Here is a 72089-nt window from a genome sequence, read left to right as displayed (position 1 = left end):
TCACACTTTCTTTCTTCTATAGCATGAGCCTCATCATACCCTGGAGGTCCCGGATAAATAATTGAATAAGCTCTCTTCTGCCACAACCCTCTCTCCCTCCTAGTGTAACTTCCTCTGGAATATGTGACAAAAAATGGAAGAGAACACTTCCATTGTGTGACAAAGTGTGAGTTCCAATTTTGGTATGGTTATGTGAGTGCCCAATAACCCAACCTTCTGCTGATAACTGTAAACTCTAAACAAAACACAAAAACAACAGCTATCATTTGTCTACTAGTGAGAGTAAACAAATATAAAAAGACTACAAGAAGGGTCAAAGCATAGTGAAGCAATAATACAGGAGTAAGTTTCCAGGTTTTATTTTCCCCGTTTTGGCAGCATTTGATCATGAAGCACAGCTACAGAGTGATGCTACAGTGTGAGCAGCTCAAGTTCCAACAACTAAACCTTTTTTCTGGCCACAGGGAACAAGGGAAGTAACATGGGTGGGCTGAGGGTGAGGGCAAATGGCAGAGAGTTAGGGAAAGAACCCTCAGTTCTGAGGATGAACTCAAATAAGTCTCAGCCTAAATGCATGGATAAGACTGATTTACTGAAGTTACGTTTTAAGAAACTGAGACTAGCTTTGAGCCACTATTTTCAGAAGGTGAGATGGAGCTTATAATTTAAATATCACTGGGTTGATTCATTGCTAAAGAAAAATAAGAATGGTTTTCACAGAATTGTAGCAGAATTTATAGTTAAATAATGCATCATTTGCATTGCCCCTTCGTAACAAAATTAAAGGTCATACAAAGAATTAGGAAAGGTAAACCACTGAAAAGGGAAAAGACAGTCAACATGTGCTAAACCAAGTTGATGTAGATATAGAAATGATTAGCAGAACTTTAAAGTAGCTAAAGTAGCTAAACTATGCTTCATGGGGTAAAATTTAAGAAAATAAAATAAGAACAAAAATTAAAATCTCCATTAAGACATAGAGAACAACACAGAAATTTTTGAAGTAAAATGACAAAATCTGAAATTTAAAAATGGGCTCTAATAAAATTGAGGTGATAGAGAAAAATGTCAGTGAACTTGAAAATAGATGAACAGAAATTACATATCTGAAAAACAACAACGAAAGGGATGGGGGTTGAAGAAAATAAATACAGCCTCAGGGAGCTTTGAGACAATACATGTAGGTTTAACATATGTGTAATTGCTGCCCCAGAAGGAAGAGGAAAAGAGGTAAGGACAAAAAAAATTAAAGAAAAACTGACAAAAATCCTTAAAATTTGTAAATAAAGGTGTACATTTAGAGATTCAAGAAGGTCAGTAACTCTTAAACAGGTTTAAATCCAAAGAAACCCACGTCTATGGATTGAAGACCAAAATGTAAGGAATAAAACTATAAAATTCCCAGAGAAAGTATAAGTGTATATCTTTTTATCCCTGGATTAAACAATGTTATTTTAGAGATGACAACTAAAAAACAACTGAAGAAAAAAATATAAATTGAACTTCATCAAAATAAAAATTATTGTGCTTTTAAGGACACTATAGAGAAAAAGACAACAATCACAATGGGAGAGTATGCTAACAAATCATACATCTAATAAGAGACTGATATCTAAACTATATAAATTACTTGTATAACTCAATAGTAAAGAGACAACAAATTTTTTTAAATAGACAAAAGATTTGAACAGACATTTTACCCAAGAAGATAAACAAATGGCCAGTAAGCATAAGGAAAGATGTTAAAAGTCATTAGCCATTAAGAAAATCCTCATTAAAACCACAATGTGATACCACTTTTCACCCACTGGGATGGCTGGAGTGAAAAAAACAGATAGTAGCAGGTTAGCAAATATATGGAGAAGTCAGAACCTTTATACACTGCTGGAGGGCGTGTAAAATGGGACAGCCTCTTTAGAAAACAGTCTGGCAGTTTTTCAAAATGTTAAATACAAAGTTAGCATTTGACTTAGAAATTCCAGTTCTCTATATGCACTCAACAGAAATAAAACATGTCCACACAAGAACTTGTACACAAATATTTGTTACAACACTATTCATAATAGCCAAAATGTGGAACCAACTCTGCTATCAACTGATAAAAGGATAAACTCAATGAGGCATATCCCTGCAATGCAGTGTTATGTGGCCATACAAATAAGGGGCATGGTAATATATGTTACACAATCTATGAACGTAGAGCACATTATATGAAGTGAAAGAATCCAATTAAAAACATTACACATGGTGTGATTCCATTCATATTATGTGCCCAGAATAGAGAAATGTATGGGGCCAGAAAGTAGAAGTGGTTTCCTAGGGATGGAGGGGATGAAGGTTTAGGGAATGATAGCTAAAGAGTACAGGGTTTCTTTTGTGAGTAACACAAATATTCTGAAATTGATTGTGATGACAGTTACACAGCTTTGTGAATATATTAAAACCTAATAAACTGTATACTTTAAATAGTGACATATACTATTTGTGTTATATCTCATTATAGCTATTACAACAAATAAGAGAATATGGCATGTTTCCACAAAAACTTATACATGAACATTCATAGCTTTATTTATAATTAATAAAATCTTCAAAAAAGCCCATCAGGAAGTTAAAAGGTTAACAAATTGCAGCAAATGTAATATTACTCAGCACTATAATGAAATTAATTAATGGAACATGAAATGACATGATGAATTTGAATGAAAAAGCCAGATTTAAAAGAGATTGTATTGTATGATTCTATTTACATTGATGTATAGCATCTGAAACCAGACAGTGATTGCTTAGAGACTAGTTGGAGGGAGAGGTGGTTTGAAAAGAGGTGTGAGAAAAACTTGAGGTTGGTGGAATTGTTCAGCATCTTGATAATGGTAATGTTTATGTTTATGTTTATGTTTATGTTTATGTTTAAAAACGTATACATATGTCAAATTCATTGAACTATAGATTTTAAATAATTTATAGTTTATGTCACATTTATTATACTACAATAAGTTTTTAAAATAAAACCAAAAGTAAGAGTGAAATGAGGTCAATTTTTCATTAAAGAACAAGTTATTTCCAATTTACCTCATTTAAATTTCCAGACTTTTAACAACTATTACATTTGGCAATATTATAGCCTTAGTGAATGACACAAATTTCTTATAATCTTTTAGATGAGATAAGAGAATGTGAACCATATAGTTAGTAGATTCATTAGATAGTTAGAAGGTAGGGAATATTGAGTTGCCAAATTTTATAAAAACATAATAGATTAGAAACTGAAATACGTAGTTAATAGAAGCTGATGCCCTCCTACTAGCAAATACTACCTCTGTGTATGTTAACCCTTACCCCAGGTAAAATGAAAGTCTATTTAGAATGGTCAGATTTCAAGACAATAATAATTGATATAAGAAGGAGACCAGTGGACAGATTAAGAGTAAAAACAGCCATTTACCTCTGTGTCTGTAATTTTATCAAATTATTTTGAAAGATGAGTTGACTCTGGCTGCCATTTCCATGTAGACCCAGTGTGTTAAACACTCTCTTCTACTTCCTACTTTCAAGTAGCTCAGCAAGTAAGTTCCTTTGGTTATCTTCCTAACTTTGAAGATATTTGAATTTTTTTCTATTCTTCTCTCCTTCCCCTTCTCTCCCTCTTTCTCTTTCTCTTTCTCTGTCTCTTCTCCCTCTCTCCTTGCCCTCTTTTTCTTATCCATATTAAAGAAGGTAAATTGACTCATTATGACATTTGAACTACTCCATATTCCTCGTATGCAGACACCAGCCCACAGTGTCCACATCGCTATTCATGAAATGAGACATTCACATGGACTACTGAGTCTGGTGGAGGAAAAGGGACAGCATGGCTTTTCTCTCAAGGGGAACAAAAGCCGTGGCCTCTACCATGACAGACCTTTATTTTTCTTCTCTGCACATTACATGGTGGTCCTCATTTACTATGCACAGGTTCGCTTTAGGTGGTTACCTTTTATAGAAAACAAAAGAACCAATGCTGCTAATCACATCACAGAAGAGGGATATTTGCAAATGAAAAGGCAAAAGTAGTTGAACCAGTTACACTCATCCTTGGAAGGTTTAGCATGGCTTCTAGGAAGTTATTTTGCTGTAAATGTCCTCAATTCAGGGTGAGGGAGTTTTTTAGCAAGAGCAAGATTCAAAGCGGCCTAGGCACATTGCAGGCCTGGTTCCCTACGGGAGAACCTATCCGTGGGCGTAGGTCCTGTGCATCTCCAAGTGGGAGCTGGGCCCATGCCACTCAGAACAGTCTCCTACACCTCTTCTTACTTTTCTCCTTTTTGCACATTAGGGAGCTTAAATTTTATCTTAAAAACTGTGAAAAGCCTAAGTATAATTTTTAAGACACAGAATTACTTGATCAATTTTACAGCTTTGAGATTATATTGGGACAGGGCAAGAGATGAGAGAGAGGTAATAGTAAAAACAAACAAAAAATAAAACAACAATAACAAAAGACATGCTATAGATATCCAGTCCTGAATTAGTGCACATAGAAAGGGATGGTTTGGAGAGACATTTAGGAGATAAAATTTGCAGTTATTAGTGATTAATTACTTTTGTGTGTCTGTGAGAATGAGGAGCAAGCAGAGAATGAGAATGACAGTATCAAAGGAGATATGTCTCTTCTTTAAGTGATAGGGTACAGAAGCACAGAATGAATAAAACTTGATATAAGATGATAATATTGTAGGCACATGAGCTGACTGTTCAGCTGGAGGTATAGATGGAACTGGTAAGTAGAGATACCTATGGGGCTATTGAATATAGGACTAAAGTTCTGAGAGGTTAAAGCTAAAGGTGGAAAATTTAGCTTGTGGATGATAGCTGGGGCTAGGCAGTGGGAAGAGGTCACATAGGGTGCCTTTAATGAACAAGGCGATGGGCTAAGGATGGGCTACTGGAAACACTGATATTGAAGGGGTTAGTATAAGAGAAACAATGCTGAGTAAATGAAGGAAAACCTGACAGGTAGGAAGAAAGCTCAAGAAGAGAGATGTTACAAGAAACCCAGAAAGAAAAAATATCGGAAAGATGCAGGATCAACATTTTCAAATTCCTATTTAGGATTACAATATTTCAGATGAGGCAATTAAATTGTTAAATCCATGGAAAGTAAAACCACAAGATAGGAGCAGAAATAAGTGCAGAGTTGTTTTTCTGATATCTGGAGACTAATTAAATATAAGTGTAGATCTGGGTATGTGTGCGTGTGTGTGTGTGGACTCAAAAGCCAGAAGGAGAACTAATCTGTAGACAGTCCAGGAAAAAAGATTTCACTTCAACTTAAGGAAGAAAAATTCTGCATTTTGTCAGAATTATCCACAGATAAAATGAACTGCCCCAGTAGAAGTTGTTAGTACTAGCTTGATGGGTCACACAAGAGAGGATCAGGGGTCCATGTATAGAGATATCATACGTCTATCACCATCATCTAGAAATATTTAATAAGTAGTGAGTTAAATAATATGTAATTACCAATATTTAACTAATTTAACCAATAAAATGGTAATTTTATATGGTTCAGTCTAGTATTTACAGAATGAAAAAACTAATGAATAACTAATGAATGAATATTGAACTAGAAAGTCCTCTTAATTTTACTGAGTAAAAACATAGTTACTTTAAAAAATCAGTCCTGAAATACTAAGGGAAACAACACACACTGACTACAGAGTTTACCAGAAGGAAAAATCTTTTCTCCTACTTGCAAGTGGAAATTTTTGAAGTGGTCCAAAGGCAATATTTTAGTTAAGTATCATGTACATATTTGTTTACTTGAATAAATTTACTCAGAGATGTTGCATTTAAAACCCATTGTAAGTTTTATAAATTAAAAAGCCAGGTTATTAATATTATTAGTATTAAAAGAAAAAGTATTACCTCACAACTATACCTCTGAGTTAGGAAATCAATAGTAAAATACATTTTTTAATTTAAAAGGAAAAAATCTTATTTGCCAATTCAGCTTATCATGTTTTAACTTCCATTAGCTTTTATAATTCATTTATGAGAATTTTAAAATATTCAGAAAGAAAGCAATTCCTAGTTGTTGATTTCTTTTAATGATTCCAAGTTACTATGAGTAGAATTTTTGCCAGTTGTTAACTGGGAGTCATAAATGTCACTATAAGTACAAGTTTTTGTTCTTATTTTGATTTCTATGAACTAAACCTTTCCCTTTTCGGCCACTTAGTGTCACTCTATTACAATCCTAATTATAGTCTAAATTACAAACACAAAGTGCTCCTGTCCTCAGCCACAGTGGAATTTGGACAGCATAGAGCATAAAGTGTTCCCTAGGGCATGAAATAGTCAGTCTTTCATTTTCTTTCACATTCTTCATTCAAGAGAATTTCGGACAAAATTATGCAATAGGAAGAAATATTTTGCTTCTTTGACCCTTCAGTATAGTTATAGTCTAAATTATTTTCATCATTCTGTTAGGAATCTAATTCATTATTAGTATGTCTAACATCTAAAACCTAATAAAAACTAAGTAAACATGTGATTATTAATAACATGCTGAATAACATGCAGTCATTTTCTGGATCTAGATATTAACAACTTCAAGCACTTCACTTGATGTTTTCTCCAGCCCAAGTCTTCTATAGGTGAAATACCGATCACCTAGATGTCATTTTGTTCAAAAATCCTCTAAGAACTTTTATTTCCTGAAGGAAAAGACTTGTCCAATGTCTTTATTCTGATACATATCTAAGGCCTTCATGATCTGGCCCTATATCCTTGCTTCTAGCTACACTGCAGTTCTGGTTGTCGTTCCCCAACTGTATCTTACATAACCGTGACTCTGTCTTTGTTCACTCTGTTACATCCACCTGAGATGCCCTTGCACATTAATTTACCTCTCTTTACCCTTGAGGGTTCATCTCCAATATTGTTTCCTCCATGAAACCTGTTATGAAATAAACATAACATACACTTGTTGTTTATTATTTTTGCATGTTTTTATTGTATTTTTCTCATTACTGTTTATCCCCCCATACCCTCCTCCACCTCCACCCTCACTCCTTTCTCCCCAATCACCACACTATTGTCCATGTCCGTGACTTCTTTCTCTCTCTTTTTCTCTTTTTGCTCAAGCTCTCTACCACCTCTCTCCGTAACATTTTAAACACAGAACACTCAAAGTCAGAAAGGTTTTTATCATTTTCTGGTTAACAGTTCCTACTTGTAAAGAAATGTTTTCTGTAATCCATGTTCCTCATGCCATACTTCCTATCATGTCTTGTTGTCTGTAACTGGGTCAACTGGTTCACATGGGAAGGAGATCACTGAACAGGTTAAGGGTAAAAATGTGCTATCATAGGTTACATATCATGCCCAAGCTAATTATTTACAAAGGAAGTAAATGGGCATCACAAATGGTTGAGCCACTCATGGGGATGGAAGAACAAGTAGTTTCACAAAACCAATGTTAAAAGAAATGAAGGGTAGATTTTGGGAGAACAAATGTTGTTTTCTAATGCCAAACTAATTGCTTCCTCTAGATTCCCATTACACTTTTTCCTTCTACAGTTATCAAAAAAAGTCGACTCCAGTCAGTCTGTGTTAGCAATGACAAAGAGACTTGAGATTTCATTTCTGTGTCTCCTGATCTGACACACATTGGATACTAACAAAGACCCGTGGAAGCAAAGGTCATTTGAGTGGGCATCACTGGTATATATCGGTAACAGAATGACAACTCTAGCCCATGTCTAGAAGGCAGTAAGTGGAAGTTAAAGGGATAAAAACATTTGTGTGTGCACTCTGCTGGCGGTCACTGTCATCATTTCTAATCTCAGCTGTAACTTGACAGCTTTGTGAACTTTGGCAAGTAATGTGAGTTTCATAGCTTTGCTTTATCTATCTGTAAAATGGGATGGCTTTACATGAAACTAAAATGTGGTAAGTCCTAAGTGAATCCATGTTAGGTCACTGACAGAGACTTAATACTTAGTCGCTCCAGTTCGTACAATCTCCTTGGATCAGAAAGTCATGGCTGTTTTGGACAATAGAGAGTATGAAAATAAAACAAGCTTTCTGGAGCATGCATTCATTCCACAAACCAAACAGAGCCAGTTTCCACACTGACATGTGGACCTGGCAGGACACTTAAGCCTTTTACTAACTGTCACAGCAACAAAGTTAGCAAAATTGATAATCTCTGAATTCTTTCATTACCTCTTCTGGATTTAAAACAACAAAAGAGTTAAAAAGTATTTTTTTTATTATTTGTTTTAAAGAAACATTAAGTCTAATCTTTATGTGAAAAGGAAATAAACCAGGCACTCCAAAATGAAAGTACAACAGGAAGTAATGCGAGATATAAAAGGGAAACTAATAATATTTATTTCCTCATGCATTCAAAAAGGTTTGAGTAATGCTTTATAAAACCAAATATGGAGGTTAGAATCCTAAGCTTTTAATATTTGACAAGAAAAAATTCCACTGAAATTTTTGAAAAGATATAGATTTTAATGTGTTACATTATATTTAACAGAGCAATAAACTCAGCTGTTTAGCAACAGCAATGTTTATCCAATGGTTTTCAAAGCACAACTAGAATTTGCAATTTTTAGCAATTTAATAATGGCTCTGGTTAATACAACAGCTCCCACTTTTACATCTCACCTAGGCCTGCTTTGTCAATTATTACCATAGGCAGTGGCACTTACAGCAAATGTTTAACTCCAAGTTATGTCAAAGCACTCTTCAGGGTGATATAATTTGTGTTAAATCTGCAAAGGACTACATTTAATGGTCCATTTCAGACATGGCCTCTTAGTTGCTGGTACAATCTGGTAATGAATGTAGAACAAACCAATGTCAAGTTTTTCCATTCAGAATGCCATAGAGACACCATCTCCCCAACTCGATTGAGGTTTATCTAACAAGGGTCCCTTTGTAGCAACCCTGATCCTCTTCTTCAGCATTTTTTTTCTCTTTTGACACCATCTTGTATTCTTGTAACAATATCTCTTGGTCAGCCAAAATCCAACAAAAATAACCTAAAATTTATACTTATTTTTGTCTCATCTCACACTATCTGGAAAATGTCTTCACTGTAGAAGAATGTCTGGCCCCCAGCTCCCACGAGCAGCTTGCTCTCTCTAGTCAGCCTGCTGCTCTTTGTGATGCTTTTTTTAACCAGACTCGCAGCCAGATCATTCACTCATTATTTACTAGTCAATTAATTCATGTATGTAACAAATACTTACTGACTGCTTGGTATGTGAAAGACACTGTTCTAGGTACTAGAGTTACACAGTGAACACAATAGGCAAAATGTCCTTTCCTTATTGAGTTTTCATTGTAGAGGAGGGGGAAAAACAATAAAGATCACAAATGTAATATGACAAATAGGCCTTTCCCCCAAATCTTGGGAAAACATAAATCACAAAAACAAGATAAGGAATGTTGGCTAAGAAAGAGGTTGTTGTAACAGCAGATATGGTAGAGTCAGGGAAAGCCTCGCTGAGCATGAGGCCTTTGAACAGAGGTGAAGGAGTAAGTCACGTAGATAAATGAGGGAGGGGCCTTGCAGGTGGAGGTGAAGCAGGAGACTGCATAGGAAGAACTCTGAGACTGCAATATTGTCACTGGCCAGCATTTATCACCCCCGTTGTCAAGAAACGCCCTTTACCAAATAAGTAGAATAAATAGTAAACTGAGGCAGGGAGGAGGAAGGAGACAAGTCTCACATGCTAACTCAGCAGTCCTAAGCCTGTTCTGATAATATTGCCAGGTGTTTCAATATCACAAGAAATACTATATTAGCAATAAAGAAAGTCCTTGAAATTCTATGTAACATTTCCACTATCTGGGAAAGAAAGCCTTGAAACTGTGCTTTCATCCCAAGGCCTGAATGTGGGAAAGGGTCCCCGGTGCCCAAAGAAAAAGCCCATAAAAGTACTTTGGTTAATTGCCTACCTCTGGTCACTATCTATTTTAGGAGGGAGTCCCTGATGCTTACAGAAAGAGCCCATAAATAACTTTGGAAAGTGCCCCAAATTTTAATTAACTGCCTCCAGTCACATATTTGTTTTACAACAGGATGGCCAAATGGAGTCTGGAGCAAGATAAGAATTCGGGTGGACAGACCCCCATTCACCCCTAAATTTGGGTAGTCACATTCCCCCAGGAAAGCTGGTGACACATTTACCTATTAATCAATACGATTAATCAGTACTACCATTAATCAGTAACTTTTTTCCCTGCTATCCCACCAACTATATAAATCCTGAGAACAAAGGACTCACTCTCTCTCTTGGCTGGGGGCTCAGGGTGCTCTTGGCTCTTGAGCCACAAGGCCTCTGGCCACCCGGCCCCAGGCTGCCCAGGGCCTTGCCACCCTGGTCTCCAGCCTCTCTTGCTTTTTTCACCCTGCTCTGCCCTGAAACTTTCCCTTTTACCCCCTACTCTACCCAGTCCTGTTCTCTTCTATGGAAGCGAGCCACCAATAAACTGATTACATACTACTAGATTTGCTGATATGTAATTCTTTACATGTGTCAGCAAGAAGAACCAGGTCTCTTCCATCAACATAGGGAAGAGCAAACGCAAAGGCCTACAGAAGGAGAACACCTGGGAATTTCTAGGAAAAGCAAGGAGGCCAGTGTACCTGCAAGAGAGTCAAGAGGAGACCAGTAGAACATGAAGTTGGAAAGGAAAGAGAGAACAGACCTTGTGAAGTTTTGTAAGCCATTGCAAGGACTTCCTTTTTTCACTTTGAGGGAAATATGAAACCACCTGAGTTTTATGCAGAGGAGGGAAAGAAACTAACATATAGAGAAGAACATCACTGTGGTTGCCATGTTGATAAGAGATTGTGAGTTGTCAAGGGTAAAAACAGAAGGACTTGTTAGGAAGCTATTGAAATAATTCAGGTGACAGATGATGGTGACTGGTGAGTAATTTAGGTGAAAAAATTCTGGAGAAGGTAATAAAAAGTGGTGGAAGTTTGTGTATATCTTACAAGTAGAGACTATAGGATTTGCTGGTTGATTGCAAATGGTATCTGGAAGAAGGAGCTCAAAAATGTTTACAAGTCTTTTTGGCCTGAAAACCAAAAGCAAAGATGCACTGATATAGAAAACATCAGTGGAAATAAATGGATAGAGGGCAGATGCAAATCTCATAAGCTAGATTTGGGGCAAGGTTATTTGTAGAAGTCTTGTATGTATCCAAATGGTGATATGGAGCTGGCAGCTGGCTAAACAAGCTCAGGAAAGAGATCTTGAGTGGTCATATAGCTTTTGGAGTTGTCAGTTTACAGATGACAATCTATGAGGCTAAATAAGATTCCCCAAAGTGTGAATGCATTTAGAAAAGAAAAGTCAAGGCTCAGGCTTAGGTCACCCCTAATATGTTAGGTCTGGAGAGGTGAGGGATATTGGGAGAGTAGCAGTCAATAAAGTGGGAGAGACATTAGGAAATGAATTGTTCTGGAAGCCAGGTGACCAAAGTATTTAAAGGAGGAATAAGTGAATAGTCATGTCAAATGCTGCCACTTAGGTCAAGTAAGGTAAAGACTGAAAATTGATCATTGGTTTAGCAATATAATCAATTTTTGTCTCTACTAGGAATGAAGCAAATGATGAAACCAAACAGTCAAACAAGCTGCCTTGCTTAAAGTCCTCCTTATATAACACTGGCTCCATAGTTTTTATGAACTAAACTGATTTTGGAATTCTTTATTTTGTTTTATTATGTTACTGTAATCAATCCCTTTATCTGTGCCTTGTCTGACTGTGTGTTGGTATTTTCAGGTTGAACTTTTACAAAAATTATGTGAGGGAGATGAGTCAATGTTATTATCATTGTTTTGTAGAGCATACAATTTTTTGAGAAGATAAAATTCAGCCCAGACCTTCTGACCACCAGAACCTTACCCTGCTACTTTTATTTCCATAAAAAGAGTATCTGATGCTTCTTTCTTTCTTGGTCTTTGAACGTTTCTTTATGCATTCCTCACTTCTTTTCATACCTTTTATTTATTCTTATGTAATCCTTTGAATTTTGGTCTTTGGGTTTTTTTTTTAACAGCTGCACACCATGACCTTTAAGGACAAATATCAATATGACTTTAGAGCTTCAAGGAATTTAGACTTCCGCCAGGCTCTGATCCAGAAAATAGTTTTTATATCCCCTCATCTCCTTCCTTTCCTACAGGATTTACTTCCCCTAACATAGGAGAAAGGCTGAGTAAATGACCAGCACTATACCATTAAGCATGCTTCTACTGTTCTCTTATTACAAAGATGAGAATTGCAGGGTCCAGTATTCACTTGGTGCATCTTGTGACTGTAATCTCATGTATCACCACAGTGTATGTTCTCTCTTTTCTTCTTCTTGATTCTGACAGTTTTGCTTCCTTCCACCCTTATATTAAAACATCAGAAGTTCATATACTATCAGCAACGAGACCGTATTGTTATGAATAGCCATCATCCATGTTCAGGTTGACATCCCAGTGATAGTAACTCACCACCTTAAGTTCACACATAGGCATGCAATGGATTAATCACACAACTTAAATGATAGAACACAAGTTACAAAACTCATGTGGGCAGTGGATTGCACCTCTGTGAAATTTCTAGCTGCCATATTGTTGTACATCAGTTAGCTAAGACATTACCATGGGGAAGAATTGGGTGAAGAATATATGATACCTCTGTATTATTTCTTAAACCTGCAGGCAAATTTAAAAGTATCTCAAAATAAAAAAACTGTGCATGGAGAAGGACTTTCATACACAGACTTCTTTTTCTGAGACTCTCAAACTGTTAAAATGATAGGAAAGGAATACTAAGGATTCTACTGTCTTAGGCAAAGTCTACTATGCTGGCCTTTGGGAGTGGAATGACAAAGCCATTCAAGTAAATAGATAGCAATCAGAGAAAGGAAAGGTGGTAATAAATATATACATTTTTTATTTTCACACCAAATATAGTAGTGTTGTTTGCAGTATTGTTGTGACTATGGACTCCACCTTCAATCAGCTGCCATACTCTCAGTCAGCCATCTGCTATGGGATCATTTTTTTTGTAAGAATTATTTAATCTACGTATCTTGGTTATAGTTCCTGCTTACAAAACTAAGCCAAACATCCTGCTCTTGTTTCCTTCCTGTTCTTTTCTAGTCATCTGACTTTCCCATCCTTTCCTAGCAATTCTTAAAATCATTCACTCCACTGACAGAAGTCAGGCTTCTGACCAACCACCTAATAAATAATAATTTCACCAGTGAAAAGCCTATTTTTCATTCTATTTAATTACAGGCTTCAGAGACACTCAAAATGGAGGTTGTCTTAGGAACAAATAATACTATGGGCTTGGTTTACTTATCTCCTATTGGCATTGGCACCATGCCTCCTCTGCTTTGAAATGCATGGCTGTGTCTGTGGCCGCATACTAAACGGGCCGAGGCCACCACAGCCCACTCAGCAGTCCAGACGTGGCTCAACTAATCCATGTACCTTAATGACCATTTCAGAACAGCAGTTTAGACAACTGACACGGCTGCTTTGTTTTTAGTGCAATCTATGTTTGTGACCATAAATAAATTCATATATTATCATTTGAATTGGATTCAGTTAACTCTACAGGGTTTGAACTACAACCTGCTTGTTGTGAATTCTAGATGTCTGGATTCAAAAGTGACCCATAGAAATGTATGTGTAAAATGAGTAAATGACATATAAAGAATTTATTATGAATCAAAGATGTAAGAAACTAGCAATCTACTCTTGTTTCCTTAGACCCTCCCTTTTACAGGGAAAATTACTATTAATAGTTTCAAACAGAGACATTCTATGCATGTATGAGTCTACGAGGTCTGTCTAGAAAGTATCTAGTCATTTTCTATGAAAAATAGACATTTATTGAAGAAAATACAAGATTCAAGAAACATTGTACATAGGACAATGACACCTCAGTCCCCTTTAAGAAGTAGGCACCTTGGGACCTCACACAATTCTCTGATCTTTGTTAATTGCAGCCTATACAAGTTCAACGTCCTCAGGTGATCTGCTTGTTGCAGGCCTTCCAGAATGTGGATCACTTTTAACAGATTCTCAACCATGTTTGTAGCATTTGTGTCATGCTTTTATTTGCATTGTATTCATTGCATCACCCCCGAAGGCCTTCTGAAACATCTGAATAATTTCCACGGAGCAAAGTTCAAGCTTAATGCAAAATTTGATGCAGATCCATTGTTCTACTCACTTAGTCATTTTGAATGTGATGACCACACAGTACACATGCTCACTCAGCGGCGTCTACCACCCCCACTGACTAGTAGAGTGAAGTTGACATTATTCACATATGCACATTCCAGTCCACTCTCCTTGGCTGCCAGGTTACATTGATGTCACACAAATGCTTTTCATTACTTTAATAATGGCTGGACTTTTTCCAGACAGACCTCTATATATGTAAGTTTTATATGGGGGAAAATCACTATACCTATACTCGTTCATTCATTTCACAAAAGTGTAGAGCACTTTTAATTATGTGTGTAGAGCACATAATGCTCTACAATTTATTTTTTAATTAATAACTCATGAAAGTCTTTTCATACATAGCTTTAAAAAGGAGATCTTTCCTCACCTTTTTTAAATAGCTGCCTAGTATTCTGTTGAGTGTATATAATCAGTTTCTATTTAACTAGTCTCATTTTGATGGACATTAGCTTTTCCCAATGTTTTGTTCTTACCAACAATGCTTCAGTGAACATCATTGCTTGTAATTAGTTGTGCCACATGTAGTAATATCTGCAAGATACATTCCTGAAAGGAGAATTCATGGCCAAAGGATTTATTGAGTTTTTAGGTTTATAAATATTGCCTAATTACCTTCCAGAGAGGCTATGCTGATTTCCCAACCATGTATGACAAGGTTTGCCTCCCCATATCTATCTGCTCTCACTGTATCATGAATTTTTAAGCTTGTCAATGTGATTGTAATTGTAAGTTGTAGTTATCTGATTATGAACATGGTTAGGCATTGTACATTCTTTCTGCCTAACCAATTAGTTATTTGTCATTTCCTAAACAGTATCTTTTCCATACTGGTTTGAAATAGTAGAAAAAAATAGATCTCTGTGTTTGTTTTATTTCTGAGCTCTCTATTCTGGTACATTTATCTTATTGTTTATGTGCATTAGTACCAATTTTTATAAAATTTCCTACTCTTCTAATATCTTAATGTATAAAATAGTTCATGCCTCCTCATTGTTCTTTTTCAGAATTCCTTAGATATTTTGGCAAACATTTTTGTTGGCAGATGCGTTATTTTATTCAAATAAACATTGAAATATAATCTGTTTAAAAGTAGGGTGTGATCATTATTAAGAATGGAAAACTTTATGCCCAGGCTTGGCTTAGATCTGGGACTGAAAATGATGTGTAGGAAAAGAGGCAAAAAAGACCAACAAATGGAAAAAAACCAAGTACAAGATTGTACATAAAACCCAGAAATACCCTGGAATAGAACATGCACTTGAATATTGTTAAGTTATTTAAGCAGCCAGCTAGTGTTACAGATCAGCTTTAAAGGCTTGACAAACAGTACCAAGGTTCTGACCTTAACCTGAAATTCCTTGAACTCTCCATACCTGTGAGCATGCACCCAACATTCCTGCCCCAGCATGCACTTTACCAGTCACAAGGAGCCATCACTAATGAGTGCTCTGGTAGGAAGCATGATTTATAGAGAAGCTAACACGTTCTGAAAAAGAGGAAAATAAACACAGACAGCAAACCACTATCTTTGAGCCACTTGGCCTTTAAGTATGACGAGATCCAGACCTTTTAGTTTCACTTCAGTGATCTCCAAAACAGGAAGCTTGTGTTTGCCACTATTCCAGGTAACCATCTCTCTTTCTGGGGAAAGCTTTTAGGAAGTACTCTCTGGACCTGATTGGTTATGAATTTGTTCTTTGGGTAATTTCAATCATACATTTCAAAGATTTCCTTTCAGAAATTTTTACTAGAATCTTATGACTACTCATATTTATTGGTCAAAGATACTGAAAACAAAATGGTTAATGATTTCAGTCTTATTTCTTCTTTAAGCAGTTCTATTGCTTCTGAAGTTATATGATGATGCAGTGCAATCTTTGCCTAACTTTGCTATACTGTACATTTTTTTAAATAAAAAATGCCATTGACATAGCAAAATGCTATGTCTTAATTTAAGACATGTCTGTTACTCTTGCCTGGAACCACACTTGACACTTGACAGTTTTCCATTGCTGAACAATGTAGACAGAACCATCTTGAAGTTTATTCTGGGTCTTCTGCTCTAACATCTCACTGAGACTAACACCTACAACTCTGTAGCTGTATTACTTGAATGCAATGTATTTGAAAGACTTAGGTCTGAAAATACAAGAAGACTTCGCTCTCCATTTCCTTATATCCCGAAGTCCAGCAGCTAATGCATTGACAGTGAGGTAGTGATAGTGATATACTGTGTACTCACTCTTTGCAGGGGTATAGCACACCAGAAGATTAGGCAGTGACTCGAAAGTGAAATGCTGGCATTATTTGTTTATCTGTTAAACTAGATCCCAAATGATTTCATCTACTCATACATAAACTCTCTTTATGGACAAACTTTGAACGTTCATTTTCCTCTCAGTGAGTATCCAAATGTATTTGCAGCATTCTAGTAAAAGAGAGTGAAACTTACATTCTGTATTTATAAATTGTTCATTACCATGCTCTCTGATGGCCAATTCATGGCTCCATCTGCAACTCCACAAATTTCTTTACCCAGATAAACGTGGTGGAGTAAATATAAGGTGCTGATAAAGATGCATTTGAGATTAAGGAGAGAAAAGGTCATGTCTCACCCAAAATTCCCACATGTGTAATTTTAAATTTTGTAACTACTTACTTGGCTTTATATTTCTGTGTTATAGACCGGGAAAATAATACTTCAGTAATCTCATCAACTCATATTTAGGACTATATATAAATGACATTTGAAGATTTTCTTATTATACACAGGAGAAGTCTCATTGCAGGGAAAAAACAAACAAAACCTCTAGAAAGGAGGACTGTCTTTCCTCTGAGATGTGAGTTACTGTAAACTGTAAGGTTCAACACAGAGAACTATAATAATTGTGTTGGATTGCTTATGGTGTGGGTCTTTTAAAACAAAGCCATCAAACCTATTACTTTTTTCCTCTTTGATAAAGAGAGAAATGTAAATCTCAACAGGAATGTAGTACCTTTAAGTTAATCTGAGCCTTAAAGCAGGTGGAAGTCACTCCATCTGCCATATATTTAACATTCATGAATGCTAACAGGATGAACTTCTGTTTACATGTAGGGAATTTGATTTCTTTGTGTGATAGTACTACAAATACTTAACCTTCTTCCTCTAACTAAAATATAAAAACAAAGAGAAAATGCAAGGTGCACAAGCTCTTTGGAGCAAGAAAAATCTGCCTATTGGAAAAACAAAAAGCAATTTTACATCCATCTATAATGGTGTAAAGATAGAAATCTGACTTATAATATATATTTCCACCATTGCTGAGCTGGAAAATCTGCCCAGAGATTTTTTTTTCCAGTTAAAATTCCATGTGCCTGGCAATAAACTATGCTCCAAAGCTTTTAATTAAAAAAGCAAACGAAATTATATAAAGCCACATTTTCTCTAGGTGCTGTTGTATTAAAGGATTAGAGTGACAAGATGTTTGGATTTTATTGTTCTAAACATGTGTTTCAGTTGGTGTTCTCGGACCCACTGTGTGAAGAAAATGAAATGTAAGTAAATAGCATTTTCAAAATTCAAAGAATAAAAAAAGGCTGAGGTCATTTAAGAAACCCCAGATGAGCTTCAAATAGCTAGTACAATCATGCAAGAAAAAGAAAATAGTTTTAAATGCAAGTGGCTTAATTTTTCTAAAAGCAAAAGAAAATCCACTTTTATTTTGATCAACTTTGTTAAATAAATAAGGAACCTTGTTGATTTCTAGGTATTTTTGCCCACTACATTCTCCCTTGTTCAGGTTTTGAGGGCTCTTTATGTTCATGAAAGAATCAATACATTACCTATGGCTGCATTCATACCTATAAATCACAGCAGTCATGGGAGGTAACTTTCTGGATAATTCAGTTTCAAATAGAAGCAAACTAATGACGTTTGTAAACTGTGTTATATGTACATTTCAAAGTGCTTTTAAGATACATACACTTAAGGGGCTAAAAATATATAATACTTTTCCTCCCACTTTCTAAGTCTTTCTAGTTGGGTTAGTAATTAAATTAACAGAGGCAGATTAACAGGAGAAACTCAAAATTTTAATGCATGTGCACTGGGAATTCACATAAGCATTAAAATTCCAAATACAGTGGGCAAAATGACATATGCATCATTTTGGACAACAGAGAAAGAAAGAGACTGGATCTTAGATTACAAAAGTGAGACTGGGCCATTTATAGGTGATTGAGGAAGTGTGGAACATACAAGACAGGTAAATACTTCCTAGGCAACAGAGAAACAATGGGGCACAGACTCTAGCTAAACAACTTTTGACTGAAACCCTGTTATTTATCATACTTAATTTAAATTAAGGCTAACATCTTAAGATCCCCTTCCTGAAGTAGACCTTTCCATCTGAATCTCTTAGAGGGGAATGGGGATGATCAAAGGTTCTTTCTGAGTCTTTTGTTTCCTAAGAAATAGCTTAAGATATATATTTCAAAATATAAAACTTTGGTTCCCTTCACAGCCATGCTCTGCTTAATGACTTAATATATTCCTGAATTTATCAAAGTAATAAGTTTATATTTCAATAGCCAATCTTATTTAGGCCCACAGATTCTCAGTCCTGAGAACAGTAGTAAAGATGAGTTCCTCTATCCATCCTCTTAGAGAAGAAATCATCTTCACTACATTCGAGTAAAGTAGGGCACTAGTCATTCCTGTAGGGACAAAAAAGATCCCCTTCCACAACTACTTCTAGAGAAGTCTGATATTGGAAATGTATTTCTGAAACACATGGTCAGTTCCCACTTTTCCTGGATGTCATTTTTCTTATTAGCATCATTATCCCAATTTGACCAAGCATATACAAATCTCTGAGCAGTAACTTCATCTTTAAAAAAATAAAACTTTTTCTACACTGAAAATCTTACATCTAAATTTTGAGTAATTAGAATACTGTTATGGTTCAGATACTTTTTTAAATAATTCAAATAATTCCTGTGTAAAAGTCGAACTTGAGAAAAACACGGAAAGTGGGGGGGAGGGGAGGACACAGGGCCAGAAGGGCCATATTCTATGTTAAGTTCTTCAGGCAGCTAGTGACCTCCCCAACTACTTTCTGGGTCTCACTGGAGGAGTGTGTAAAATCTTAAAGGGCAAATAAGTGATCCCAAAGGTGCCTGCAATTCCTAACTACATGACACTTTGCATTTCTCAAGCTAACTACTGCTTGACTATTTTGCTGTGTATCAGAAAATCCACCAGTAGGTGCACAGTGTCAGAAAGAGAAAGTGAAACAAGTCAGTTTGCATAACTGTTAGCACTGGAAAAAATATTGAGTGGCTCAAAAATAAAGCTAGGAAATAAAATAAGGTAGTTACACTTGTAATTGACATTATAAGTATGTAGTTTATTTTTAAATGTAAAGAGGAGCAGAGATTTATATATGGAGGGAAATGAAGCTATCAACACTTCTGGTCATGAACTTAGATTTCAAGACTCAAAAACAAGAAGTTTTTTTTTTAATTTGGCTAATACACAAAGAAAATTTTCTTGCATTCATCTCAAAATCAGAATGCTACATTTTAATGATTTTTTATATTTTAATATAATATTTAAAAATGTTATGACTACAAGTGATGCACGTACATTATAAAATTTAAACAATATAGAAATATAGAAAAGATAAATTGCCTCATGAACTATCTTCAAAAGAAGCAAACATTGTTAGTAATTTGATGTACTGTATATATAACTATATAATACCTATTTAGTGAACTCATTGAATTTGTATAAAATGTACACAAAATAAAAATGAATACCCTATATTCTTTTACTTATCAAGGCTTTTAACTATAAATGTAAATCTACATTTTTGATAAATAATGTTTCTTTAAAAAGATATGCCATTAATTATTTTTAAAATTCTTTATTGATGATCACTTATGTTAGGATGATTTTTAAAGTCATACTTCAGCTGTCATTTTTTTCCAGCCATCTGTACCTGTATTTTTGACTAAACCTTCTAGGTGCAAAAACAAAAACCCAGAGAAACTTTTGTCTGGTGACTGAGTTTTGTCTTAAATATTTGGGGTAAAAACTTTTTTAAGATTTTATTTATATATTTTTAGAGAGGGAAAGGGAGGGAGAAAGAGAGAGAGAGAAACATCAATGTGTGGTTGCCTCTTGAGCTCCCCACTGGGGACCTGGCCTGCAACCCAAGCATGTGCTCTGACTGGGAATTGAACTGGTGATTTTTTGGTTCACAGTCCAATGCCCAATCTGCTGAGCCACACCCACTAGGGCCAGAGTAAAATTTTTAAGTTGACATTCACATATGTTAAAATGTCATTTCTGAAGAGCAGGGTGATAAACAGGACACACTTTCTCCTTAGAGGTACTGGGAGCAATAAATTAACTGACATTTATGAATGCTTTCAAGCTAAAAAGTACTGCTATTTTAACCATGGCTGAAGAAGACGTGATTAAGTGCAGCTCCATCTCCAGAGCTTATCAGGCTGTGATGAACAGCTTTCCACTCTTTAGTCCCAGAATATTTTAACAGCAACTCATCTACTGAGGTATGAAGGAAGTCCATCAGCAAACATACTTTCAAAGCACAATGTGTGACATAGAAAGGGACTCTGAAATGAATAGCACATAAGTATCTAAACCTGGGGAGTTAACCCACCTAAAAATTACACTGTGAACTTTATTTCTGTGTAATCTTTTTAACCTTATCTTTGGAGACATTAAGTTGTGCTGAGGTACACAAATGTTTAACCATCCAGATTGAAAAAAATCAACTTTTAACATTTGGCAAATGGCAAAAATGGACACACTCATTTATTTTCCTTTTATTCTAACTTCTTTCTCCAACCAGAGTACAAGTGCTGCTATTCCCCACCAAGATATCAAAGGTTATAAACATTATAAACTTCCCTGGAATATTTACATTTTCAAGAATTCTGCGTCTCTGAATAACAGAATGGTGGGATGGTTATCTCCTAATACCTAATACCTACAACATGTTAGCCCTGAAAAGTTAGTCACTATCTTCTCCATGTACAATGGTATTTGTAACTCTAGCATAGAACATACTACTGTGCAGTTATCTGTTTAAATATCTTATAGTTTCCATTTACATGTATCCTCAGTGCCTTGAATGAAGCATGCATAACATTTGCTTAATTGTGTCAGAGGACTTGCGGTGAGTATGTGATTGTTGGGAATTAGGTGTCAGAACAAATATTGTGGTCCAAAAGAATAGGTTTGGCCATTTAGAGGTCCAACACTAACTGTTCTTTATTACCAGGTGTATAAACTATAAAGATCAATACCCAAATGACTGGTATATCTGGTAAGAACATCTTCAATTTGTTTTATAAAATCTTTGGTCACACATTCCTTTTCCTAAATAACTAATATGGTATATGAAATCACACCTATTAAGAAAATAATAGAAGCCCTGTAAATCAAAACATGTAGAAATATCACTTTTTATTTAAGTAAACTTACTAGTGTTAAAAATAGTAGTTTACTCCCTAGTTGAAAATCTTTGAAGGTAAAATTATTGCCTACTCTGAGCTCAGCATACATCCAGGTTCAGTGAAAATGTACAAGTGGTGGTGGAGATGGTGTGGGTGTTGCTTAACGAATTTAGCCTCCCAGATTGCTTGCAGTCGGTCTTGTGAGTTCCTGTCCCCTTTTCAGAAAGTAATGGGAGCTCTTAAGATCCTTGCATGCTCCACCTCACTCCTCTCCTTCTTTGGCATCAGGTTTTTGCTTCTAATTTTCCTGGTGGCTCTGCTCTGTGGAGCAGTGCTCTTCTGCCTTCAGTGCTGGCTGAGGAGATGCCAACTTGCTTCCTCAAGACGCACCATGGCTGTTTTTGCTGTTGGAGACTTGGACTCTGTTTATGGTGAGCTGACTGCACATTTATGAACTTGCTCTTTGAAAACTTACAGTTTTGCAATAAATTAAAAAAACTAATCTCTGAAAAACAGATTTGTGATCTTACAACCAGACATAGTTTATTGGAGGTGTAAAGCCATGAACTAGGAAAGAGTGTAAGTGAGAAAACTTCAGAAGTAGGGAGACCACAAAAGGAAAACAAACAAACAAACAAAACTTGTGTCTTGGGAAAATGATTTATAGTTGAGTACGGATAGAAACTAAACATTTTGCTCAGTCGACAAGCAGAAAGAAGAGATATACAGGGCTGGTCACTTCAAGTAAATGGTAGGGTTGAAGGTGCAGAAAAATGTTTTTGAGATTTTGATATCAGTCTATACTGCCCTGTTGTTCATAGTCTCATTTACTAAGCTCTCTGCCTCCCTCATCTACAGTAACATTGAACCACATTTTCTATATTGTCTGCTGACAATGCAAAGTCTGAAAAACTCGGAATTAGGCAAAGAACTATAAATACTTATATATTTTTTTCCCCAGACACATTGGCAGCATCTTGATCCTGCCTGCTCCCATCCCGCCCCCTGAACCATGCCCCTCCTATTATTTTCCAGTCTGTAGTCAGAGGTAAGACATGGAGAAAATTGAAGTCTTAGAGTTATGATTAATTCCAAGCCTTGTCCTCATCTGGAACATCTCTTATGAGACATTCCCTCTAGGTTACTGCACTGTGTATACCACAGTTGCCTCAGAGATGCTTAGTAGAGATTAACAACTGCACTTCAGAAACTTGGGCCATATAAGATTTCCGATAGATAGTATAGGGCATGTCCTAGAAAAACTAACATCTAAATAAAAAGTGGGATAAAAATAAACTAACATGTTTTAATATCAAAATTCATTACTCTAAGGTTTAGTGATTATATTTACTATTGACTTTTTTAAGTCATTATTTACCAAGGGGAATATTGCCTATTTGAGAAATGGTTGTTTTGAGAAAGATAATTAAAATCTCCAATGAAAATAGTTAGTTCTCTTAAAATCAAAATTATTTTCTTCTGAACACAGAGGAAAATAAGGTCATTGACCTTTTAACAAAATACATGAGTGAAAGGGGTCAACATGATTTCTTTGATCTATTTTTCTTTATTTAACTAGATGTGTTAAATAAACAAATGCAATTATGTTCTTTTCAACTTACTTGAGTCTCTACATAGGAAAATTCACCTAGGTCTTCTTAGCCCTTCTCTTACTCTAAGGAAGACTTCCTAGACTTCCTGAAATCTTAAAAAAAATTTTTTTTAATTTAAGTAAGTTACCCAATTATATGGTTATAATTTTAAGGCAACTTATATGCTGTGGTTTTATCCTCATTCATCTAATGATTTCATATTTACTGAATGGTAGTTTATATACATGTTTTTTAATTAACTTGAGCTTGCCTGAGCTTCCCTAAATAGGTATGGGTGTGAGAGAAGGGGTCAAGGCTGATATGGTACTTCAAAATCTGCATGTAATAGCACCGAGTGCAAGGCATTAGAATCACATTCTCTATATTACCCTGAAGTCATTATGGCCAGGAAAAGAAAATACTTGAAAAAAATTGTTTTTTAAAATGATAGCATAGCCAAACCTTATTTCATTATCTACCAAGAGCTAGGCATTATGTCCAAGGCTTCTCAGATATTATATCTACTTTCTAAATACCAGTTTGGAAAAGTGGCTATTCTCTGGGAAGGTATCTACTCTATAGAGTAAATGTACCACATAGATATTTGCTCTAAGTCAACTAATAGACTTGAAAGTGTCCAGAATTAAGTGTAAGAAGCCAAAGGAAATTTGAGCAGGATACTCATGGCTTAGCCACCTACACTGAGCACAACCTTATATCCTGGACATTCGAATATTTCCATATTGTGATTTCTTAATGGTAGAGATTGCATTGCTCTCCAGAATCCTCACCCCCTTCCCTATTTCATCCGTTCCTCTTTAATTCCACTGGTGTAACTTTGTATCTTATTTTAATCAAGAAACAATTAAACTTTCTCCCATCTTAAGTTATATCACTAAGTTCACTTTTATTGATTTCCATCTTAGAGGTCACAGGTTCAGTTGCCCCTTCCCATTATTTTTTCCCTTCACCCACACAGGCTTAGGTATGAGGTTATTCCATCCATTGACCATCTCCCACCTGTGCCCTAAAGGCTCAGGATGGCTGTACGCACAGTGAACAGTCATGCACATAGCCTTTGATGTGGCACTTTTGTTTCTCCTCACTAAAACAGAATGTAGATGAGTAATTTAGGAAGTGTTCGTCCCTGGTCCTCTAGTCACCTATTCTTAACTAGTCACTTTTGGAAGTAAATTTTAGGGAGTCACTACTTTAAGCTAGTTGGAAACCCAGATCCATACTGGATTTCCTTTCCCCAGTGGATCCTCTTTATGCTTTCACTTCTCCATGCAAATGATTCTTCCTACCTAGTATTTCCATAGAAGGAGCTGCGGTCCAAAAGGGAAGTGAGGAAACCACTACCAGGATATTTTTATGGTAAAGAGGAAGTGATTGGCCAAAACCACAGCCTCCACCTCCACAAGCACCACAAACTATGTGGAGTGAGTGTGGTTACTGTCAGCTTCATACGCCTACTCTGCAGATTATGGGATGTACTTCTGAGTCTTCCTCAAGGCCACTGTTCAGAAATGGGGGGAAATAAGAACTCATATGAGGACACTGGTGACATATCAGAACATGAAATAGGGATTCTGGACTCCTTGTCACCCCTTGAGCACAAAGGGGATGATAGATTGTTCTTCTCTCTAAGAAATGGGTAATTTAAAACATTTTAATGGAGGGACTAGATTTGCTATATTAACCTTGAGTTCCTTCTAAACCTTTATTTTATTTTTTCATAAATTCTTTCATGTTATTACCACTATTTTTGAATATATTATTTGAAACAACTCTGCTCCTCTAACCTGTGGTTGAGAAGTTTGACTCTCAGGATCTTATGGAATCTACCTCAACTGAAAAAAAGCAACAGGAGAATTTTGACTAACTATTAGAGGCTGGAGTAGACTGAAATTTACTGATATTAAAATACCTACAATAGGAACTTTCTCTCACTACCAATTTCTGATAATAGTACATGACTCAGCTTGCCAACTATCTTGATTAGAACTACTAAAGAGAGGAAGGAAAACACTTAGCTTGGGAACCTCATCGAAGGTGTTTAAGGAAGGCCTCACCAGCCTAGCCCATCTGAATGTCTGATGAGACTTTTGTTTAAGAAAGATCCCTGGAACTCTCAGCCAAGCACCTGGCTCCCAGTAGCATCTCCTGGGCCAATAAACATATCTTTTCACAGTTCTCAGCTGATCCAGTGCTCAGATTTCTCAGTTTTTCTTCTTCTCTCATACGACCTATGTTTCTAAGATGATAAACATGCCATGATTAAAGTCTTTATGAGCCAAAAAGGGAGAATTATAACCTCTGCTACCCCATGGAGGTTAAGAAGGGAAAGGAGGTACTGTTAGAGAATGAAGAAGAGGAGAAAGACCAGAAGAAAGTAAAAGCAGGGGAGGTGAAAGGAAGGATGAAGATTAAGAGGAGAAGGAACCTACAGTTTGAAGTTGAAGTTATTTTAAGGACTGGCATTCAAACATTTATTTTATACAATCCCTAAAATCATGTTATTTTGTTCTGCTTTGGGCCCAGCTCCTCTTCCTCGACCCAGCTCCAGGATCTCCTAGATAGCCTCTCCTTCCCTCATTACCCTTCATCCATCCCCAGCTCAGCTGATCCTGTTTCTGCTAAAATCTCAGAAAGGACCCATTCACTGCCCTCAAGTCTTCTTAAATGGGATAGTCCATGAAGTAGTCTCTGAGACTTTCTTTCTCTCTTTCAATCATCAGAGATGAACAATTTTAGTATAATTTTTATAATAATTATTTTTTGCTTCTTTTGCCCCTTTGTCAGGAGTAAAAATAATATAGTATTTGAAAGTTTTTTTTAATTTCATTGTCTTACCTATGTTAATGAAGCTTCTGGAATCCCTCCCCTCTGATAATTCAACAGAAAACATAGCTTTACAATCAAGTTGTTGTTTTTTTCCTCAGCTGTGTAAATAAAGAGTGAGAACACATGTTTGGCTACAGAAGGTAGTTTTTTCAAGGAATGAGTCCATTTTTTCAGTTAAAAGTGGGGATAGAAGAAGAGAAAAACCATCAAAATTCTCACACAACCACTTGTATCCCAACTCTCTTTCATTTGTGATCAGTGTTCTCCACTTCGTAAGACCAAGGACTATACAACAGGAAGAACAGGTAGAAAATACACCTGACTGAAACAAGAAGAAGACATAAATTTGGGAGCTTATTAGATTAATTTTTTAATTAGTGTTTGAAAAAATAAGCAATGACAAAGGAGCCATTAAAAGGAGTTTTAGGTTTAATATAAAGAAGCATTTTTATAATTCACTGAAAATGTGACTGATAAGTTTTCACTGAAAAATTGAAAATCAGGCTGTGAAGCTGAATAAAAACGCCCTTATTTATGAAGTAAGACATTTAAAAATAATAAAAACAAAACATGTAAGATTTGGGTGCCTTGATGAAGGGCTTGAGGTAGAAAACAACCTAGTGTTCATTAGAAAAGAAAGAATTTGAGAGCCTAAGAGGGGAATCCCTGCCATTATCTCTCCATATTTTTTAACAAATTTAATAACAAACTCTATTTCACGAGTGTCAGAGCTGGGTTGCCTCAGCCCTGACAAAGCAGCAAGCAGGTCCCCTGACTTCCTGAGTAGACCTTGAGGTGAGAATCCTCTGAGACACACCTTCTGGGGACACTCATTTTGGTTTAGCCTCTCCTCAGGGCTATCTCTCCAATAATGTTGCCTTTCAACTATCCAATCTCCTTGACCCCATTTCTTCTGCTATTTCAAAGATAATCTTTCCTTTTTAAATTTTAAGGCAAATGGCAACACCAGTCTTCCTGTAGTGATTAAATGTGAATGCTCCAAGTCTGAGAGGGGAAGGAGATCTGGACTGAGAGAGGCAGGAGCAGGCCTTACACTCAGCTCCCTTCTCCCCCCACCACACCCAGGATCCTGTCATTTTTAATGTCACTTCCCAATACTTTGTTTTACATATAAATATTCTGTGATTCATTTAGGTGAGGAGGGAGAGTATTTTATTCACACACTTTCAGGGTAAAGCATGGTAATTGTAACTGCTCACATTTATTGAACATTTACCCTGTGTCATGCTCTGTGTTAACACTTGACATCTCTGAATTCATTTGTTTTTCCCTCTGCCTCAGTGAGGGGGTCACTATCATTTTGAACATTCTAAAGATGTTGGAACAAAGGCACTTAGAGATTAAGTTACTAGATGAAAGAATTGTGACTCAAAATCAGGCATTCTTAGCTGCCCCATATAAAAGAAAGGGATGAAACAAAGAAGGAAAAGGTAAAAAAAAAAAAGAGGTAGAAAGAGCGTATTAAAATAAGCCAAGTTCATTGGAGTGATTCTTAATTGTGTGGGAAATCTGAAATCTGCCTATTAAAAGCTCAGCAATGAGGGTATTGGTTTCACACAATTAAACAACAGACTCTAATACCTTCACTACCCGTTCTGTCAAAACCATAGGATTTTTGCAGAAACTTGTAATTGATTTCTCTCAGATACTTAATTTGTCAAAAAATAAAAATAATGGTTGCTTCCTTTCCAATCACATGATATTGTACATACACACGCTTTGAAAAAAAATTGAAAACTGATATATGTTTGATTTTGCAAGAGTTCTCTGAATGCATTGTCTCAGTTATGTTTATTAAATGAGTGCCTTATGGCTTTTATAGCAAGTTTAAGAGCAATAGCCAAATCTGTAGTAAGGAGGTAACAATAAAACTTTCCTGCCACAGAGGGAAATTGTCCACATCCTGTTGCCTGGACCACAGTATGGATAATGACAGTGGCGGGAACCATTTGAGCTATTTATTAACTGTGAATCAATCTGGTTGACTACTCCAGGCAGAATGATAGCTAAATTACCACTGACTTTGTATTGAACACTCCAGGAGCAGTTCTCCTGGAAAATGGGCGGTGCTCAGTACAAGTACCCACAAGGCAAGGAAGTGCTGGGGCAAGCACACTTAATTAATGTTAACTCCATTTTATCAAGTCCCTCAGACTTAGCTTATGTCATCCTAAACTTCCTAACTGCAAGAGATGCTAACGCCACAAAATTTTTTACTTAATAATGTCTGTTGTAACAATAATAACGATAATGATTAAAATACTGACCATTAAAACAGGATAGATTGGGAAATATATTGTAAGTAAAAGAAAATATGTATATTTCTAGCATAGTATAGTTACTTATATATACTAATAATGCTAATACTTATAGTAATAATTATAATAATTAAATGTTAATTAATAATTATTATGTGCCAGGCTTTAAGCACTTTGCATTATTTAGCTGCTTTTATAGATGTAGATACTATCATAATCCTTTTATTATGTGAAAGAAAACAAAAACAGAAAGTTTATGTAGTAGTCTAGGAGTAGATTATTCAAGTTAATAAATAACTTCTTTAAAAAAGTGCTGAACCAGGAGGTAAGATATATTCTAAATATAACTCTGCCTTTCACACATTATGTTAATATTTGGGTTATTATGCTTTGTTTTACAAATCAGTGACTACAAAATAAAACAAATATATGAAAGTCCATGATTCTAAATAAATGTTATCTGCTCCAAAGTAATAATTCTGAACAATCTATAGATGGGTTCCTGTGATGCAGCTATTGCCCAATATATGGTTATTCTAAATTGTTTTGATAACTGTGGGGTGGTCTTTGGAATCTACCTGATGGTATCAAATCTTAATCCTCTAAAGGAAGAGAGCAGCAAGCTTTTCCTATTAAGGGCCAGATAGAAAATAAGTTCGACTTCACAGGCCATATATAGTCTCTGTGGGACTTCTCACTTCTGCCATTTTAATGCAGAAAAAAGCAGCCTGAGACAATGTGTAGATGAATGGGCATGGCTGTGTTACAGTTAAATTTAATATACAAAAGCAGTCAAAAACTTTGACTGTTTAGGTCAAGGGCCTAGTTTCTTTTTTGAAGGTTGTTACTATTGTTTTGGGAAGAAGCAATAAAATCATTCCCAGACAGGTAAAGACCCATGTGAAAAAAGGAAAAAATATAAAGAGAGATGGTTATAAAATATCACTATTGATTTCCTGCAACTCCAAAATAGCCTTTCAAGAAAACACAATAGGAAATTTCCAAAAGAGCTTTTGGAGTAAGTGAATGGTCACTTGAGGTGATCAATCTGATAAAGAAAATGCTTGGCTTTTATATTTAATGGCTTGTAGTATGCATTATCTAAAAATCAAGAACTTTGATTTAAAGTTTAAGATTGCCTTTTCTTTATTCTGTGTGTATACTTTAGTTGCAAACTTTTCACAACTTAATATTTTGACTATTGATTATAAATAACTTTTAAGTAATTACTTTCATTAGTTGCAGTTTCCAGGTCATTAATATAAAATGATGAAGTTCAGATATAATATTTAATGGAATATTTTAATAATTTAAGTAAAATTTACATTTCCCATAATAAGAGCATTAGCTAAAATGCCACCTTTGTGTACAAGAATTTTGTCTTCTGATCTACCAGAAATGGTATTTCTTTTAGTTTTGGCTGCTAAACTGTAAATACTTTTTGATGGGTTAGTCAATGATGGTATATAGTAGTCCCTTCTTACGTGCAAGAAATACATTTAAGACTCCCAGTGGATGTCTGAAGCTGCGGATAGTACCGAATGTATACACTATATATACTGTATTTCTTCCTTATGTAGACATACCTATGATAAAGTTTCATTTATAAATGAGACACAGTAAGATTAACAATAATAACAATAAAATAGAGCAGTCATAACAATGACTTATATGTAATAAGAGTTATATGAATGGCTTAGGGGACATTATTAAGTAAAACAAGGGTTACTTGAACAGAAGCACTCTGGTACCTGTTAGTCAGGTAACCAGAATGGCTCCTAAGAGACTAACGAGCAGATATCATATGCAGCATAAATATGCTGGACAAAGGGATGGTGTACATCCTGCACAGGCCTGAGCGAGATGGCTTGAGATTTCATCACATTACTCAGAACAGCAATTTAAAACTTCTGAATGATTTATTTCTGCAATTTTCTATTTATTATTTTTGGACCATGATTGACCTCAGGTAACTGAAACTGTGGAAAGCAAAACCACAAATAAGGGGCGTAATCAGTCCTTGGGCTACTGTAATCAGTCCTTGAGAGCAAATTTTCTTGCTATAGTGACTGAGATGATTGCAAGTTTTTTCCTCAAGTGCACAAACAATTTTCTGTTGCTCCAGTGATTCAAGAAATGTCAGATTTTGCTAGGTACTTCATGCACATCTGTTTTATACTGAGTAGAAAGATTATAAATCCCCATCTTGCTCTTTCCAGGGGCAGAAGCAGCTGTGAATCCAACTGCTGGAATCCACCTTCAAACACAGATCCCCACACTGCACCCTGCTGCGTGTTTCAACACTTTAGGACCCCCTCCTCCATACGAAGAAATTCTGAAATCAAGCCAGTTTTAGATCTGGATCGCCAACTGAAAACGTTAGAGATGTTTTCAGTCCAAAACATCAAATTTAGGAACAGTTTTTTTTTATTGAGCGGGAATTTCCAGAGATCTATTAACATAACCTGAGAAAGGACAAATAGAAAAAGAATGAATGTAGGGAAAGAATTTTGGTCAGGAAAATGTTTCAGTAGTAAGTTAGTGGATTCAATGTATCACTGCTGTGGTATACTTTTTTGCTATGTAACTAAATCAATGTTTCTTCATTAATGCTCAGTAATTAATGCTCAGAGTGGCCTCCAGTAAATTTAGGATTCCATTCTAGTACATATCACAGCTTTGTCTGCCTCAGTATCTCTGTTTTAATCTGACCTTGTTCCTAATATAGAGTTTATAAAAATTATCATAATTTAATTATGACTCAAGCAGAAATTCAGACATGTGCAGAGCCAGAATCAGAAAGAGAAAAACAAAAAGTTGGATTAATTCCTCAAAAATGTTCAAGCTATAAATAATGCAAATAATTAGTACTGAGTTTTAAAACAGGTGCTATTCATATTGACAAACTAGGCAGAGGGGGGAGTGTGTGTGAAGGAAGATGGTAGACTAGAATAAGAAAGCTGAATTCGAATTTCAGATTATGTGCAGTCAGTAAATAACATCTAAATTTTTAAAAAAATCAGAAAATAATGGTGAAGCACTGCTTTTGGAAATTAGGTCACAAATACCTGAAGCAAAACACTCAAGAATTGAAAATAATTGCCTTGCCTGGGCCAGGAGGCTCAGTTGATCGGTGTGTTGTGCTGTGCACCAAAAGCTTGCAAGTTCAATCTCAGGTTGGGGCACAGACCTAGGCTGTGGGTTTGATCCCCCATCAGGGTATATAAGGGAAGCCACTGATCAATGTTTTTCTCTCAAATGGATGTTTTTCTCCCTCTCTCTCCCTTTCTCTTTCTCTAAAATCAATAAACATATCCTGGGGTAAGGATTTGAAAAAAAAAAAAGAAAGAACATAATTACCTCAAGAAACAAGATTTAGAGATAATGTTATGGGGATTAGGTAGAGCAGGATAATGCTGTTTTTCATTGTTGTTTTTAATCATAGGCCCACAACACTATTTGTCTTTTAAAATGAAAGGCATGCATTACTTTAATTTAAAAGAAATATAAAGTTAAATAAATGTTGGCAAGGTTATAGCTTGCAATTGCAAACAAACAAAGTCACACTATCAGAAAAATGTTAAACGTAAATGTGTTTAAATGGTGGGGCTACAGATGATTTTATTTTTTATTCATGTTTCTGAATTTGTGTTCATGTCCTAAAAGTTATGTGTGTTAAAATCCATTCCACTTACAGAACACTCAGTCAACAGTTGTAATTAACACCTAGGAAAGTGTAAGCACATCTGGAAATGGGGCTAATGATTCAGCAGCTGCAGTTGTCAGAAGTTAGTGAAAGTCCAGGTTCAAGTGATCAGCATGTATTTTTAGGAGAGTTGCATTTATGTGTCAGAGTAAGTCTAAACAGGGTATATGCTTGGCCTCTGGTTGCCTGGTTTATTTTTCTGGGTGGAGGAGGAGAGGTGGTGATAGGGTTTAAGCAGGTGCATAGGATTGGTAGCAAAAGAGTTTGTTTTAATAGAAAGTTTTCTGACAGATATCTCATCAAATATCAGAGGTTACATTTTTATTTATTGCCTAAGTAATACTTACTGAATAACTGTTATGTGCTAATTACTGTACAAAGTCTGAATTCGTTTCTCCAACTTACTCAGGTATTATTTGTAATGGCACTACAATTTCTACCACTTGGCTCTGACCACCAGAGACTGGGGAGTTCTGTAGCAGAAATTCTTTAGGGTCCACTGAAAACTGCTGAGAATTCTACAATAATAAACCTAATTTAGATTATAGAATTAGCATGACACATTTGAAAAGAAATTTAGCAAGATAAACCTGTGTTCCTTTTCTGTCATCTCATCTCTGGAAATCTTTGCCTGCATTAAAATTAAGGTTCACCAATAAATTTTTAATATTGTATTTAACCTGGTGTGTCATATTTTAATTCTGACAGTAGTAGATTTTTTTTTCTTCCCATATTAAAGAGCCTTCTTTTTCTCAAATGAGGTTTCCTTACTACTGAAGGTGGAGCTTTTTCCTTCAATATCCAGCAGAGGGCATGAAAGCCTATCTGTGATTCCAGCCCATTAACTAGATTTGATTTAGTGGTTAAATGAAACCATGCAGCTGGATTACTATTAATCTCAGATTTTTTATAAACCCTGGAAGACTATATTAATCATGAGGTTCAAAGCTGCAGAGAAAAATCTAGGACTTCAGCTCATATTGCTAACAATGAAATTGAACATTAGGGGAGACGCCTGTCACCAGAGTCTGTCTACGAAATCTGACGTGCACTCCCTCTCATGAGGATGAAACCAAAGAGTTTGAGAGGCCTGTAAAACAAGCATAATGTGTATGTAAAATGCTCATATGGTATGTGGCGTCTACAGCACTGACCCTGGGGGTCCAGCTTTTTTTTACCTGACTACAAGTTCCTCTTTAATTTTCAGTTTTGTAGTTCCAATTGTTCTCCTTTGTCTTAGGTACAACTTTTATAAAAGACAACTTTAAAATTCAATCTTTCACAGAAATGAAATAGAGCTGGGATAGAATTGAAAATCCTTCGTGTGGACAATGCAATGAAACTCAACCAGAATATTATATTTAAGGCAAACTGTGAAATACTTCAGGATTATATAAGAGAAACTGAGACAATAAACATGTGTTGGCTATGAGAACCCACTTTTGATAGAATATTTTAAAAATCAGAACAAGAAAAAGAAACATTTTGATCTCCAAAATATATAATGAACTCACACTATTCCACTCCAGGAAGACAAACAACCCACTCAAGAAATGAGAAAAGGACCTGAACAGACACTTCTCCAAGGAGGACATACAGAGGACCCAGAGACATATGAAAGGATGCTCAGTATCAGCAGCCATCAGAGAGATGCAAATTAAAACCACAATGAGATACCACTTCACAGTGGTCACAATGGCCATCATAAACAAACCAACAAACAGCAGGTATTGGAGAGGATGTGGAGGAAAATGACCCCTAGTGTGCTGTTGGTGGGAATGCAAACTGGTGCTGCCACTGTGGAAAACAGTATGGAGTTTCCTCAGAAAACTAAAAATGAAACTGCCTTTTGACTCAGCAATTCCACTGCTGGGATTATACCCTAAGAACCCTGAAATACCAATGCAAGAGAACCTATGCACCCCAATGCTCATAGCAGTACAATTTACAATACCAAGTGTTAGAAGCAACCTAAATGCCTATCAGTAAGTGAGTGGATCAAAAAAAACTGGTACATTTACACAATGGAATACTACACAGCAGAAAGAAAGAAGGAGCTCCTACCCTTCATGACAGAGTGGATGGAACTGAAGAGCATTATGCTAAGTGAAATAAGCCAGGCAGTGAAAGACAAATACCATATGATCTCACCTCTAAGTGGAATCTAATCAACAAAACAAATAAGCATCTGAAATATAACCAGAAACATGGAAATAAAGAACAAAGTGATGTAGCCAGAGGGGAGGGGCAAGGGGGCTAATGAGGGAAAGAAGGGGAAAAGTCATCAAGAAACATGTATAAAGGGCCCGTGGACAATGCCAAAGGTGGGTAGGATTGAGGGGGGGTGGGTTGTGGGTCAAGGAGGCAGGGGATGGGGGAAAATGGAGACAACTATACTTGAAAAACAATTTTAAAAAAGAAATGTAGATTATACATTATAAATGAATCTTTTAACTTTGAATTCATTTTGCTTTGTGATTTTAAACAAACTAAATCTATACAGGTTTGTTTAACTTTTTCTATTTAATACTGGATCCTGGAAAATAGTATAGCTTTTTGTTATTTTACTAAATATAGTTTTGGAAAATGAAATAAAAGTATATCTGTTTATAAAATGGAATAGTTTGGTGATAAAACAAAATTTATTTATATTTATGAATTTAGAAAATACTTATTTTTCCTTCTAAAATCATGCCAGTCTTCACTGACCATCTGACTCACAAAGCAAATAAAGTGTATCAGTCAAGATGTCAGATTTTTATAGGAACAAGTTGAAAAATGGTATTGCTCAGAAGCACTGAAATTATCAATGAATGAAGGTTGAAATTATCAATGAATACAGATTTCTTAGTTTTATTATCTTATTGGCAGAGGCTTTTCTCTTTGGAAAATCGTTTAAGGGATGCAATAATCAAACTAAGAGAATTTCCTCTTCTTTAGTAATTAAGTTAATTATATCTCTCTATATTTAATAAAGAATCAGTTTTTATTTTTGTATCACATGAAAACTGACATCATGTTTCAATCCAGATTATTATCTCTTGTATATCTAAATCTGGATAAATTTATAATGTTAGAGTCTTAGGTATCACTGATTAATTGCCTTCTAGATTTATAGGCATGGGAGCTATTATTTTTTTATTGAAGAATATTGAGAGACAAAATAAGAAAGCCTGGTGAACAATGGCATATTTACTTGGTATCGCGTAGGGAACTTGTCACCTGTGAAAAAGCCAACAAAATAAGTCAATGCTACATAAGGAGAGTAGGATGAGAGAATGGGGTGTCAATCTCTTAAAGACAGCAACACATTTCTAGGGTGCTAAGGTCTTTCTGCAGATATAAGGATTTTTTTTAAAGGAGAGTATGTAGTTGAAAGGAATGATTTCATAAGCTGCTGAAAGTAAGAGGCAGCTGCCATGGGACACACTCAATAACGATAGATGGTCATTGAAAAGGGTGATTCTGTGTCACTGCAGGGCTTTAGTTTTACTGTTTCCAGTATATGTGTTTGGGACCAAAAGTAAACAGTTTAATGCTTTAGAGAGTTGTTTACTTTATAAATGCAGTTTTTACCATAATTTTATTAGCATAAGGAGAGGATTTCTTTGAGAAGGCACCAATATCTGGCATATGCTCAGAACAGCCATTACTGGAATATTAACTCCATGAGATTGAGGCACCTCTGTGTTTGTAGTTCCCTGATATTCCAACATTTGGAATGCATTTTCTTAATTTTACTCCTTTTTTTAGTCTGTTTTTGACAAAGTTTGCTGACTGCTTCAGTTTCTGCTATATTAAACAAATTAGTTTAATTTGTTTTTGATTACTAAACTTCAAACTTTTCTTCAATAAAATGGAATCCCTCCAATCAATTAATATATCCCATTCAATAGCTTCACAAAGACATTATACAATGTTTGTTTTAATTTAGCAAAAGGAAAACTATGACTTGTAACTAGACCATCTCTCAACTCCCCCCCATAATTCTTTGAGCTATAATTTGCATACAAAGACTTAATTTAGAAAATAACAAAAAAGTTTGATGATTTTAACAACCCTCCTCAGGTTTTCACCTCTATTCAGTCTTTCCTTCAGCAGATTCAGAAAGACCATGAAAGAGCTGGATTTTGTTGGCTTTATTTCCCTTTACCTGTACAATGTCTTTTTCATAAAAGAATCTCCTTCCCTACTTTTAAACTTCCATTTTCCTTTTCAACTCCAATTTTTTCCTTCCCTATCCCCCTACGTATTTTCAACAAACATTTAACCTGTCAGTTTTGTGGGAGCAGTTATGTTTTTTGCAAAGAAAATGTTATAGTACTTGGCATTTTTCAAAAGTCTCCTAAATTTTTGTTCAAATAGAGACTATAAAAATTAAAATTACAGTATTTTGTATAAGAGTCTATCGATAAACTGCAAAGTGTAAATAATTTTGGGTTTTCAACTTGAGACCACATTGTAAAGGAATTTTTCAGACAATTGGAACTAAATATAGACATTGGAAAAATTTATATTAAGAAATTGTTCATTATTGATGCTGTGATAATACTTGTGGTTATATTGTTAAAAACTCCTTATCTATTATACACACATAATGAAGTGTTTATGAGTGAAATGATATGTTTTCTGAGATCTGCTTTATATAGTCAAATAAAAACTGTATTTTGCTGTGTACAATGCACACTTTTTGTTGCCCAAATTTTTGAGGGAAAAATAAGGATGCACATTATACATGAGTAGTACCTGAAATACCTCATATCTGTTCTTGTGTTTTGCAATTATTTGTTATATAAAATTTCCTGTACTAACTATAATATGTTAAAAATGCATGCTAAAATTCCTTTATAATAAAAAACAAGTACCCAAATGTAAATAAATAACATTGAATTAAAAAGTAAATGAAAGATTTTTTCCTGAAAGTTTGGGCCAAAAAAGTGGGTGCATATTATACACAGGAGCACATAAGTAAATAGTCTTGTTTTTTTAGGGCTCTGGGGAAAGTGTATATGTTGAATTTGGGCATATGTCCATTTTTTTACTTGCTAACTGTAATCTAGTTTATGGCTTTCCTTTTCCTTCTCCTTTTTCTTCTCCTCCTCCTCTTCTTCTTCTGCCTCCTTCTTCTTTTTCCTTTGTTTTTAATGAGCAATGAAATTTAATAAACTATTGTAACTTTTGCTTAGAGTATATTTTATTTAAAGAATACTGCATTGATTAACCCATTGGATGCCAAAGTCCATTCACTCAAATATGGGTTTTCTCATTTCTGATATACTGGAAAAGCATTTTTTAACTTATTTTTATTTAATGTATTTTTAAAACAACTAAGTGTCAAACTTAAATATTTTTTAATGGAAACTTTAAATTGTATCATTGTTGGGAACTGCCCTGCCTGGTATCAGAAGCTGTAACCACCACCTAGGCTAAGGCTGAGGAAGTGGCCTTGGACCGTAAGCCAGCAAGGAGACAAAAGCTTATCTCCCTGGCAGGAGTGCTGCTTCTGCTGCTTCATTCATAACTGAACCCCAGTGCTTGGTCAGTTAGCCAATGACGGGTAAGATTCCCCAAGGAGGGAATGACCTAAGACAGGCACGATCATGTGGGAGGCCCCCAAGAAAGGAGTTTGGGGGCTACAGCAAAAGGGGGTGATGAACCCTCGCTCCTCAGCTGTGATATAGCCTGAATCCTCCTCATCTGGGAGAAAATCTCCTTATTCCTTGGCTGCCTTACTTCCCTTGCTCCACCTAAGCCTGAAACAATGGCAATGTGGTGCAGCTCTGTGCTGAAAAGGGCGGGTTGCCCAGGTGATCAGGCCTAAGAAAGAATATGTAAGATCCTGTGAAACCTGCTTTGTTTAGAATGCTCTCAGTTGAATGATAAGGGTCCAAAGAAGAATTAAGTTTGTTCTTTAAAGTTTTACAGCTCTTTGACCCCGACTCAAAATAGGCCCTCAGACTTCCTTGCTACCTATTGTTTGATCCTCACTTCCTAGCAATGAGTAATGAGCTTTTACCTGAATTCTTATTCAAATGAAACCAATAAAAAGCCTCTCTGGAGGGGGAACGAGGCACTCCCCACGTGAGGAGTGGCCCGGGTGCTCTCCCCACCAGAGAGGGTGGCCATTCTGTTCCTACTTCCCCATAGGACTTGGTTGTCTCTGTGTATGTTTTTCTCACGTGTTGATGAGCCATCCACAGTGTTCTGTGGTCACTGCCAGCTGGTGATTGCTACAGTATCATAAGTGCAAGACTGGCACTTTTCTAAATCCACATAAAAACTGATAGATGTCTATAAAATAAAAGTATTTAAATGTACCATCAAAAATATTTTAAATACCATTGACAGTAATTATAACACATTTGGAAAAGCTTTGAAATTGGAGATACACAATAGCATGGTAATAAAAACAAAAAAAAACTTACAATTTTCACCTGCAGAAATAAGTATGTAAAAAAATTAGTGATTATTTTAGAAGGTGAATAACTATGCTCAATTTAATTAAATAAATGCAAAAGAATACACCAATGTAATGTCATGTTTATCCATAAAATGTTAACAATATTAAAGACTGCTAATTTCTTGTGTTGATAAGGATGTGGGGAAACAAATACTTTTATAAAATTCTGGTGGAAATGTAAAATTACTACATTTTTTGGAGGCCAATTTAGTTGCTACATGTATTGAAACTGAGTGTCCTTATGACTTTATGACTTTGACAAAATTTAGTTGTAAATCCTGATATATATATACATGTATATATGTACATATATATTCCCCAGAGACCTAACCTTTCACCCCTGATGATCAGCACCCCCGAGGCAGCAGAAGACAGTGTAGACAGTCACCTGGACCTGAGTAGGGGTCACAGGGTTTCGACCTCTGGCAGACTAAAGATAACATCTTGACCTAAGTTACATGTGGAGAGCCAGACCAATAAAATGGTGTTTGTCTGATCAAGATAGCAAAAATTTTATAGAACAAAATGGAGTCATTCAGGTCAACCAGGATACCTGCCAGTCAGCCTTGACACTTCGGTTCAAGAGGGAAACTACCTAAGTCGTGCTAGACACATCTGGCAAAGAGACACACCTAAGATATCTGCACACCTGACCAGAACAGCCAAGTCTGCAGAGCGAATCACCCACAGGTAGGCTCCCCTACAAATTCCCCACTTACCGTCAAGGGAGCCAAGACACTTATCAAGAGACCCAGAAGGGTGGAGTACACCACTTTCCAGGGTCAAACTGAGGCAGGTTCCAGACCACTGCTGAGATAGCCGAGCTCCACACACCAGAGTGCTGCTCCAGGCTACACTGATTGCCCTTGGCACCAGCCGCCAGAGGCTCTGCCCTACTGGACTGAGGCCTTTGTCTGCCCTACTACCCACCTGGTTCCAGAGAGCTTTTCTTGCAAGATGCTGACGGCTCCCTTGGTCACTATACTGTCTCCCAGACCCACGGACTGAGACTCTGGGACTTGGGTTCGTAATCCCCCAAATCTCTCATGTGACGTTATTATTGTTTGTTTCTGAGTGATTATTATTGTTATTAGGTTAGCATAGATTTGGATTAAATCTGCATTAATAAATTTGAGTGAACCTGCATTAATAAAATCGGAGTGAATAGTACAGTCACCTGTGTTGGCTTCCTGTTATTTCTCGGTGCCAGTGTCACCTGTAGGACTGGTGGTAGTTCGGGTGGCTTCGTGCTCTCGGTTCGGCAGGCCTGGATCAGACATCGGAGTGAGGACTGAAGACTAGCTTACAGGAAAGACTGTATCACAAACATATGCTCCCAACATTACATTTCAGTTCCTGAGCCTAAGTTAGACAGACCCCACAGCTGCTTTCCCATGAAACCAGACAGACTGGGAAAAACCTCAGAGCTGTTCTCGAGACCTAAAAAAATGACTCATTACTCTTACCTCACCTTTGACCAATCAGCTCTCACCAGGACCCCCAACTCCTAACACATTGTGTCTTGTGATTTTGCTCTATATAATCTTTAACCCATATGCCATCCGACAGTTTGGGGTTCTGAGAATTAACTTCCCTTTCTCCTGGGTGGTTCCATTCATAATAAAATAATCAATCTTTATCCACTGCAACTCTTGGTGTCTACCTTTTGGCTCTGTAGCACTGGGTAGATGAACTCTTTCTGTTCCATAACTATCAAAATAATACATATTTACACAGATTCAGTATTTCTACTTTAAGACACAGTTAGAAAATAATTCTATAACTTTCATTCCACAGAAAGGCAAATATGTTTTTAAAAGAAAGATCTATTCCAATGCTGTCTATAATAGCAAAAGTGGAAATAATGGAGATATTTAAGGGAACAGATTAGAAAAATAAGGGTACAAATGACCAATGAACTGTACTGCTATTAAAAAGAATGATGTGACATGGAAAACTGTCAATAAACATATTTAACTAATAATTTTATTTTTGAAGGTAAAACATAATGTAATAGTATCCTGTATACATTTTCAAAGGCTCTGTATATATATTTCAATAATTTTGTTTAAAAGGCCACAAGAACTTCTCTCAGGAGAGGAATAGTGGTGGGAACTTAGACATGAGTAAGAGAGATGTTGTTTAATGTTTACAAGTCCATACTATAAATTTTTCAAAAATGTACATATTAAATATATACATTTAATGTACATAAATATACATAAAGTATATATTTTATACATGTATATATTTCTTCTAACTCCAGAGATTCTCTGGGTGCTGAGATAACTGATGTGTTTAGCTTGTATGTTTTCATCCTTATCTTTTTATGTTTTAAAAAAATAAATATTATTTTAATAAAACTTTAAATGACAAATTACCAGCTTTTTTGAATGGAAACATAAGTTAATCCATATTGAATTGTGAATTATATTGTATTCTAATTAACTACAGTACATCAGGGGGCAGCATTATTCACTTAGACCAATTATTTCTGAGTTTCAAAAACATTGAGGGCTTTTAGCAAGCATCTTCAATTTTCCTACCTTGGAAAGAGGGAAAGTGCTGCCTTCTCTTGGTTTTCATTTTAAAGTAGTATGTGAATACAAAAACCTCCTTCCTTCCAGTTATGCTCTGAGGACATGGAACTGCTTGTAATTTTTAGCACATTAGATGTCCTCTCTTGATTCTCTTTCTTTGTGCATGATCTCTTTGCATAGAATTATTCTCTTAACTTCTTTTCCATCGCCATTATTTACTGAACTAAAAAATTTCCTCCTCTCTGAAGCTTTCCCTGACTCCACCAGCAGATGTAGAGATGGCTTTTTCTATGGCATTTTCTATAAACCTACATCATAGCAATTAGTTCATTGCACTCTAAACTTTTTTTAATGTCTTTGTCCCCAAAGCTGCTTGAAAACACAGAGCTGACCTTTCAATAAAACTGCCCAAATCTATGCATATAAATAAGGGAAGGAATAATACAATAAGCAGATAAATTACATGCAATGAATTTATTACTTTTCCTGGTCAGAGTGTTGTTGCCATTCATTCACTCATTTGTTCAAAAATATATACTGAGGGCCTACTGTGCATCAGCCACTGGGTGAGATGCTGGGAATAGAGCAGTACACAAAGTAGAAAATGTGTTTCCCACTAGAGCATGCAATCTTTATAGGAAATTGAGGTACGAAACAAGATGCTTCACTCATAAGTGAAGTGCCATGAGGACAATTATAAAGGAGAGCCCTTGGATGTTAGAGGTGTACCAATATCTAACCCAGTCTGATGGAAGTCAGGGAGGGCTCCCTGAAGAAGTGATGTGTTATTGGAGAAAAGAAGAATGTTAGCAGTAAGAATTGGGAAAGGGAGAAGGTGCTCCAAGGCTAAAAGCAAGAGAAACATGGGGCTTTTATTGCAGGAAAGAGACTTAAGAGGCATAACAACCAGAGGAAATGTAGGTCCTGGTTTGGACAGGTGAGCTGTATTAGTGAATTTTAAGTAACTTAAGGAAATTTAAATATGGATCAGTTATTAGATAAGGTTATTGCTAAGAAAAGGCAGAGAGAGTTAAAGGGAAAAGATGACTATAAGCAACACATGTAGAATGGTCTCCTAAAAAAGAAATACACATATATATGTGTCATTGTGTGTATGTATATAAATGCATAATATCTGGAAGGGTTGCAGATGTTCAACAAGGTTTAGGAGTAATGGTGATCTACACAGAGAGAATATGGTGCCCTGCCATTTAAACAAGATGTATTTCTGGTTTGTGCTTTCCCACTATCTACAATGTACACATACAGCTTTTATAATAATAGAAGTCTAGTTTTAATTAAAAATGTGATATTAGAAAGTAATAGTTGATAAAGTTTCAGGTAAATAAAATTATCCAAATTTATAATTTTTTATTTTTACTGCATTTACCTGGACATGGCTAAATTACAGTACCCGGAATTTAGTAGATCATTTTAATGTTTCCACCTAATAATTGTATATGTGTACACTTTGGACTTATTTTTTCTTTCTAAGCATGTTCAGCTACCACCATGTCAATGATTACTTCTTCACTATTCAATATTTGATTTGTTGTTAGCTAGTTGCAATACAAAATATATTCTTTGTTATGCTTTATTTGAAGATGCTTTATTAAATTATAATAAATTAGAAGGAAATGTTCTCAAGGTAATTAAAGGAAAAAAAACTAATATTCCTCCCAGAATATACAAAATGTTTTTATTGAGAAAAAATTCAAAACTGTCACAGAAGTCAATTATCACCATAATCCTTTGAAATATTTCTTCTTACAAATAAAATGTTTAAGGAGAAAAAATTTTGTAACTTTAAAATTTAAAGAGCTACTTAATTCATTTTTATCCTCCTCCTCTCCAGAGGGATTTCAAGAGACACATTGGAATATACAAAAGAAAACAGATAATATGTCATAAAGTAAAAGTGAAAATAAACTTTGAAAAAACAAGGTTGAGGAAAAATATCAAGACAAAATAAGTTTTAAAATGCATAGAATAATACCCATGTGACTAGGACATCTGACCTACAAATAATTTTTTTGTATGTGAATTATACAGTTAATAACACCCATGAAATAACACCCATTCAATAAATGAATCAGTTGTTCTTAATTCTAAGATTAGATTAGAACTTCTCCTGAGAACACTGGTAAAGAAATACCTTTTGAAATCATAAATGCCATTCTCAACAACAATAATATATTTATTTACTAGGCTTTCATCATCTCATTTCCAAATTATTTTTAGGGGTTTTTTTTTAGTTTAAATACTTCTTTGGGGTCTTTAGAAATTCACAACTAAATTTCCATTTTTCAAAATAGTAATTTCCAATATAGTCAAAAATTCATTAAGATAGTACAAGGAGATTAATGCTATTCATGTGAAATACAAGGAATCAGAGTCTGAGATTAAATTTTATAACCTTTTAAAATAGTTTACCATTTAAAAATTCAAGATGATTACATTATGAATATGGATTAATCCCATTAGCAATCATTCACTGATTTCTTTAAATATATACATAATTTCAACATTTTTTTAAAAAAGCATATTTTATGAGAAAAATTATTTAAGTAAAGAGTTGTAAGGCTTTATTTATTTCAATCAACAAATATTTGTTATATTTTATCATATATCAGATACTTTGCTAGGGGGTTGACGATCTAGTTGTGAGCGGACACTAGAGTTAGTGAACTCTAATATGATGCATTCATAAAATATATTTAGATGTCCAATCTATAAATGAGTGAACTGCTTGCTTAGTTATTGCTGCTAAAGTATAATAATTTGGCAAAATATAAGCAAACAGGGAGCAATGACAACAATATATAGGTCTCTTACATTGTTACTGAGGAAGAAAGTCACCACTGACTCCAGAATTAATTTAGCATTTGCTTTTGACATTTGGAGTGTGAAGGGGAAATTTCTTATCTTTAACTCCCACCAGTGCCTGGCACATAAAGCTATTTTCTTTTTTCTCTTGTAACAGAATGAGAGCAATAGTAGGCACTGGCATACTAACTTAAATTTAGAATCATCTTCTTTAAAGTTATCAAATAACTCATTCAGTTGAGAATACAAAAAGTGAAGCAAAAACCAGGGAAAGAGCTAAGAGCTCATCCATCCCTTCAAAGATGAGAATCTCCGGCCTCTTTTGAAGGTTGCTTTCTATTTATAAAGGGTAATTTTATTTCAATATTACCATGTCACAATCCCTAACAGCAATAAAGAAATAACAAGCAACCATTTTTATATCCTAGCAACCTCATCTTGAAATACAAGGCAAGTGTGTGTGTGTGTGTGTGTGTGTGTGTGTGAGAGAGAGAGAGAGAGAGAGAATGTGTGAAGAAAGAATGAAGAAGAATATGACAATAATAGAAAAAAGAAGTGACAAACTTTTTGATTAAGGTGCACAATTAATTTAGCTGAACATGAAGTTTAAATAACTCTTTCTGGGTTTACTTAATATTTTATTCACCTGTACTCATCAATCAATTAGTTCAATAATACATAAACACAGACTGATGTGCAGCACTCTACACCCTTGTGTCAACGGCATACATTTTGGCGGTCTCTGTCCGAGGAGCCACATATGATTTCGTCATGGAAACAGCTGCCTTCGAATAGGCCTTCCTCATGGAATACGGATAGTTCCTTTCAGGTCCCACACCTGTTTGAGGGAGGTAATTGTAAAGAATAAAAATAACTATGGCTGAGTAAACTTTGGGAAATAAAATAATGTCATTTTGCATATTCTTCCCCCCAAAAAGCAAGAATATACATATTGTAAGAAGTAATCATCTAAGAAGACCTGTAGATTACAATGCAGATTTTTATCCTGAAAGTAATTTTTAGATTTAAAATTTAACCAAATGTTCTCTTCATTTTTTTCCTAATAAGGAGAGAAATCCTTTTTGTTTTTTTAGTGGTATTTTTTAGAAACCAAATTACACTTTAACAATAAATATTTGGCTTGCTCTCAGTCTACTTCTCTGTTTAACTCTAGATATAAGTTTAACAGATTGGGTGAAGTAAGACATGTAAGATTCTGACACATTAAAGTAATTATTCTATGTTTGGATATTAGACACAGTTGTAACTTTGTGGGAGTTTTTTTTGTTTGTTTATTTTCTGATAAATATGCCACTAACTGGGTAAACGGATTTGAGTATTAGAAATCAGTTGTCCTTGAACAACTGAAATTTTTCATGGCAATAGGCAGAGATTAAGTAAATAACATTAGTTTAGGCTGGGGAGATGTGTTTTTATTCAGTTGGGAAAAATGGTACTGGAGACAAGGAAATATGCTCTTTTAGTTTGTTCTTACCTTTGAGGAGGTACAAGCAGCATGTGAGGACAGCCCCAGCCAAAAAGCAGCCCAGAGACCCAGCCATTCCAAGCCAACAGGACCAACCAAATTTATATTGGATGCCAAGAAATATATTGTGCAAAACCAGAGAAGAACGTTCCACATAAACATCAACAGCATACCACACAGAGCCAATAATTCCTGGGGCACCTGAAAGAAAGGAAATATCCAAAAGTATAATGCAGGTCTTTCCCAGATTTAAATCCTGCTGCTCAAAACAGATGACAGGTGACATTATTTATAGGTAAGTTAATGATGCTATGGATTCATGACCAACTCAAATTTTGGTTGCCTCTTTCATGTGCTTCTTTGGCCTTCTATCTCATATTTCTTCCAAATTGTATCTCAGAAATACAAAAGTAAAATAGTGCAGTTCTCATCTGTTTTTGTAAACCTAAAATGGTCACTATGGTTTTCTTTAATTTTTCTGTCTTTCCAATGCTATTTTAGTATTATAGAAAGACAAATATTAAAAACAAAAGAAAAATATGAAGAATAGGAAGGACACAAAATCCAAGACAAATAACAAAGAACATATGTCCTTTCTATATTAATACTTTCATTGAAAGTAGAAGTTTTCTTTAATAGCATTCTATTTCTCCCCTGCTACCCAGACTCCACTACCCAGACCCACAGTTGAAGCTCTAGCAGCTGCATAACCAGCTCTCATATGGAAATCATGTTTTTAAAGTTATTAATTTTAGTGTGTTGTGGTTAAAATGTGGTAGGTGGAGTAAAAATTGTCTTTGTTTTAAAATAAACCCTTATCCATCACCCCTACACATAAGAATAAACTAAGAAAATTTATTCCTTTTTAATAAAATTTAATACCCATAAATTAGTCTATCTGATAATTAACTGGCTTGAAGTGATGCCACTGAGGTCCTCTTGTTTTAAGGAATAAATTGCATGTCAGGGCCTAGATGCAAGGGGAAAAAAAAACAGTGAGGAGTTGAGGAATCAAAGGCTATGTGAAAAGGGTATTTCTGAACTTTGTAGTATCCAAAATAACTTTTACATTTTGTCCTAGGAAGTTTGTGATATCTATTTAAACCACATTTCATTACATTCTTCTCCCAATAGTTTAATGTAAGACATTTTTAAGAAGAACCAGATCCTGATCCTATAAACTTTAGACAACAGGGTATAAATTATCTGCCTCTTCTATAATATAGTAATACACAGGTTTAGAATGGAAATTCCTTTCTTATACTTAAAAACAGAATATGTGAGGGGGGACCCAAAACAACCCAGAATTTATTTATAAGAAATTGTATATTTATTCTTATATGTTTAAACTTAAGTCACCTTCAAAGTACTCTTCATCCAATGCAATACACCCACTGAGATTTTTTTCTGCTGTTCAAAAGTTTTTGAACTCAACAATTTTGATGCCTTTTAGTGCTTTTGATGTCTTTTATTTCACTCTTCTACACTGGCAAAAGGTTTCCCTTTGAGGACTGTTTTTATCGGGGAAACAAAAAAAATGTCACTTGGGGCAAGATCTGGTGAATAGGGAGGGTGGGGCATGTGGGTCCTCTGGTTTTGGTTGAAAACTGCTGAACACACAGCCCTGTAGTGTGGGCAAGGGTGCTCATAAATCAACCTTCATGAAATGGGCAAATGCACTGAAAGTCTTGAAAAGAAATTCACTGAAACCAGATGCAGCCTCTCACAACAATGTCAGCTGGTACACTGATACAGATGGGATCCCAGAGCACTCACCTAGTGGATGAAGCCTATACTGCAAAGGGCATGACCCCCAGAAGCTAATTCCAGGATTTTTGGGTCCCCCTAGTATATATTAGCATGATAATATTGAATGATGGTTCCAAGGCTTGGGCCATGTCTAGCAATTTAATTTAGTCATTTTTTTCTTCAGATTTTCCTAGAGGAATTTTCTTTATTGACTCAGTTTTTTTGAAATTTAGCTCATTTTTTGTTTTATTATAAATAAAGGAGTATCTAGTGATGTCTCAAAAATATTCTGTAACAAAATTGTAAAGCATTAAGTGATATTTAGATTTGTTAAAACATATTTCTATATACAAAAGCTTTATGTTATCACTAGACTGGATATGGGAATGCATGTCTTAAAAAGGAAGAATAACTAAATTCTTGAGAATTTTTAGCACAACCTAAGGATCATCAGGGGTGTTGACTCAATGTTTGTGTGTGAAAAAATCAGGGAGACCCTGGTTTTTAAATTGTGATGGGTTAGGGTCTCTGCTTTGAGCTTGCTCTGCCCACATTGGACCATCACAATAGCAATTCAGAGTAGATATTATTGCTGGGGCTTTAGGCTGTTTTGCACATCAGAATGTGGGGACAAGTTCAGTGACAGATCTAAAGCCACACATCACACATGTATATCTCCAAGTATTTTTAGTTCCCCAGTCTATCCATTCACTACCTATAGTGCCTGGTCAGGCTCTCTCTTACATTCACTTTGCTAACTTTTTGCTTCTACCATAAAAGGAGATGGTTTTGTCTCTGGAGGGTGTTTGCTGTTGGCTTCTTCAATGGGATACTTACCCCAGCTCATTAAGATTCAAAGAATTTCAAAGGCATCGCGTTCTGATAGAGGAAGTGTAAGCTTTGAAGTTGGTTAAAAGACCTGAGTAAAATATCAATTTTGCTGTTTCACTAATAAAGCACCATGTAAAGTGTTTCTTTACTTATGGTTTATTAGTCATGTTTGATTTAATAATCTTCAGTACTCCATTTATTTATCTCCTTCTTAAGTGAAGATAATAATATGATCTGTATATTGTGTCCTTTATGATCGAAGGAGTTGGCACATGAGAAAAGTCTAAGTAGGACTTGGCACAATTTAGTTCATTGCTAAAAAGATTTGGTGGGGGTGGGTATAGGGAAGGAGGCTTAATTAAACTTGGCTCTTAATTGACAATTTAACTTCAGGAATACTCACAATAAAAACTTTTGAAATTAAAGCATTGTACAGTTTTTAGATATTTAAAAATATTTTGAGGACTTTGATAAATCTTGATCTGTCATATTAATAACAACAAAAAAGATGTAACTGTGTGATTCCAAAGCTGAAGATTCCTTCCTTCAATTTAGGAAAGCAGGTCACATAGGATCCTAAAATGAACTGCTTCAGACATTGCCATTCTCCTTCACCTCAAGACCTCAGATGTCTATCACTAGTTCAGACCTGTACCTGCTATCAGCAGCGTGGTTCCGGCAACACAGCAAATGCGGACTTTGATGTATGGCTCGTCAGGGAGGAATTTTATGCAGTCCAGACCAAGGAGCAGGGTGATGAATCCAAACCCAGCTAGAATATCTGCAGTAATCATCAACGCCCGAGTTACCACCAACTTCACTGGAAGATCAGGATGTATGGTTAGATGAAGGAGACATGTTAACACAGAAATATGTAAAAAAGCAGACAAGCTCATACATTAACACAGACCACTGAAAGAGTTGTGCATTTAAATGTACATGAATTTGGAAATGAGTACCCTTAAATTTTTATTAAAATGCAAAAACATCAGGAGGCTATTGGTGTTATTACTTGTTTAAGCACTGATTAGTACTTAGTCTTGTTGGCCTCTGAGTAAAATGCCTGGCATATAGTGGGGACTAAATAAATGTTTCTCTTTTGCTTCCTGTTTTGGAATGAGTCCCATTCTCAAGTACGATAACTGATCACAAGTGAAAGTAGAATATCTGATCTGTAGAAGTTAGTCAATAAATATTCAATAAATAAAAATCACTATATTTATTTAAAGTTTTATTGTAAATGTAATTTTTTAAAAATTTCATGTTGGGGAGTAAGATATACTTTAAGATATCTCTTGCCAATTTAGGCTGGAGGGAGAACTGTCAAAGGAGAAGGAGCTTCTCTAGTTAAGTAGAAGTCTACTTCTGGGAGAAAGGTCATATTCTCTTTCATTCCTTCAAGTCATGACCCTTCTTGGCCAGGACTTTATATTAACCCTTTTACATAGCATTGTCAACTGAGAATAGTTTAAAGCTACAACCTGTGAGAATAGATGGTGGAAGGCCCAGGGAAGAGAAGAGAAGATAAATAGAGGTAGAATAGTAGCGGTCACCTTCTGCAATGGAAGCATCTTCAACTGGGAAAGCCTCCTGAACTGAGTCACAGTTATGCTGAGTTAACAATAGGAAAATTTTGTTACAAGTGGAGGGTTAATTACCTAAATCAGAACTAAGGAGTAATAAAATTTATTCCTTTAATGGTACAATAATTATGTTTTATATTCATAATAATTGACATTTTCCTTGCATTGTAAATAATTTTTCCACAGTGATGAGGTAACTGTAGGGCCTATTTAGTAATGGGTTGTTTGCAAAAGCGTGGCCATTTTTTCTTATTTGAAATAAAAAAAATATTTATATGATCCATATAAGAGAAAAATCAATGCATCAAACCTGCTTCTATCTTAATAATAGGTGATTACGCTATTGGGTTATTAATATATAGGTATATATTCATTTCTAGAATGAAATTTGTAAGATCTCAAAATTTAGCATTATATAAAAAATTGAGTTGAAATTTCAAATTTAGATCAAATCTCAGGCTAACTTTTCTCAAAATAGAGGAAGGGAAATAATATGTAACTCATTAGGTAACATCAGGTTTTAAATTTCAACAGATCCTTTGACCATCAATGATAAATGCAGGTGGGACTCCTACTCAGCACCCCAAATCAAGGTGTCCACCCTGTGGACTGCCCCCCTTAAAATTTTCTAAGTCTCTTTTTGGAACCTGACTACTCAGTGACAGAAGCACCATGTGGACGCAGTGTCCAGACATCATCGTGGGTTCTTGTTTTCCCTTCTTTGACCTTCAACCCACACAGAGCATTATTCGGATGCTCTGTGGAACTTCAGGACTCAGGCTTATGATGTCATGTGAGGGCCCCATGGCTAGGACAATTCCAAGAAAACAGTACTGCGAACAGGTTGCTAATGCTGTTTAGCCAGGAATTTTTTTTTTGATGATTGTGTGAAATTGGGCTGCCAAAATGATGTTAAAATATATTCTAATTTAGCCCTGGCTGGCGTAGCTCAGTGGATTGAGCGCGGGCTGGGAACCAAAGTGTCCCAGGTTCGATTCCCAGCCAGGGTACATTCCTGGGTTGCAGGCCATAACCCCCAGCAACTGCACATTAGTGTTTCTCTCTCTCCCTCTCTCTCTCTCTCTCTCTCTCTCTCTCTCTCTCTCTCTCTCTCTCTCTCTCTCCCCCTCTATCCCTTCCCTCCCCCAAAATAAATAAATAAAATCTTAAAAAAATATGTTAAAAAAATATATTCTAATTTGCAAGAGATAGAGAGTGAATTCAAATTAACTACTTCAACAGGAGCCATAAAAAAGTATTTATCTGAGTCTGCGTATTTCAGGTATACAAAGCAATGGAAAAGTTTATCTAAGGTTAACTGTGGTTGTGTAAAACATATCAAAGACTAAAAATAAAATTCTACCCTCTTATAAGTAACACCCTAACTTAGAGGGTATAGTTATAATATTTCCTTAGAATACATTTTCATCTCGGTCGTCTTTAAGTATATGATAGAATTTTTAAAGAAAATTAATGCATCTTTTAGATATTATTTGCAACTAATAAGACTATATCAAAAGAAAAATGTGAGATAGTTAAGGAAAGATAAAAAAAGAATTTAAAATATAAACAGTGATTTTTCTCTGGTGCATTATGCTTATGAGTGATTTTACTTTCTTCTTACATAAGTGTTTAAAAGGTTGGATGATTTCATCTTTTTTTTTTCACCTCAGATGTAACCATACCACTGTATTTCTGGAATAGCCTATGTCTGTATGAATTTCTATTTCTATTGACAAAATCATGTTTCTCTGTAGGTAGAACTAGGTTAGCACAAGAAGGAAAAAGAGAAAGAATTAAGAGGCCTTTTAAAAAATGAAATAAAGGTCTATGAACCTGATGAATTATGTTAAAAATGTTCCAGTCACTCAAATCCTAAATGGCAAGGGAGGGTATTTTAGAGCACTGCTCTTTCTAGATTCTTTTCCCTGGATGAAGGAGCTTTCCGGGGAAAGCCACATTCCAAGGTTTACTTTTCATTTACCTTGAGAAAAGAAGTTATCATGTGTTACCATCACCTGTCAATTACTTTGAGAGAAACTGAAACTAATTTGCTTTCATCTATTTCTGTCTGTCTATCTGTCTCTAGGCAGTTCTTCCATTGAAATACTGTAAACTTCCTATTTGAACAAAGTTAGAGCTAAAAGACATCTCTGAAATGCTTTTCATTTAATCTGTCGATTCTAATCATAAAATCACAGCATCCTGAAGAATTTGTTTCAATTTTAAAAGTGTTTACTATAAGCCTATTGTGTATAAGGCACTATGAGAGGTCCTTTGGGGAAAAGCAGTGATGAATAAGATAATATTTTTTATTCTAAAGAATTTACAAATACACAGGCAAAGATAAAATAGGCTAAAAAGTTTCAACTCCTATTTCAGAAATACACTAAATTTCTAACTAAAATATTTAAAACTGGGCAGAATCTTAATACAGCACTGTAGAAAAGAAAACTACACAATGAAAACCTGGGTTCAATTTTCTCTGAGAGCCCATCCCTACGAGTGGCATGTCTAAGGTATACGTACATGGGTGTTCTGCAAATATAGAATCGTACTCATCACAGGTGCGGATCCCGTCAAAAGCATTTGTGACACACTCCCACCAGAGGCCTCGGCATTTTGTGCTCACCTAGATGTTGGAGAAGACACCGTGTGAACCAATTCATGCAGACATACTTTGATTCCCCTGATCAAAGGGAGAACTTGGCTGTTGTGAGTTTGATAGCAAAATCCTGTGGTTACAAGCAAGATCAGAATTTCATTTACAGCAAACACAATGCATTTTAGAGTATTTTCCCCAAAGCACTGACAATTAAAGCCTTTCCCTACTGAGAAATGAATTAACTTCTTGATTTGGAGTAGGAGGGATAAGTTGTGGTTAAGATGGATAAAAATCAAAATTAAATATATGAAAATGCGTACAGCTGGCTCCATCATTCAGTCATAGTTTAACATGGAGACAATTCATTTCACTTTCCTGTGCCGACATTTACTCAAATCACCCTCCCAAAATCAAGTAACAGTAGATAGTAACTGTTGACATCTTGAGTCTATTAAGAATGTATTTAATTTGTCTTTATCATGAACACTGGGTTCCATAAAGAAAAGTGTTATTATATATGAGGTTCATAAATTTAAAATAATTGCCACAGAAAGCTATATGTGAAAACACAAATAAGTAAAATATAAAGACTTCATGATTTCCTCCCTGCTCCACTGACAGACTACAAATGCTGAAGCTATGATATGGATGTAAACAAACTGAGCATTAATTTCATACACTCTGACAGCTGTAAACCACTTTCACTTAGAAATGCTATCAGTTCCCTGAGCCTTCCCACATTTTATCTCTAAATTGTATATCACAATAGATTTCTTAGAATTGTAAACATGCCAACAGAATACAGTTTCCAGTGTTCTTCACAGAGCTCATGCATATGAGACAGAGCTAATATGATTGTTTCTTCTGACTCAGTTATGGGTTCACATTACATTGGAAATCTGAAAATAGGTAAGATTTAAAAAGGATTAGCTTGAAAAATGAAAACTTAACTTTTTCCTTAAAGAAAGAATGAATAACAGAGCAGAGTCAGGGTCAGGAGAGAAATACAAAGGTCTGGGAATTAAGTAGTGTGAAGAAGAAAGGAAGGACCATAAAACACTTTGATTTACGAAAGAAAACTCTACCAGGTGATATTTACGCTATGCTGTGACACCCTCCGTCTCCCCCGAGTTCTGCTGTGAACTTAGAAGCTGTGTTGGATGCCAAATAAAACTCTACTGAATTCTACTGCTGGCTACTCCATCATGATTTTAAATGTAGTGCTTATATTATCATTCTCTATGCAGAATACTTACAGTTCATAATAATTAATATTTCTATATTGATTTTATACTCTGGAGCTGTTACTGTTTAAGCATTATTATTTCATTCACTCCTTAAAAGACCCTGTGAGGTATCATTATGATTTTCTACTTCAGAAACAAAGAAAGTAAGGCACAGGAGAATTAAGTGATTAGCTCCACAAAAGCATTATTAATAAATGGAGATGATAGGACTCAAACACCATAGTCTCTGTGCATATGGCTTTAAGCACTGCAGTACACTTACACCCATTTTTTTTAATTCTAAATCTATTATGGGTTAAACTACCTTAGAAATGAAAATTAAAAGATAGCTTTGGGTACAGCAGTAAGCCCTAAATTCATTTTCATCCTATGGTCCTTATTCTATAAAACCTCACTTTGGCCTGCTCTTCCTAAGGTTAAATATGAAAGCAATGTCCTGAAATTTATAGAGTATTACCACCTCAGGAAGCTGAGGAATCACAGAGACTAAAAATTTAATGAATAAAATTTAACATATCAGTTTCTGAGGAAGAATGTGAACATGTAAAGTTATACATGAATAAATGTAAGCTGTAGTTGAAAACATGCACATTAAACATAAACTGACACTATTATTAGCTGTGTGGTATCCTTAGGCAAGGTGTTACCTTTTTTGAGCCTCTATTTCCTGATCTGCATCAAAGAGATAATGCTAGAATGGTTACAAGAATGAAAAATGCAAACACACAAATATAAGTTACTTACTCAGTAAATGATAATATTGATAAATTACTTAAACACCATAATAATGTGAGTAGTGACTGTGTTAGACTTTACTAAGCACAGCAGTGGGGAAAAGTAGATGTAATGGGATGATTGTTGGTCCCCAAACTGATTTGTGTCAGAGTCCTAATCCCCAGAATCTGTGAGTGTGACCTTATTTGGAAAAAAAAGATTTGCATACATAATTAAGTTAGGAACCTTAAAATAAAAAGATCCTCTTAGAGTGCCAGGGTGGGCCGTAAAACTAGGGCATGTTCTTAGGAGAGACAGAGCAGAGACTCTGACCGAACAGAAGGAGGCAATGTGATCATGGAGGCAGGGATTTAAGTGTTGTGGCCACAGGTCAAGGAATGCCTACAGCCACCAGAAGCTGGAAGAAGTAAGGGACAGATTTTCCCCTAGGGCCTCTGGACAATGCAGTGCAACTAACAGCTAGATTTCAAACTTCCAGCCTCCAGAACTATGAGATAATAAATTTCTCCTGTGTGAATTGTGGACACAAAGAGGGGGTGGGGGGTTTTATAGTAAATCTAACAAGTCCAGTGACTGAAAGTAATCTCACAGGATGATCTGATCCTAAATTCTTAACTGGACAGGTCCTGGTGGGTAGTGACACTGCAGGGCAAGTCACTTCTTTAGTAAAAGGTTTATCTTTGCCTTAAGCAAACCCTGTCCATTGTTTTTATAGAGGTATAACCATCGTCAAGAGATGACATAATCCTGTAATCTGACTTGCTTGTTCCCAGCTCCATGTAATCTTCCTTATGTTCTCTTCTTAATTCCAAATATACAAAAGAAACTGCAAACTGTCATTTTCTGGAGCATTTAAGATCTTGCTTCCCCGAACTTGTCATCAGTTTGGCTCAAATAAACTCTTACAAAAACACTCAAAAGGTGTGGACATTCTAACATTGACATTAAGCAATCAAATCTGTGGTAATTTGTTGTGATGGCCCTAGGAAACAAATACAGTGGAGATTATTTGTACTAAACTGTTATACTATAGCAGGAATATGCTATAACTATTATAGACACCATAACAGACCTTCTCATAGCCTACTGCTCGTCAGTTTCTCAATTAACAGAAACACATTGGATTCAGTTTATTCCAATTTGAACTAGATTTTGTGGATTTGAAGTCTCTATATTCAGAGAGAGACTGTCTACAGTTTCCAACTCAGCCAGTAAAACAAATCAACAAATCCACAATGGCTATTCTTGTTATGCATGAGATTATTTAGAAAGTCACATGAGATATGTATGTGAAAATACTTATTTTATGTAAAGAATATTTCTTTCTTGTCAAAATAACCCAGTAATGGTATCATTTTCAAGGCTATTGATCATTTACCTACAATGACCATATTTAGAAAAGCAATGAGCTCATTAGAAGAAACAAGGAATCCAATTTCATTAGGTATTAATGCTCAGGGGCACACTATTAGATTGCTTGGTATTCACACTCAGTTAAGGTATGTGAGAATAGTGGCTGTAATTAACTAAACTTCTGTGTTAATATAGCACTTACTGGAGACACCCTTAGAGGTGCCTTTGTGCATAAAGACAAGGTTAAAAGATTTTATGTTATTTGTCATACTTAAGAAAGTCATCCTTGTTTATAATACAACCTTCACCCTATCTCTCTAATGTACAATGGGTTATTAAAAAACTTTCTAAAAGGCAAGTCGATATAAGTTCTTAGAAGTTTTAAGACAAGGTTATTAAAAAGCCAGTCAATGCTTAGAATATATAGTTAACCTTTCTTAGAGGGCAAAAATGCAAAATGTTAACAAGTAATTTTTATCTCACAGGGTCACCCAAAATAGAGGATTCCAAATTTATTCTCTTTCCTTTTAATGTGTGATTTATATATTAATACATAATATATAGAACCATACTAGAGAAAATTGTGTTATTTTAATAAATAGTGATTGATCCTGAAGGAAAGAAGGCATTATCTCCTAAATAGGGAGAAGTTTAACCAAGGTACCATAATAAAAGCATAAGTCACAAACAGAAGGCCAGTAGAAACCTCTTAATGTTAGTCAGTTGCCAATAGTGAAACAGAACTTTTATAGAACAGTTCAGATTTCTGACTTCCCTTGGAAACTTGGTCAGTCTGGCCACCTGGACTCCCCAATGCAATGTAGCAACGATTACCATGAGCTGAGTAGCTGCTCGCATCTAGGTGGGATTTGTGATCACAGGTTCCTCATTGTTTCTACCCAGTCTGCCTCTCTCATGGATGTTGGGTTCCTTGTTCCTATAGGCATCTGAAATTTCCCCTCACAGTATATAACAATGAAATTCCCTTACTCTCAACTTGTCAAATTTCTACATTTTATTTATTTATTTATTTACTTACTTACTCACTTAAAATATTTTATTTATTTATTTTTAGAGACAGGGGAAGGAGGGAGAAAGGGAGGGAGAGAAACAACAATGTGTGGTTGCCTCTCAAGCGCCCCCTACTGGGGACCTGGCCCAAAACCCAGGCATGTGCCCTGACTGGGATTCAAACTGACAACTCTGTGGTTCATAAGCTGATGCTCAATCCACTGAATCACACCAGTCAGTGCTCTACATATTATTTAAATCCCACTTCCAAGATATTTCTTCTTCCATGAGGTTCTCCCAGGCTCTCAACTAGAGTTAATCTCTTCCCAGATCCCACAATAACTGTTCATATTTCTCTAGCATTTACAATATTAAGTTATTTTTTTATATGTGCATTTATGTACATCTCTCTCCTAAATCTGTCTGCCATCACCTTTCAAATTATATCCACTGAATGTCTGTCATGTTTCCCAGCAAAGACTGAGACGGTTATGACACCTTGCCTGAAGGACCTGAGAGACCCTCCTTCTCGGTACACAAAAAATGCTCAATAGATGTTTATTGAGGGAGGAAATCTGTCAATCTATCTAACACACACATGTGACTCTCATTTGAACTTTGGCACAGATAAATTTGCTGATAACACTGTAAGCACTGATGCTTAGTATGTACTTCTGACTTAAGTGAATAGACTAGGACAGCTGAATCCAGGAGTCAAAGAACTATTATCCAGACCAGAGATTTTATACTCATATGGTGTCAGTCTGGATCCTATCTACTCAACTGGCTCTGGAAAGTCTTTACCACTGGTACTCAGCATGAGCAGGAAGCCACCCAGAGAAAGCTTTAGGAATCCTTAGTGAAGATGACTCTTCCCAGTTGAGTTTGCAGTAGCATAAATTAGTTTCTTAATCCTGGGGCTTCTCATTCAGATCTCTTTACCAGTTTTCCATTAAGGTTTCTCTTTCTTAGTCTTTGCCAATTTCTCTTACTTATCACTTTCAAAATACAAGCAGCAAGACACACTTTTGCCAGCCTGGTCTTATTTGTTATAGTTTTAGTGTGTTTGTCTTCCCTCCACATATTTCACATATAGAATTAGAGAAACTTAAAAATAATTAATTGGTATTTATTTTTCATCTGGTTACATAGGAGATTTATACATAGTAAGTGTAATAAATATTTATTTTTGGTTGATCATTATCAAACACAATTTTCTTTGTCATTATACATCAGGTTATAAATACACATGTACTTTGATTTGTGTGTAAATATAATATACATAGAAATAAGAATGCATAAAACCCAAAAATTCAACTGTCATGTGGATACATTTTTTTAAAACCACCTTGCACACACATGCTATTGGAAATAATAATTTTAACAGCAATTTACTAACTTTGTGCTAACATTTTATATTGAAGATTCAATTTACCTGTTTCTTTGTTTACTTAAGAATATTTATCAATATGTAAAAGTTTTTTACTTTTAATTTTTAATTAAATTAATTGAGATAACATTTGTTAATGGATTATATCAGTTTCAAGTGTCCAATTCTATGATACCTAAGTTGTGTATTGCATCAGCTGTATGTAGCATTGTGTATTTACCACCTAGGTTTTAATAACACCAAATACCATGTTTTACTACTAAAACTTGAAACATTTTCAATTTTAACATGAAATACATTTGCATTTTTATACTGAGATTCTAAATTCTTATTTTAATATTTTATTTTATTTTTCATATTCTCCCAGGGTCTGAAAGAACTCAGGACAGGGTGAAGAATCAAGTTTAAAATAAACAAAATAGACACCACCTTTCCCTTTCTTCTCTATTCGTGCACCATGCATTTTCTTGCTAAAATACATTTGGCTTAGCTCTGCCTGCTCATTTGTGGAGTGCTAGCTAACAGTATAAACAGTAAAAACAGGATAACACAAACTTAGTAGGTACAATATAATTTTTGTGGTCTTCATCATTATATTACCTAATTTACATATCTGAAAGATCTAAATATTTTAATTTTAACATTTATTGTTTAATTTAAATCATACATTTAAGAATGCTTATGAAAGTATGGTATCACAACTTTGCAATTACTACTGCCCAGTGACAAATCATAGTTTATGTTGAATGAATGATAATAAAATACTAATTTTCTTTTTTCTCTCTTCTGTATTTCTTTCTCTCTTCGAAACAGTAGGCAGAAAAAGTTATATTTTCTGGACCAGATTACAGTCTTCACCAACTTTATTTTACATCCCGGGGGATTAGATTTTCATTCCTATCTTATTAAAAAGAGAAACCAAATCCATATCTTGAGAAAATTAAAACTGTGGCAAGATGAAAAATGGTGGTCTCCCTACAGAGATACTTTCCATTTTGGGCTCAATGTGAGTTTCCAGAGATCACTTTACATTGTATTTCATTCACATACATGTATTCATCCTTTTAATAAGTATGCCAAGTATCTCAATAAGTACCCAGTCAATTCATGTTGAGAAATGCATCATGAATTTCCATTATTTGGAAGTCCATGTTAGGGGCTATGATATGAATGAGAGAATTTCTGTAGCTCTAGATGTCCACTGAAGGAGTATGAAATTAGTTGGAAAGTAAAACTACTGTATAAATAACCAGAGTATGTGCCAGATAGAATTATTTTAATATTTACTTTGTGCCTCAAAGAATTATAGCATCATTAATGCAAATAGCAATTCCTGGAAGAACTGGATGATGGGGATAAAATGAATCAAAATATGGGAAATGTTAATTGAAATAATAAAGTTTTAATCATAGCAGTGCTTGGTGTATAGCAGGTTTTCAGTCAATAATTAACATGAGATTAACTGAAAATGGAATAATCATGTGAAAACATTTTTTCCTTCTGATTATTGAGAGACCATTAATCTTGTGAAGAAATGACTTTTCTATTTCAGTGTAGATATGAATAATTATATGTCTTAATGTATAAGTAACATACTAATAATGTTATTTATTTATAACTTCTTTCCTTTTAAAAATGTATTTAATAGGTAATTTATGCTATTTTGTCTCTGTTGTCTGCATTTTCCCCTGGTTAGATGAAAAGAAAACAGCAATAAATATAAAAGTGAGCAAATCACAGCCCAGAGAAGTAAACAAAATTTCTCCAAGAGAATCAATAGCGAAAACGGAAATAGAACTTAAATTTCATACCTCTCCCTTAAGTGAACATTATACAAAATGTCATCTCCTCCTCCAGAACAAAAACAAAACAATAAACTGCAAATATACAGTAATATATCTAACATTTATTGACTGATTTGTATTTGCCTGGTACTGTGGTACATGCTTCAGGTACACAAGCTCATTTAATCCTCATGACACTTCAATGTTCATATTTTAGTCTCCCTGTACAGAAGAGAAAATGTGGTTTATAGTGGCTTAGACACCCATCAAAAATTATACAGCTACTACCTGGCAAGGTGGAATTTAACCTCAGGTCCCTCTAACTTCAAGTCCAACCTGTAAGTCTCCCCACTGTAAAGTTTTACATTACTGCCCACCTTGAGGTGCTGTGTAAGCACCTAAGCAAGATAAAATAGTGAGATGGTTCAGTGATACTGCTGCTTGATGACTTCTGTATAGAGCCTAATTTTCCTCTATTTAAGCTCTAAGTGACTCTACCAGTCCTCCAATTGCCTCAAAACAGTAAAGAATTTCAACCTGACTTCTCCCTCTTCCTCAGCCTCTTTTCCTCTACATGCAGTCAATTACCAATCATACCAATTAGAATTCTTTAGAGTTTCCCATATCTTCACTTGTCTCCTAATGCTGTCATCCTAGCTCAGACCACCATAGTTTCCCTACTCTTTCATGGCAAAATTTTCTTAATTGGTCTCCTGATACTTCATTTTACTCCATCCCAACATTCTCCACAAGCAGCCAGAAAGGTTGATCTTTCTAAATTACATATATATGTTTACTTACAGTGAAAGATGCTTGTCTATGGCACACTATGTATAGTTAACATGACACACAAATCTGTTGAGAACCAGACCTTATATTCTCTTCCCTACATGAAAACACTTATCATGCTGAATTATATACAAAGCCACAGAAGTACAGTGCTCCCATACCTGGATCTCAGCCCATAGCATCCCCTGTGCTTTGGCACTCTATACTTTTTTTTTCCCTCTTTGCTTACCTATCCTTCCAGTTCATAGTTCAGGTATTTCTTCTTTTAGGTAGATTTTACCAGTTATGCACAATTGAGTGAGCTGGCCACTCAGAGTTATTTGTGATATCATACTGTAACCATAACTTTACTGTCTATCTTACACAATATGCTAGGAGCAACCTAAGGAAGATCCAGGTCTCATCCTTCATAATCTTGTACCTCCCACACTACAAGGTAGATAGCACATGTCAAAGAGTATTTGTGAAATGAAAAAAGATGGGGAAAAAGTGGAGAGAGAAGGGAAGAATGAAGCAATGAAGGAGAAAGGGGGGAGAAAAAGGAAGAGCATAAGGGATAAAATAGGAGGAAAGGGAAGAGGGGAATGAAAGGGGAAGGAAGAATCAAAAGAAAGAAAGAAGAAAGGAAAGAAGAAAAGAAGGAGGAAGAAAGAGAGAAAGAAAAAAATGAGGGATAGTGGGTTGGAGAAAGGGAGGAAGAGCCTATAAAGTCACAGAAAAATGGAGAATATTCATCTAGATTCCTAGTGGGAATTTCTGGGGAGGTTCTCCAGGATTGCAGACATAGTCAAGGGGTCCTGATGTTAAAGAAAGTCAAGACTAAATATGATCTTAAAACAACTGAGTTCAACTTCATCTTAAAACTGAGCCAAAGACAGGAGACATGACTTGCTTAATCAGCAGAAGACAAATAAGATATAAACACAGGTTGGAATCATCTCAAAACCCAAGCTCTCTTCACCATATCTGTCTGCCCAGGGACACAGATGAATCAACAATGACAGAAACAGTATGTTGGCTTAGGGTACTTGGTCCCTGACTTGGGGCTGTGCACACTGCTTTTTCTTTTTCCCAATGTTTTACTTAAAGCAAAGAACTTCACTTTTCAAGGCAAGTGTAAGTAAGGCAAAATAACATTTTGTGGTATTTTGAGGATCTTTCTGCTCTGTGCTCTCCATTACTTATCTTAATCCTCTAAGAAGCCCAGAGTTTTTACTCACGCTTCACTTTGTCATGTATCTTCTTGTGTGGAAGGCCCCTGCTGCCATTTTCAACTTTTTAAATCCTTTGTATCTTTTGGAAGCTTTGTTTAAATGCCTTTTCCTCCCCAAACCCTGCTTTAGTGTCTCTGACATGGAATAATCCATCTTCTCTTCTCTAATGGTACTTTGTACATTTCTTTCTGTCATGTGCCCTGACCACGAATTGGACTGGTGAGCCTTCGGTCCATGGCATGACGCCCAACCCACTTAGCCACCCAGCCAGGGCTGCTCATTTCTTTTTCAAATATGAATTGGCCTATGTTTTTGTTATAATTTCATGGGTATATATTTTTTCTCACTAAATATATACTCCTGTCAGGATGGACTCATTTTTTCTTTATCTTTATCTCACCTAGTGGAAACTAGCATAGTACCTTTTATATGACATACATTTCATGTGTTTTTTATGTTGAATTGAGCTATAGAATTCATTTTCCAACTCTGAAACCTGTAGCATCCTAAAAGATTAACAGAGCTAGAAATTTAAAGCTAGAAATGTTCTGAATTACTCCTTATTTTAAAAGCATTCCATGGGTAGGCTTTACAAAAAAAAAAAAAGAAAGAAAAGCTTTTTGTTGTCCCATCTTTTTGTTCAACAGTCACTTAAGGTGAGCTGTTAATATAGGGCAAGGGTAATATATATGTGAGGAAGGAAGCAAGAAGAGCAGTATAATTGAGTCAGAGAGTGTCCTAACCTTCAAATTAATGGATCATAGTATGATTTCATATTCTTGCCCATTGAAGGAGCAATTATTAAGATTCATGTCCTTTTAAAAATATTGCTAAATAGAGAGATTATTGAAAGAGAAGGGGCCTCATTTGTTACAGATTTCATCTTTTAATGTGGAGACTTCTTGGAGAATATATATAGCAATATATTTCAAGCATGGGGAATAAGGAAGAAGCTAAGAAATACTCACTAATGCTTGCCCAAGGTTAGCAAGGATTTACTCGAGGTGAATAACCTAGACTGCTCATTCCATTCATTTTACCTAGAAGTGTTCTTGCCCAGAGCAGATGGCAAAGTGGCTGGGTGTAGTAAAATGAGAAGAAGGCATTTTAAAGTCTGGGACTCCCAGTTTCTCTAAGTAAGGATTGACCCTTTCTAAACTTCCGTTTCTTATCAAGTGAAGTTAAGAGTTTCATTAGCTTAAGCAGAAAGATTTTCAAATTGTTTTAGAAAATATTTTAACAATGCTTTTAAATAAAATTTTATAGATTTTCAAAGATCCTAGTAAGTCTGCTCAAGCCCAATATATTTCTATTATTCACCTAATGCTGACAGTCCAGGTTCTGGCAAGCCGACGGCAGCACTGTTATTATCTGTATTTTTTCCTGAGCATTGTTCAACGGGCATTGTTTGCATTCACCGCTTATATGCATGAACAGATAAAATGCACCACTGGACTTATACAAAGAAAACATCATTTATAGTAGTTAATTCTAGCACGATTTTCAAAAATATAATCTTTAGCACTAAAGAAGTATTTATAACTCCATTGGTCTTGAAATGTCATGTAGAAGTCAGAGGAAGATTAAAAGCAAGGAAAAATGGCAGGAAAAATACACAGCAAAATAGAAAGATTATTACTTTCCATTTTTAATTGCAATTTGAGAGTTGAATAAATAAAATTAGGAGAAAAATATATACACTTGCTCTTAGGTATCTTTCCTAAACTTCACAGAGGTTACATTATAATGTTTGTTAGAACATTTTTTCCTTTCAGAATGTACATAAGAGAGCATATGGGGTGCTATATATTCTTTATTGGAGTTCCTAATATATTGTTTCTTTTTCTTACCTATACTTTCTGAAATCTTCCTAATGAAGAGTAGCTGACCTTAATGTTTACTCAGTTCTATGTCTCTCAGATTCTAATAGCCACAGAAAACCCTTTTAACTCCAAAATTATTCTTTCTGTGCTTCTCCAGTGAGAAAAATAAAATCTTCAAATGTCAACCACTCACTCATTCTCACTTAACATTTGGTTCCCAAGATCAATTCATTTTTAAGAGATGGTTTCTTAAATCCACATCTGTCCCCTGTACTTGGAACACTCTAGATGTTGTATTTTCCCTCAGAATGTTTTCTTCTACTTGGGAACTGCTTAAAATAACATTTCTATAGCATACTAATTGAGTAGATCTTATATACCTTGAGTGTGATTACTCAATTCAGTTTCTGAGATTGCCATTCTTTAAGTCTATCATACTACTCTTAATGCCATCATCAAGATTAGCAAATTTACATTTAAGAAAGGATGTACTGGAATGTTATTTAAATTGGTGCATGCAGAATGGAAGAGGTAAATTTCTGGAGGGCTCAGTGACAAGGGTTATATCATTGACCTTGTGCGAATTTATCCTTATGAAAAAAGAGGGATTATTCAGTTACCTCCTCTGTAAAATGGAATAATAACATCTATCTCATAGATTATCTGTAAGGATTAATGAGCTCATAGTGAAGATTCAGTAAGTAGTAAATAAAGAATGGGTCAGTCCATGTTGGCTATTATTATCATTAATCCCAGTGGACACAGGGAGGCAGTGGAGCTTTGAGAAAATTTGGAAGGGCTTGGGTGAGAAAAAGAAGTTGCTGACTTCTTACCTCCAGGGAATCATCGGCATTCACCATCCAACAGTCTGTCCAGGTGGCTACAACCAAGAACCCAGTAGAGAAAAAGGCGAGGAAGCAGGCAACATACTGAAGAAGATCCCTCATCTTAGCCAGCAGCTGTCTGGAGGGGCTGCATGGGGAGCTGCCGGTCCTTGGCCTACTCAGGTAGCTGGAACGCTGTCAATCTCCTGCGTTTCTGGTACCTGGAGGTGTAAAACTACTGGTCTTTTCCTTTTCCTCACACCCCAGTGCTGGTGTCTTGACTTGCAGTAAGAGTTATACAAACAGACTGTAACCCCCAGAGGGGTCCTGGAGGTCATTATCCAAAACAACCAGCCTCCAATCAGAAGCCAGGTCAGTGAAAGGACTGTGTATATTTTGTATGGAGGAGAAAAGAAACCCTGGTTATATTTTCTGCCCAGGCCATCAGCTAATGTGAGATGATGGTTGCCAAGGCACATGCCAGCCCCAAGATGGAGAGGAAGAAGAAGGGTCGTATCCTGTGCTGACGCCTGTAAACTGATCTTTCTCAAGCCCTCCAGGGAAAGTGAGCTATTCTTCTCCCCCTCCCTAAGGAGGCTACACGGTTGACTGAGTGCTATTTTATTATTAGGACTATTTTAATATTCTCTGACTACCTTAGACAGACAGGCCACTGGTGAAACTATGCCAAACAAGTGCTTGCTCAAGGGAGTTTGCATTCCAAAGTGTTGGGCAGAACAGCCCCGTGAAGGGTTCCCAGCACCTGGGCCCCTGGTAGAGCCTTGGCTCCTAAACTTTCAGCATCACAGAGCTGGAAAGAGAGCACATTTTTATCCACACAGCTCTGGGTAGAAACCCCTGAGCTGCAGCTTATAGGCTGAGGGCACTTGGGTCGCATACTTTCTTCATAAGATGTTTACGAAAATTAAATGACATTGTGACTGTAAATCATTTAGTGTCTGACAAAAAATACCTAAATGACAAATATTAACATAACCAAGAATTCCTAATTTCTGATATGATTACTTTTTACCCAATGTTTGAAAATTTGCCTGAAAAAAACACCCATCTATTTATGTTAGAAAATTGTAAGTTTCTATATATATCAGAGGTAACTGTAGTTTTACCTGCACCTGAATGGGTCACCTTCTTGGGTATAAATATTCCACAACCAGTAGTCTTTTAATAATAATTAAAAGAATATCCACACCCTTATTTTATCATCTTCAAATATACTTCTCCATAGTAAAATACAAATTTCAGTGATAATAAAAAATATTTTACATGGTTCTCAATGCAAGAGAGAATGAGAAAGGTGGGGAAAAGAGAGAATGAGAAAGAAAGATAAATGGAAAATGACTAGAAATATAATAGATCATTACTCTGAAAAGAATTAGCCACTAAGTTACTTTAGTAACTGCATGAAGAAATAACTTTTTTCTATTTAATAATGATTTGGTCATAGTGTTTAGAGTAAAAGGCTAAAATCAGTATTGATACACCATCCTTCAAGATTATATTAAAATAATACATTTTGTGACTAAAACATTATTTTCTCATTTTAATTCACTTGTGTTAAAATATGTAAAAGGTAAATTTAAATGTAAAATTAAATCTAAAAGCTGGGTGTAAAACCATGTTTAGAATATCAACCTAATTATTGCCATAAATAAAGATGTTCACAGTAACAGTAGTTGTCATTATTAGTTTGTGAGGTAAATTACAGATGCTTTCAGTTTTGCTTATTTTTTTATTTGACTCAACAATTGTGAAAATAATACTTATCTTTAAAAGTGCTCATTCAGATAATGCAACCATCTCTGGGGTAAGTCAGCTGCAATGCACACATACTGCGTTGGTGACTCATAAGCGAATCTTGTCCTGTGCCCTGAAATCTAAAATGCTCATGCTCTATTGATCTGGGAGAGGAAACTAATTCTAAAAGCACATGCCCTTTGCAGGAAAAGCCCTGGACTTAGCTGCTAGCTTTCCACCAAGAGACCTTCCACAATGTACTTTTCCTGTTAACAGTGTGCCCAAGGGCAATGGATCTTAAACTTGAGTGAACACTGGAATCTCCAAAGCCATTTGCTATACTGTACCTGGAAGCTCAACCCTCAGAGATTTGGACTCAGGAAATTAGGAGTGGAGGACAGGTATTCAGATGTATATATGTCTTATATAAAATTCTGATTCTGAAATAGATGGTCATGCTTTGAGAAACGAAAAAGAAGGAAAGAAAAATCTGCATTAAAGCCAGCATACTACTGTTCAGAGTCATACACAGAGTCCTACAGATTAGAGACAAAGCTGTGTGAAGGGGGATATAAGAATTACATTTGTGGTAAAAACTCTTCCCTATCTAGTACCAAAAGCACATCTCAAGTCCAAATATCAGAACTGAAGGGAAAAGATTAAGGAAAGGAAAGACACTGAGTGCATGCACACATTCTACATGCAAACATACACAAATACACATTGATCTCTGAAAATCAAAGATTCTTGCACAAGAAAGATATAGACTATAAATGATTTATTTCATTCCCAACATTGTACTAGGTGTTGTATGTTTACTACTTTTAGAGAAAAGTGTAAGAAAATCATGTTTAAATGTTAGTTTTTGTGAGTGAGGGCGTAATATGAAAGGATATCCAAGAAAGGAGAGCCATGCAGACTAACAGCGCAGGAAGGACTTCATGGATGGGACGTGAGAGCACTTCTAAGATGAGATAAATGTGCAGGGAGCTGTGAGGATGGAGCATGCAGATGCAGAATAAATCATTCACCAGTCTACACAGGCACATCACTTACACTTTCTGTCTATGCTCTTAGCTTCCAGTATTTGGCTTTGTCAATTCAAGCCTAGTTTAGTTTCACTGCATTTAGAGCCTACACTGACTCCAGTACTATCCTAGGTCCAAGGGACATAGAGTAAATAAAAGGTGGAAGATTTGGCCCCTGTTCTTGAGAAACTGCAGTGAGGGGACCAGAGCCAGGCTCATGGTCTAAAGTGAAGAGCCGCATTCAGGTAATTCTGATTACAGCCACGTGTTAGAGTACCACTCCCAGTAATTGTGCACAGACGCATTAGGTAGGAATATGCAGGGTTTCCCAATATAGGATAAACACAAAGTACAATGATCACTGTCCCATTGGCTCAGTAGTATTTACAAAGCATTGTCAAACACTTTATCTCATCTAAGCTCCTTGAAGATAGACAGCTTTGTTTTTTTGTTTTTGTTTTTGTTTTTTTGTTGTTTTTTTTTACAAAACAAAAAAGGTGCTTAAAATTCTGCCAGACACATAGTAGGCTCTTAGCAAATATATTCAATTTAATTTAGTTCTCACAGGCCCACATTTTACAGAAGAGGAAGTAATGCTGGACTTGCTCTCTCTGAACCATTGTGGGTCCCCCAGGATAAAAACTAGGTTGGCAGAAGTGGCTTGATCATCTTTGCAGTCACAGAGCTCTTTGTCCAGCACAATCCCTGAGGCATACGGTCCATTCCAGTGAACTGCGTTCCCACTCAGCCAAGATCTGCGCTACTCCTGGTTGGAACTTTAGAGCCACCTGGTGATGAGGTGAGTGACGCCATCAGCCTGGCTCCCTGGATGTTGGTCTGTGAAAGGAGGTTAATTGTACGACTAAAAATGCTGCAATTGTCCCTTTGTCCTGCAGGTGGAAGCAACTCTGCATTTTCAATTGAGAAAAATAAGTTGTTTTCTGTTAACTCTGTTCTTTCTGTTAATGCCTCAAGCTATTGCTTCTCTAATCATGACATTCCTTACAAGGAACATGCTGATTTATACTACATCTTATGAGCAGTCTTCTTACTTCTTTTTAATTGCCCAGTGCCCATTGGGACAATCTAAACAATATAATCAGCTGCTGTTGTCAAAGGCCATGCTGACTATAATTAATGGCAAAATTAATCAGTGGTTAAAAGCTTGGACCTCAGAGCCAGGCAGACCCAAGTTCAGGCTAAGGTGTTAATACATGTGAGCTCTTGGGCAAGCTACTTAATAGCTTACTCAATTAACTGAGGACAATGAATTCTGTCTAAGATAGCTGTGAAAAATAAATAATCTGTGAAGTTCTTGATACAGTACCTGGAAAATAATACACAATCAATAAATTATAGCTACTATGATATTTATGTTACAACCTTGTTCTTCTATATATGTACCACATATAAACATATATATGAGGGGGGACCACCCAAAAAATGGAATTATCTTCTGGAGAGTGGGCCCCTTGTAGTACAGTCTTCCCCTGCTAGGTGAGTGTTCTAGGAACCCACCTGTATTAGTGTACCAGCTGCCATTGTTGTGAGAGGCTGTGAGAGGCTTCACTGAAGTTTTTTGAAAACTCTTTCAAAGCTTTTGCCCATTTCATGATGGGTGATTTATAAGCCCCCTTGCCCACACCAGGCGGTGGGTCAGCAGTGTTTGACCAAAAATGGCATGATCCCCCATGCCCCACCCTCCCTATTCACTGGATCTCACCTGAGCAACTTTTTGTGTTATTTTCCTGATGAAAAAGTTTTCCCTGGCAAAAGGAAAACCCTTTGCCAATGTGGAAGGCATGAAACAGAAAGTGTCAGAAGCACTAAAAGGCATCAAATTTGACCAGTTCAAAAACTCTTTTGAACAGGGGAAGAAATGTCTCAGCAGATATTTGCATCAGATGGAGAGTACTTTGAAGGTGGCTGACATTTAAACATGTGAGAATAAAGACACAATTTTTTATAAATAAATTCTGGTGTTTTGGTCCCCCCTTGTACATGTCGTATACACATACACGCACACTGGCAGTACAGGGTTGGCACAAATAATGCCCCTTTTCTATTACAAAATCTTTATTCCAAAATCATAAGCATGTAATTTTATAACAACAATATCACACTCAAGCACACCAGTCAAAATTTAGGTGAAATGTTCAAATTTAAACTATGAATTATTACACCCATAGTATTACCCTACCAACCACACTTGAGCAGGCATTACTTCTGTCAGACCCCGGTACCTGTATGTATGTATATATGGATATGTATGTATGTGTACATTTGTGTATGTATGATATGTATTAACTTAGTAAGTTGAACCCAGAAGAAACAAAGGTATAATCATGAAGCAATTTTATTTTTATCTCTTATGATCTTTTCAAATCCACTTGGTTTGAGCCAATTCTTCCCTGCCTCTTGGATAAAATCTAGGATAAGTCTCGTGACATTTCTGTCTTTCTTAGGTAATGTAAATTCTTTCTGTAATTTCAAGGCACAAAGAAGCAGCCTCATTCCAGGGTTATAAATATCTGTACTCCTGTATATAGGCCAAGCTCATTATATGAGATCATGCAAGCCTCAGAGCAATGCACCTGTCATAGCCTCTACCCTTTAAATTCATTTTTGCCTGAGACATACAGCAGCAGTCTATTATGTCTCTCCAGATCCAAGGAATAAATCCCAGGCTTTCATCACAGAGGAGGTGAAACTCTTTTCTCTAGACTTAAAGTGAGGTACAAGAGCTCTCACCCTCCTCCATGCTGACCAGGAAGCGGGACTCAATAGTACCGATAGTTCTCTCCAAACATGTCTCCTGACACTCACCTCCTTTCTCAGAGTTAACATGTCCTTCCCTTTCCTTTCCTTTTCTTTCCTTTCCTTTCCTTTCCTTTCCTTTCCTCTTCCTCTTCCTCTTCCTCTCTCTCTCTCTCTTTCTCAGGGTAAGGTGGGCAGATCTGACATAGCCGTTCCACTAAGAGTAAGAAAACTGGTTTAAGACGCCTCTTCTATAACCTGTGCCTGTAGCCATCTCATTTTGGAGAGTAGAATCTATTGTCTAGTAACATAAGTTGAAACCGATACTAAAATAATTTCAATTGAAAAACCTATTACACAGGGTTATGTGGTGTAAGACTGGAACTCTAGTGCTCATCCTGGCCACAACACACCTGGGTTTGTTGTGTTTACTCTCAAATACTGCTACTTAAGATAAACTGGAGCCTGTCTACAGGAGAAAGTTGCAGTTAGGAAAGGTAGGGGATAGATTGGCAACCATCTCATATTAGGTATGACTGAAGGAAGTTGGGGTGAAGAGAATATTTTAAGTCTAAGTAGAGGAGATAATGCATGCAATGGAGGGTTTTAAATAATAGGAAGGCTGTTGTATAGGACAGGAATGATGATCTTATTAGCAGGCTTCAGAAACTATTGTAAAAGCACAGAAAAAGCAGAATGGTGCTCAGTTAAAGAACTTTACAATAATTAGAACCAGCTGAAAGGGAAGTGGTCTGCTCTGGTTGGTTTCTTGACATTGGAGATGTTCAAATAGAGGAAGAATTTGGAGAATGCTTGGAAGAGCATGGGGCTCTGAAAAATTTATACTCCTACTTTATTGCTTGCTTTGCATAGAATTTGAATAATACTTAAGTCAAACTTCAGAGATTACTTGGTGAATCATTCATCAAAAATCATTTCAAATTCAGGAGCAATGCATATATCATTACTCTTTCTGTAATTATTTCACCTGGAAAACCAGATGTTCATCGTGATACTTAGTACCACGATACTTAGTATGACTAAGCCATCAAGGGTGCTTTGTGTGAACCATAATGGAGTAAACCTGGTGTCAAAGGTAAGAATTTGACTCCCTTTCAGTTAACAGGTAACCCATGAGGCCATCCTAATGTGGAACTGTTTCTCTTGAATGGCCTGTCACGTTCCACATGTATCCTTTTGTTCATGATTAAAATGGAATTGAATCCCATTCCATTAATGGAATTAAAATGGAATGGAATTAAATCAGCAGCCATCAGAAGCAGGCTTTTTCTCACAAGTTAAGCTTTTTTTTCCCAATCAACTCAAATGCATTCAATTGACCATTACAATTTTTTTCTATTTTGCATTTTCTTCTTGTTTTATCTCCCCCCATTTAATTGTTAATTTATGGAGTCATTTTCAGCTCTTTTTGAATCACAAAGGCTATGTAAATGGTGAATGTTCTATGTATACTTAACCTATGTTGGGCAAGAAAACACTGCATTGTCAGAAAACTGTAAGAGATGTTCTTATAAACTGTCACACTAGGTCCTTAGCAATGCTCTTCTGTCCACCTTTACAATTCAGTTGGCTTAATTGATGTATCCTTAACTCAGTGCATTTGGAAATACAAACACCCAAAGGAAGTCTCTCAGATGGCAGATAACTAACTTGCAGTTTCATTCAATACACCAGTGCTACAGGACACCAATGATAAAGGAATTTTTATCAAGGTTGTAGGGACAGGATGACAAAGTTAAACATAAAGAAACAGTCAGTGTTCTGCTATATCCATAGTTGAATTTGTTTAGAACAGGAGAGAAAAATGAAGCTGGACTGGAAGATTATGGTCATACTGTGAAAGAGCTTCCATTTCAGCCTGAGTAACATGGATTAACTTGCTATTTGTGAAGGGACACTGAAGGTTTTGGACAATAGATCAAGTGATCAAGTAGCAGTCAGACCAGGGAGCACCTCTTTTTACTGCTACCTATAAATCTGAAACCTATCTGTCCTAATCCTTAGCTTTTAAACCAGGTGCAGGAAGTTAAATATACACAACTCCTAGTCAATTAATTATATTTTAGGAAATGACCTTGTGACCTATCTCTTCATTTCTTCCCTCGCTTT

The 72089-nt window shown here is 35.8% G+C and overlaps 2 protein-coding genes across 3 annotated transcripts; one reads left to right on the top strand and one right to left on the bottom strand.

Annotated features, from left to right (window-relative positions):
- Positions 1-15720: 15720 nt before the first annotated feature.
- On the top strand, positions 15721-33085 carry TMEM207 (transmembrane protein 207). 2 transcript variants are annotated; one of them, XM_045851630.1, is made up of 5 exons: positions 15721-15900; positions 17775-17812; positions 21571-21615; positions 22034-22176; positions 30683-33083. In XM_045851630.1, the coding sequence occupies exons 1-5, from the start codon at positions 15826-15828 to the stop codon at positions 30817-30819; spliced, it is 438 nt and encodes a 145-aa protein (XP_045707586.1). In that variant the 5' UTR covers positions 15721-15825; the 3' UTR covers positions 30820-33083. The 2 variants fall into 2 exon arrangements, with proteins under 2 accessions (XP_045707586.1, XP_045707587.1); XM_045851631.1 differs by lacking the exon at positions 21571-21615 and having other exon boundaries at positions 30683-33085.
- Positions 33086-42853: 9768 nt separating this feature from the next.
- Positions 42854-64794, bottom strand: CLDN16 (claudin 16). Its single transcript, XM_045851637.1, is given in 6 exon segments — positions 42854-44833; positions 45491-45682; positions 48717-48881; positions 52174-52276; positions 64429-64614; positions 64617-64794. Coding segments are annotated over 6 exon segments (921 nt in total). The 5' UTR covers positions 64758-64794; the 3' UTR covers positions 42854-44699.
- Positions 64795-72089: the final 7295 nt, after the last annotated feature.

The sequence above is a fragment of the Phyllostomus hastatus genome, unplaced genomic scaffold (genome assembly GCF_019186645.2).
Source record: "Phyllostomus hastatus isolate PE091 unplaced genomic scaffold, TTU_PhHast_1.1 phas_contig_86, whole genome shotgun sequence".
Taxonomy (NCBI): Eukaryota; Metazoa; Chordata; class Mammalia; order Chiroptera; family Phyllostomidae; genus Phyllostomus; species Phyllostomus hastatus.
This window is presented reverse-complemented; position numbering and strand designations above follow the sequence as displayed.

Excerpts from the sequence above, each read along its gene's own strand:
- TMEM207 (XM_045851630.1), top strand. The coding sequence starts at position 15,826 with ATGACGAGATCCAGACCTTTTAGTTTCACTTCAGTGATCTCCAAAACA. Across the intron at positions 21,616-22,033 it reads CCAAATGACTGGTATATCTG|GTTTTTGCTTCTAATTTTCC; the intron begins GTAAGAACATCT and ends CTTTGGCATCAG. Across the intron at positions 22,177-30,682 it reads AGACTTGGACTCTGTTTATG|GGGCAGAAGCAGCTGTGAAT; the intron begins GTGAGCTGACTG and ends TGCTCTTTCCAG.